The sequence below is a fragment of the Solanum verrucosum genome, unplaced genomic scaffold, assembly GCF_900185275.1.
Source record: "Solanum verrucosum unplaced genomic scaffold, falcon-dt-bn FXZP01000268.1, whole genome shotgun sequence".
NCBI lineage: Eukaryota > Viridiplantae > Streptophyta > Magnoliopsida > Solanales > Solanaceae > Solanum > Solanum verrucosum.
This window is the reverse complement of record NW_026019957.1, coordinates 34,762-106,850: the sequence shown is the minus strand read 5'-3', so window position 1 is coordinate 106,850 and position 72,089 is coordinate 34,762. Positions and strand designations below refer to the sequence as shown.

The 72,089-nt window shown below is 33.1% G+C and overlaps 9 protein-coding genes and 2 pseudogenes across 11 annotated transcripts in view; 7 read left to right on the top strand and 4 right to left on the bottom strand.

Annotated features, from left to right (window-relative positions):
- Positions 1-254, top strand: part of LOC125814527 (serine/threonine-protein kinase BLUS1-like) — a 10,111-nt gene extending 9,857 nt beyond the window's left edge. Inside the window, exon 22 of one of the 2 annotated variants that reach the window (XM_049493981.1) lies at positions 68-254. The gene's annotated coding sequence lies outside the window, so the exon portion shown is untranslated. The other variant, XM_049493980.1, reaches the window with a different exon arrangement.
- Positions 255-866: 612 nt separating this feature from the next.
- LOC125814713 (protein DETOXIFICATION 18-like) lies at positions 867-3,202 on the top strand (annotated as a pseudogene).
- Positions 3,203-10,668: 7,466 nt separating this feature from the next.
- LOC125814608 (uncharacterized protein At2g34160-like) lies at positions 10,669-11,217 on the top strand. Its single transcript, XM_049494072.1, has one exon. The coding sequence runs from the start codon at positions 10,725-10,727 to the stop codon at positions 11,109-11,111; it is 387 nt and encodes a 128-aa protein (XP_049350029.1). The 5' UTR covers positions 10,669-10,724; the 3' UTR covers positions 11,112-11,217.
- An 11,467-nt stretch (positions 11,218-22,684) lies between these two features.
- Positions 22,685-23,343, top strand: LOC125814712 (F-box protein SKIP19-like; annotated as a pseudogene).
- A 2,098-nt stretch (positions 23,344-25,441) lies between these two features.
- On the bottom strand, positions 25,442-26,724 carry LOC125814711 (putative F-box/LRR-repeat protein 23). Its single transcript, XM_049494182.1, has 2 exons — positions 26,375-26,724; positions 25,442-25,979 (listed from the first exon to the last, which is right to left on the bottom strand). The coding sequence occupies exons 1-2, from the start codon at positions 26,722-26,724 to the stop codon at positions 25,442-25,444; spliced, it is 888 nt and encodes a 295-aa protein (XP_049350139.1).
- An 8,568-nt stretch (positions 26,725-35,292) lies between these two features.
- On the bottom strand, positions 35,293-38,525 carry LOC125814534 (putative F-box/LRR-repeat protein 9). Its single transcript, XM_049493988.1, has 2 exons — positions 38,179-38,525; positions 35,293-36,085 (listed from the first exon to the last, which is right to left on the bottom strand). Exons 1-2 carry the CDS (start codon positions 38,523-38,525, stop codon positions 35,512-35,514), a joined length of 921 nt encoding a protein of 306 aa, XP_049349945.1. The 3' UTR covers positions 35,293-35,511.
- Positions 38,526-40,532: 2,007 nt separating this feature from the next.
- Positions 40,533-41,902, top strand: LOC125814591 (fatty alcohol:caffeoyl-CoA acyltransferase). The gene has a single exon (XM_049494055.1). It carries the CDS (start codon positions 40,536-40,538, stop codon positions 41,892-41,894), a length of 1,359 nt encoding a protein of 452 aa, XP_049350012.1. The 5' UTR covers positions 40,533-40,535; the 3' UTR covers positions 41,895-41,902.
- A 2,206-nt stretch (positions 41,903-44,108) lies between these two features.
- On the top strand, positions 44,109-47,120 carry LOC125814532 (haloacid dehalogenase-like hydrolase domain-containing protein Sgpp). Its single transcript, XM_049493986.1, has 5 exons — positions 44,109-44,411; positions 45,563-45,677; positions 45,762-45,916; positions 46,365-46,626; positions 46,734-47,120. The coding sequence occupies exons 1-5, from the start codon at positions 44,272-44,274 to the stop codon at positions 46,908-46,910; spliced, it is 849 nt and encodes a 282-aa protein (XP_049349943.1). The 5' UTR covers positions 44,109-44,271; the 3' UTR covers positions 46,911-47,120.
- Positions 47,121-53,585: 6,465 nt separating this feature from the next.
- On the top strand, positions 53,586-55,149 carry LOC125814638 (UDP-glucosyltransferase 29-like). The gene has a single exon (XM_049494108.1). It carries the CDS (start codon positions 53,620-53,622, stop codon positions 54,970-54,972), a length of 1,353 nt encoding a protein of 450 aa, XP_049350065.1. The 5' UTR covers positions 53,586-53,619; the 3' UTR covers positions 54,973-55,149.
- A 1,148-nt stretch (positions 55,150-56,297) lies between these two features.
- On the bottom strand, positions 56,298-59,215 carry LOC125814597 (pentatricopeptide repeat-containing protein At5g55740, chloroplastic). 2 transcript variants are annotated; one of them, XM_049494062.1, is made up of 2 exons: positions 58,874-59,064; positions 56,298-58,743 (listed from the first exon to the last, which is right to left on the bottom strand). In XM_049494062.1, the coding sequence occupies exon 2, from the start codon at positions 58,686-58,688 to the stop codon at positions 56,643-56,645; it is 2,046 nt and encodes a 681-aa protein (XP_049350019.1). In that variant the 5' UTR covers positions 58,689-58,743; positions 58,874-59,064; the 3' UTR covers positions 56,298-56,642. The 2 variants fall into 2 exon arrangements, with proteins under 2 accessions (XP_049350019.1, XP_049350018.1); XM_049494061.1 differs by having other exon boundaries at positions 56,298-59,215.
- An 11,139-nt stretch (positions 59,216-70,354) lies between these two features.
- Positions 70,355-72,089, bottom strand: part of LOC125814490 (NAD-dependent malic enzyme 62 kDa isoform, mitochondrial) — a 25,136-nt gene continuing 23,401 nt past the window's right edge. The window contains exon 19 of the mRNA XM_049493942.1: positions 70,355-70,901. Within this exon, the coding sequence (XP_049349899.1) occupies positions 70,827-70,901 (75 nt within the window). The 3' untranslated portion in view covers positions 70,355-70,826. The remainder of the gene's footprint in view (positions 70,902-72,089) is intronic.

Below are 72,089 nucleotides of genomic sequence, written 5' to 3'. Positions count from 1 at the left end.
TGCCAGAGTTTTAAATTCTTTAATCCTAGTTGAAGCCCAACTCAGACACATTTGTTTGGTTGTGTAGATTATAAGTTATATAGCACAGAGCAGAGTTCCCTATCCGTGTGGCTGGAAAAATTTATCGATGAAGTAGAAGCTCAATGTGTAATAATCCAGCTCCAACTGATGAATAAACAAGATCATCAGTTTGTAGAGAATTTCTTCATTTATTTGGTGAGTGCGAGCTGAAAACAAGCCTTCTGTGCAGTCCATGTCTTCAGTCCCTGAAGTTAATTTTTATTTATGCTGGAAAATACGATAGTCCTTCCGATGCGCAGATGGTGTTCCTCGCTTTTGGTTGGCCTCCCCTAAGGTGAGGGCCGAGTTGCTGAGGGTTCTGGGGCGAAATCTACTTTGTTCTGGCCTAATTTATTTTTTTATCTTGTAATTTGAATCCACCATTAAGCTGTAATTTTGTTCATATGTATACCAGTCCTATTAAAAATCGTTTGTGGGAGTATCCAAGCCCATATTTTTGACCTTGTATTTTGCTTAGTACTGCACTTTTAAGATTATATTGGGTAAAAATTATGTATCACACTTTTATCTATTTCAACTGTAACTTTGTAAATACTACTAATGCTGACGCCTGTCTGTCTTCATAGATGGGAACACAAGTTTTACTTCGTTTGTATGTACCTCCCTCTTTTCTTTACAAGGATACTTCTATATCAATAATTTTTTGAAATAAACTTTTAAGGGTGATTTTGTCAGTTTTGTTAAAAAAAAAACAGTTTATTAACACCTTAAAATTGTTTTTCAGCAGCCAAAGATTATGAGGTATTTCCGATCCGCTATTTCAAATAGACAAACCAAAATCCCAAATGGTATTAGGTAATAGTAACACCCCCAACAGGATGAAATCTCTAGAATTTGACGCATTAAAAGTCAGAGATAACTCATCAATGACTAACTCCAGCGAAAAAACGGAGGGGTGTTTGAGTACGTTAAACGGGTGTTTTAATAAGATAATAGATATGGAGGAAGTAACGAATCAGTCAATGATTTCATCGCCATTAATTGTTATATTGAGTAGTTTCTATTCTATCAATATTGTTTCTGTCATGTTTGCTGCAGACATCATGTATCATATCATTCTTCTTTTCAACCGCCATTGCTCTTCTCTGGTGGTATTCAGATACAATTCTGATTCAATTATTTCATCAGGATCATGAAATTGCGAAAGAAGCAGGACTGTTTTTGAAGTTTCTTATACCTGGATTGTATGGATATGGTCTTTTGCAAAATGTCATGAGATTTCTTAGGGCACACTCAATTTTAGACCCTATACTTTTGTTTTCAATGGCATCTTTAGTAATACATGTTGCTATTATTGCCTATGCTTTGGTTCATTGGACAGGTCTTGGTTTTAAAGGAGCATCATTAGCAACATCTATTTCCATTTGGATTCAACTCATCATCTTTGGTCTATTCATGTTTTTCTCCAAACATATCAAATGGGATTACGCTTTCTCATTCGAGCCATTTCATTTTCATCATATCCTTACTAACTTGAAATTGGCTTTGCCCTCTGCTGCCATGGTCTGGTGAGTAACGTACGTAGTGCTCGATCATATTACTATTCTTTCCTTCTGTATGTTGTGCACTGCTCTTCATTTCGTTCTATGGTAAGGTTTGCATACACTCTACCCTCTCCCCTGACTCTACTTGTGGGATTACATTGGGTATGCTGTTGTTGGTAATGATGTACATGTATATACGCAGTTTGGAGTACTGCGCTTTTGAGATTCTTGTGTTATTGGCTGGTTTGATGCCAAACCCGGAAACATCGATTTCCATAATTGCAATGAGGTAAAAGCTTCTTTGCTTTAGACCATAAATCACATCTTCACATTCATCAAGGCTGACAATTTTTTTGGTTGCGACTTTTCAGTGTAAATACCCAAGCCATTGCCCACATGTTATTTTCCGGTCTGAGTGTAGGTGTAAGGTAATCTACCATGCACGAATATGAGTTTGACTTTTATACATTGTCCGGGAGGAATAAATACTTACATAGTTATATTCTTAAGATATATCTCTATGACAAGTTACCAAAAAGATAGCAGGCTTAACATGCATATATAATGTACTAGGAGTAACAATTACTCCCCCTGTTTGATTTTGTCATTTTACTTTCCTTTTTAGTATGTTTCCTAATTTGCTAAGTCTTTAATTTAAACATCACATATGACAATGTTTAAAACCATAAGATTAAAGATTACTTTGATACATTATACATATCTTTCGCTTAAGACCAGTACAAGATTCAAAAGTCTTATTTACTTTCTTAAATTCCGTATAGTCAGTCAAAGTAAGACAAACAAATTGAAACGGAGGGAGTGTTACGTTATAAATCATGTATGTAAGTATTACATTATATATATGCAGCACCAGAGTTGCAAAGGAATTAACAGCTGGAAATCCTGAGGGAGCTAAACATGTTGTGGCTGTTGCTTTCAAGCAAACTATTGTTTTAGTATATGTACTTTGTTTGGCTCTATTGAATCATCATATTGCCTGGGCTGGCCTCTTTAGTGATAGAGTGGAGAAAATTAACAAATTTGCCTCCATGGTACCTCTTCTTTTAATATCCTTTGTACTCGAATTCACTCAAGGAAATTTATCAGGTCAGATTTTTACTATGTAATATCCGGAGATATATATGTATTAGTTTTGACATTCAAAATTAGCTTAATAACCTTGTCATTCGATTGATCAGGGGTGGTTAGAGGATGTGGGTGGGAGCGTTATGCTATGTGCATCGACTTGGCAACATTCTATTTCATCAGCATCCCAATAGCAGTCTTCGTTGTTTTCAAGTTCAGCCTACATGCTCAGGTAATTCAAGTACAGTCATATGCTTTATTTGTGTCATCGTGTAGACAAATTCAAGATTTAAACTTGATGAAAGTTTTTGTTATTGAAAAAAATATGATGCAGGTTTTATGGATTGGCTTGATATGTGGTCTAGCTTGCCAAACTTCTGGCTTATCACTACTGATATTATTGACTAGACCATGGAAAAAATTAGAGGGCTCAACAAATAGCAATAGAGAAAGTGAACTTTCAGCTTAATCTGTTCTTTGGCTTTTTGTATAGCTTTGATATTGTTTAATCACTTATTTGGTACGTCAAGTATATGAGAGAAAATAATACATGTATTAGCTTTGATATTGTTTAACCACTTATTTGGTGGTATCATTTGGATCACAACACTAATTAGTACTATCTCATTTTGCCTGATGACATCAAAATCTTGAATTTCCTTAAAAGCATATTACCTGTTCTAGTATGTGTTTGTTTTTGGAGATAATAATAAGTACTCATTTATAACTATAGACTATGTTTGATCATTCATTACTAAGTTTGTATAGTTGGAAATCATAGAAAAAATTAATCTTTTTTATTTGTCTTTGCAATTTTGTTTTCAATAATTGAGAGACATTAATGTTACTATTAACTTCATAAAATGACTCATTTAACATTGCTATATAACGGAGCAGAGCATTGTATGTGTAAATAAGAATATTTTTTGGGCCTAATGCACCCATACGGGAGCTAGCTATGTGAGCTGGCCCATTAGTTAATTTAACCCTACGCCCTAATATTGTCTATATAAACACCATTATAGGTGTTGGAAGACACACTCTAGATCTCCTAGTGAGCGGCTAGGGTTAGAGAGTTTCTCTGCATATATACCTAGTTGAGGATATTTAGGTTGTGAACTAGGGCATCCATTCTCCATGTGAGGATTCCTAGATTGGTAATTGAGTCATGGTTGCCGCAAACGATTCGCTTCTGAAAAGAGAAAATTTGTAAGTCTCCAAACAAATGATTTATTACGCTATGCTTTATATTCAATGATACTACATAAACTTGGGATGATAGGGATATTGAAGAATGTAGATAAAGTGTATGTACAACTTGACGGTGATTGTGCATCCTCCAACATGTTGTACACACTTTATTTGCATTTTTCAGTATCTCTATTAAGGCTGGGCATCAGATCGGGTTGTACCGGTACCGTTCCGATTACTGTTGCGGTCCAGTAGTAATCGGGACGTCATGGAATACATTGAATTGGTACTCGGAACGAGACGGTATCATTATTTGGTACTGGTGTACCGGTTCATCCCGATTTATTTCGGTTCCGATCTGATCTGGTCCGGTCCGTGAAATTGGATTGGTTTTTTTAATTTTTGTCATTGTTTTATACTTTTATTAGCAGTTCTTTTTTTTATTTAATTTTTTAAAATGACAAACTTAATTCATCAACTTCAAATAATATAAACCTAAAAACTTTAAAATTTATAAATTTAACAAATTACAAACTTAAGTTATTTAAATTACAAGTTATAAGTTATAAGTTATAACATATAACTTATAAACTTCAAAAGATTCAAATCTCGAAAACTTATAACATAAACTGAAAAACTTTAAAAAAAATTTCTTCATATTTTCGTAATTCAAAATAACTCAATTTTTTTAAATTTTGAAATAGTTATATGTGTCGTTCCGTTTATCCCATCTCGTTCCATTTCGGTCTGTTCCGGTTCTATACTGGTATATAGTGGGATGGGACGGAACCGAGTTTCCATCGCGATAATTCCGGTCCGATTCATCCCAATACTGGTCAACAACCCGGTCAAACCATCCCGGTCCGATCTTGTACCAATTCATTCTGGTCTGGTGGTCCAATTCCGGTTCGGTGCCCAGTCATAATCTCTATCGTCTCAAGTTTCTGTAGTATCATTGATGTAATATCTGATGTAAATGACTACTACAACTAAAAATAAATTATATGATGCATCTGAATTATGTACAACAAACGATCATGTAAATTTGCTTAATCGATGTAACTATTACTGCTCAGTAGAGACTGCTTCTTTCCTTGCATGATTGGTGCTTGTGTATGTTCACATCCCTGCGGATATTTTAAATGTTGCGTGTCTATTTCTAGTAAATTAACTCTTAATCTTTTCAATAGATTACCTTAGCTCAAACGTCTTAAACTTATATGCTCCTATAATGTCTTCAGCGAGAAGTTGAGTGCATCACTGATCAAGAAGTTCCCATTGTTAGAAGAACTTCACCTTTGCTACATCCCAATACCCAAAGAAGCCATTGAAACAATAAACCATTCTTGTCATTATTTAAAGTCATTTAAGTTAGACAACTTAGACGACTTTGAAGAACGACAAGAACGGCCTATAGTTTCAATGACTTCTTTGGTGATTGAGATGTAGCAAAGGTGCAGTTCCTCCAACAATGGGAACTTCTTCACTGCTGCACTCAACTCATCGCCGAAGACATATAGAATCATATGAGTTCAAGAAGTTTAAGCTGAGGTGATCTGTTGAAAAGATTCAGAGTTAATTACTAGAAATAGATATGCAACATTTAAAATATAATGCTCATAGGTATGAAAATCCCCTATCTATTTGAATCATGTGTGAAACTAAACTTGAAAGTCATATCTAGAATAATATGAATTTAGTTTGAAATACATATCATTTCATGGTTAAAAGTCATAAGGGTTTGAATGACCATAAAAATCATGTTAAATCATTACAATAAGGTTTTTAAACCAAGGTGAAACAATGAAAATGTATAATAATAAAGAAAGATCATAATTTTATAAAACCCTAGCTTTAATTCTATCAATCTTGTGAAATTATTGAGAATCAAAATACTTTAAGCATAAGAGTGAATGAATACCCTCATTGAAGCCTTACATACTAGAGAGATTGAGATATGCACGAAGAACTTGCTTGAAAGACTTGAAACCCTAGCTTCTGCCTTGCTTTCGGTACTTTTTGAGTTTGAGGGAGTTAAGAGTGTAGGAACTGAGTCTTGAGCATGAAAATCCCTTCATGGATATACGTAATGTTGTGGCTTAGACTTAGGAATAGTGGAAAAAGGCAAAAGAAACCTAGTTAAAAACTGTCGGAAACCTTCTACGAGGCCATGTACAGTCTGCGGTTTGATCTACGGGTCTTAGATCCTATACATTGAAGCCGAACTGAAATTTTGAGTATATGAAGTTCATTCTACGTGCCCAAATTACGGCTCGTAATTGGGTCTATGATCTGTAATAAGATCAATAGAAATTAGGCCTAAAAACATATTTCAAGACTTCATTTTATGGGTCCAAATTACGGCCCATAGATGCTTTTACGACCCATAACTGGGTTCGTAAGAATCAGACAAAAAATTAACTTTCAAAAGTTTATTCGACGAGTTCAAAGTGTTGGCCGTACTTCAATTTATGACCCGTAAATGAGGTTCGTAGTTATCAGACTCTGAAAACTCAGTTGTGTAAAGAAAGATCACAATTTCATAAAATCCTATCTTCAATTCTACCAATCTTGTTAAATTCTTAAAGATAAATATTTTAGGCATGAGAGTGAAGGAATACTCTAATTGAAACCTTACATACATGAGAGATTGAGATTTGAATGAAGAACTTACTTGAAAGACTTGAAACCCTAGCTTTTGTCTTTCTTATGGTAGTTTATGAGTTTGGGGAATTAAGAGGGTATGAACTGAGTCTTGAGCGTGGAAATCCCTTTTAGGATATGCGAAATATCGTAGCTTAGACTTACGAATAATGGGAAAAGACAAAAGAAACCCAATTAAAAAACTGTCAAAAACCTTCCATGAGGCCATCTATGGTCTGTGGTTTGATCTACAGGCCACAGATCCCATCTGTGGAAGTTAGACTGAAATTTTGAGTTTCCGAAGTTCTTACACTCAAATTACGGCCCGTAATTGAGTTTGCAACCCGTAATCATATCCATGTAAATCAGGCCCAAAAACATGTTTCAAGACTTCATTTTACGGGTCCAAATTACGGCTCATAGATGCTTTTATGACTCGTAACTGGGTTAGTAAGAATCAGACAAAACATGACTTTCAAAAGTTTATTCTACAAGTTCACAATGTGGGTCGTACTTCAATTTATGACTCGTAAATGAGGTTCATAGATGTTAGCCTCTGAACACTCTGTTGTGGTGAAGAAAGATCATAATTTCATAAAAATCCTATCTTTACTTCTATCAATCTTATGAAATTCTTGAGAATAAAAATACCTGAGGCATGAGAGTGAAATAATATTCTCATTGAAACCTTACATACATGAGAGATAGAGATTTGAATGAAGAACTTACTTGAAAGACTTGAAACCCTAGTTTTGCCTTCCTTACAGTAGTTTCTAAGTTTGAGGAGTTAAGACTGTAGGAACTGAGTCTTCAACGTGAAAATACCTTTTAGGATATGCGTAATGTCGTGGCTTAGACTTAGGAATAATGGGAAAAGACAAAAGAAATCCTAATTAAAAATTATAAAAAAACTTCCACGAGGCTATCTACAGTCTGTGGTTTGATCTACGGGCCGTAGATCCCATCCGTGGAAGTCATACTAAAATTTTGGATTTTTTGAAGTTGATACTCCCAAATTACGGCCCATAATTGGGTTTATGACCCGTAATCAGATCCGTGTAAATTAGGCCCAAAAACATGTTTTAAGACTTCACTTTATGGACCCAAATTATGGCCCATAGATGCTTTTACGACTTGTAACTAGGTTTGAAAGAATCAGAAAAAAAGACTTTTAGAAGTTTATTCTACGAGTTCACAATGTGGGTCGTACTTCAATTTACGACCCATAAATTAGGTTCGTAGTTATCTGAAAACTCTGTTGTGATAGTCTCTAGTAAAATGGTCATTACTTCTTACTCTGAACTCCAAGTGATGCAAAATTGGTGGAGTTGGAAAGAAGATTTATAGAACTTTAGTTTGATTAGTCATGAGTCATACAATTTATTATATAATGAGATATATGTCCATTTGAAGTTTACCCTTGCATGAACTAATTCGAAAAATTTAAACGGTAGGAAGGTTTTGAACTCGACTTAGTACTAGAGGTCTCTTATGACCCTACACTCGACCAAGTTTTACTAAATAAGCCCGAGTTGCTCGCAAACTCAACCTAGGTCATAAAAAGGAGAAAAAGAGGCTTAAAACTTGAATAAATTTATTTATACAGAATAAAATTACAAGATACATATATGAATGTTTTTTTCATATCTTATATGATTGTTGAAGGAAAGTTATTGGTAGACTTAAGAAGACGGAGATTTTGAAACAAACAACAGATTGGAAGAATGCGTTTGTGCTCCATGTTATGGAGGACACTCCTACATACACATATGCATAATTATATTATTAGAAATTGAAATGTTTATGTTTGAGCTATATATGCATGATGATGGTTTTTATATTGTAAAGGCTTAAGTCATCTGCGACCTCTTAAAGTTGTCCGCTTAATTTATCACCTCAACTATACGTAGTACCTATTGAGCATCTTTACTAGACAAGATTTGAACCGTTTAAGTATTTTTTTGTCACTTTTCATAAATTGCGTGGTATGTGTTAATAACCTCTCCACTTGTATTTGACGTGTATGAAATCGCCATAACTATGAAGTTCAATGGAGTGGGGTGAATGGTTTTTGAAATTAGTAAGGGGGAATATTCATTTGTTGTTCACTTGGATAAGAAGCATTGTGACCGTAGGTTGTGGATGTTGAGAGATATTCCTTCCCCTCATGCTATTTGTGCTTATTATTACTTGAATCAAGATCCTGATCAACATGTAGAGCACTGGTATAAGAAAAAAACATTTCTCAAGGTTTACAACCATTTCATCCGACCTATTCCCAATATGAGGATGTGGCCTGAAACTACAAATCCATCAATAGAGCCGCCAAAACTAAGAAAAATGCAGGCAGACCTGGCAAGAAGAGAAGAAAGAGTAAGGATGAGCCAAAAAAATATGGTAAACTTTCCAAAAATGGAGTAAAGATGACATGTTTCATATGCAAGAAAACTGGTCATAACAAAGTTGTGTGTGCAAAAGTAAGTAATAATTCATATTCACATTTGTAATTGCTTAAAGTTTATACATATTATAGTCATATATTTTATTTTGTGGTGACATAGTATGGGAGTGGGAGCACTTCTCAGCCTAATAGTAAGAGAAAGTCAAGTCAACAAAGTTATTCTCAAACGGGATTAAGATTTGATTTACACATTCATTTGCATTTAATTTTTATTTTACAATTTATTCATATCTCCTTATTTCTGTTCAATAGGTTAGAACACAATTAAGTCAACAAAGTTTTGTTTGTGGTGACACCACTATTGTGCCAAGAACTACTTAAACATGAGTAAGATTAAATTTAAAAATTCATTTGCATTTAATGTTTGTTCTACAAGTTATTCATATACCCTTATTTATGTTATATAGTCTAGAATGGGACTCTACTTCCAAAACCACATATGCAACCATATTTGCAACTACACAATCAAGTCAACCAAGCTCTATTTGTGGTGACATAACATCTGTGTGAAGACCTCCTAAAAAATGGTGCAAGTTGGGATTAGAAGAGGATTGAGTAGAAAAAAAAGCTAATGCAAGAGGGACCCCAATTGTTACTGAAAAAGATAATTCTTCTAGTCAACTGCCATCTTTATCAGGCAGTTCTGCCTCATTTGCTGTTGCTACTAGAGGAAACAAAAGGTCTACAACTGGTTTTGGTGTTTACTCTAATCATACAACTGGAGCTCAAGTATTTAATGTATGTTCACTTAATATCTTTACTCTGTTTTGGTGTATATTCTGATAGTCATATTATGATCTTACTTTATCTTACACTTTCTTTCTTCTATTACAATCTTGTACATCAAGTGAGAAGATTCTACATGGGACAACAAAATTGAAATGTGCTTCATCGACCAATATAGATATTGGTTTTAAATCCCGTGACCTAAAATGGAAGGGAAAACATGCCGTCAACACTTCACAGTTGCAACAAATGAAAGCAAACAAGAAAAACAAAGGGTCTTGTGGAACCTCCAAGAAATAGTTCAATTGGAAAGTTGTTATGATTTTGGCCTATGTTGAAAAGGTCTTCAACAATTTACTCCTTAGTTTATTTTGAACGCTCGTGTAATGTATTTTTAATCATGCCTTTGTGTTAGCAAGACAATGATTTTTGAACAACAACTAGACTACCTCTCAATGCATTTGTATTATGTATTTTTCAACCATGCCTTTGTGTTATGTATTTTTCAATCATGCATTTGTGTTATTAGCTCAATTTTGGAACAACAACTAGACTACCTCCCAATGCATTTGTGTAAGACTACTCGATCGCAGAACTAATTGATCTGGAAAATTGCTATGTTTTTTCAGAACACAGGGCAAGTTACAAAAGAGAGGCACATTACAAAAGAGACTGATCAATTCATATTCAAACTTCCAATTTGATACAAAATATGAACTTAACATAGGCCTAACTATTACAAAACAGACCAATTAAGTACAACACTAATTGGTCTAGATTAGCCTCCTAACTACTACAAAACTAAACAATTAAGTACTAAAATCTTGAACTACTATGAACTACACCATATTAAAGAACCGTTTTATAGTAGCAGACAAAGAAAAATAATCACAAGTTGGTTAAATTTGACATTTTCCCAATCCTTTTAGAGTTTAATTTCCTTGATATCTACCAAAAAAAGCTCAATTTTTGGCGGTTAACTTGTGGGAGTTAAAGGGAAAGGAGGCTGCTAAATTAGGGTTTTCCTGAAAGAAGTAGAAAACAGCAAAAGAATGGAAGGAATCACAGAGGGAGTGAACAAGATGAGTGTCTCAGAGACGCAAAAGAAGAACAGAATCCAAGTTTCTAACACTAAGAAATCACTCTTCTTTTATGTTAACCTATCAAAGAGGTACATGCAACAGTACAATGAAGTGGAACTCTCTGCTCTTGGGATGGTTATTTCAACAGTGGCTACCATTGCTGAAATTCTGAAGAACAATGGATTTGCTGTTGAGAAGAAGATCAAGACACTCACTGTGGACATGAGGGACGAACCAGGAGCCCGACCAATACCAAAAGCAAAGATTGAAATAGTGTTGGGCAAGACTGAGAAGTTTGATGAGTTAATGGCTGCAGAAGCAGAGCAAAACGGGGACAATGAGGAGCAGCAGAACTGATTATTTCCACATCTGTTCTCTTTCCTGACGATTTAAGTTATTCCAGTCTATACTGCATTCAGCTGTTGGGTTGTCTATGGCCTTTAATTAGATCTGTTGGAAAGTTTTTTTTTAAAAAAAAGCAGCATGGTTTACTTTTAAAAAAAAATAAAAAAAAAATAAAAATAACTTGTGGGAGTTTTCAGAAATCCCACTAATAATTCATTTTGTGACATTTTATTCTAACCCCCACAATATAAATATTTTTGTGGTAGTTTTATTAAGGAGGTTAAAAAATTGCCACAGTTTATTATTGTTTATCGCGATTATCGACCCCCAAAAATCTATTAGATTGGTTACTTTTAGAAATTATTATTATTATTATTATTATTATTATATATATATACACGCGCGCGCGCACATCCTTCTCCTTCTTCATTTTAACTGATTGTGATATTTTTATCCTCTATTTCTTTTATATATTAAGATATTCTTCAAATAATTTTTGTACTTGACATATGCAATTTCACTTAAACATTTTTATCTTATATCGTAATACTTTAATTGGTATTATTTAGTGATTTTAGTTGTCTCATAACACAAAAATTTGAATTTTATAAATTTTAAAACTGAGGAAAATAATATATATATATTATAAAAAAAACAAAAATCGGATGCTAAATCTATAGTAAGATTTATTTATATTTGTATTTTAACTTTATTTAAGCTATTTATAATACTAGTTGAAGGTGAAACATTTTAATTAATAGTTCTTACTTTTCAATAAAAATTAAAAATAAAAGCTTGTTTTATGCACAAAATTCTTTTATCCTTCATTTAGACCAAATTCAACCAAAATTTTAATACATCTCCCTCCAAAATTAAAAAAAGGCTAAAGACAATAATTCTCCCTTAAAACTTTTCAAACCTAATCAAATAACCACCCATTCCCACCCATTCCCAAATCCCACGTAAACCACACACAAATCTTTTTTTTTTCTTTAACTCATTTGTTTTTCCCCTTAACATATTACCAGGTAAAACACACACCTTCCCCTCTCCTCTCTCCTTTTGCCTTTCACTCTTCTTTACATCATTTTTTGGTTCATCTTTTGTATATGTGGTTTTGCTAAAAAAAATAATTCATTGTAGGCTTGCAAAGTGGAACAGATGAAAAATAATTAATTATTTGAATACAAAGGTAATTTTTTGTTACATGAGTGTGATGATTCATACTAGATTTTAAAATTCATATTATTATTTGATCATTTTATATTTTCAAGTTGTTAAACTTAATGAATCAATGATTATACATATTTCAGGATTTGTTTGAATTCTCACTACATCGTAAAGTTATCCGTACCCAATTTTTAATTGATATATGGTAAATCTTAATTTTATTTTTGTTTAGCTAAGAATCATGTAATCATTTTATTCTTGATTGAATCTGACTATTACAAATTAAAGGATAATTTTTCATATTAGATTGTGATTGATATCAATATAACTTTAAAATTATGTATATTCTTATTCAATACGATAGATTGTCGAAATTATAACTACTTTTTGGTAAATGAAAGAAAAAACTAAGGTCAAAGAGGAAAGTCTAACTTATAGATTAAGAGAAGTGAGAAATACTTGAACCAACATGTTAAATAGAATGAGCATTATTATATGATTTTGGAAATATAAACCTAGTTTAAACTTACGTAGAAATAATCATAAAGTTATTATTATTCACTTTATTAGTGTGTATGAGAGAACATCAAAAGTAAATATGTTTCATCCATTATCTTACAATTATTTGTAAAATCAAAGCTTTATATGATTTGCTTTCGAAATGAATTGAATTTTAATTTTTTTTATCAAGATGTACCAAGATATATGTGTATCAATATATGTTTATTTAATTGTATATATTATTTTCATTGTTTCAGCCTGATGCGGAGAGCTTATGTCACTTTGGATAAAAAGATTGGACGACAACAACTTAAATCACCAAACAAATGTTATAGAATTTTTTTTATGTTTATTTGATGTGGATATTAAAAGATTTAAAATTGTAATGTTGGAATTATTATTCACAAGTTTGTATTACTTTTATTTGACATGCATTTGAATTTATGAAGCTTATTAATATAAATTTGTTTAGTAAAATTTAATTTGCTTTAAATGTGTTATTTAGTAAAATTACTTATTATTTTGAAGAATTGATGTAAATCAAGTTTAAAATTACTTATTATTTAGAAGGCTTGATGTAAATTAAATGTCATATTTATTATTAAAATAATAATAATAATCTCATGCATGATAGTTTTAAATCCACAAAAAAATATTTTTTAAAATATTGAGATCATATTGTGAAGGTTCTTAACCGTCACAAACGGATACTGAAAAACCTCCACAAATTTAAAAGTTATTTTGTGGGGGATGTCATGGAGGTTTACTAAAACCGCTGCAAATATGCTCGTGGCAAGGGTAATTGTGGCATTTTTAAAAATCGCCACAATTTAATTTGTGGGATCCTTAAACTGCATAAATTGACAAAATAACCCCCATAAATTGAGCATTTTTTTGTAGCCATCATCTTCTCTTCATTTTGATTGAATTGAAATTTCAAAAAATCTATTTCTCCTTCAAGCTCTTTCACTTTTCTCTTTAGTCCATCAATCGGATTTTCACCCTCTATGAATCTATTCCATGACACAATCTAGATGATTCATCAGTATTTTCAGGCGACGGATCAATCCATCTAAACTACCCACATCCACCATTTTCCTACAAACCACATAACAGTAATAAATATATAAAATTTTAATTTTTTGAATTATTCAATAACAGTTTTTTTTGTTCGAATAGTTACAAACCTTTGATGCTCTGCATTCAAAAAATCGATGACCTAGATTTAATGGAGTCTTCAAAGTTTTCAGTCGGCAATAATCACCACATTTACATATACCGGCTTCCTCAATATTCACTGAATTTTGCGATATTTGATAAAAGACAATTGATTTAGAAGAGAGAAACAAGAGAAAGGTTGCAGTTTTAGAGAAAGAAGAGAGAATTGGGAATTTAGAGTTCTAAAATGGATTTAGGGGAAGAAGAGAACGTTGGGAGAGAAATTACCGTTAAGAATTTAACGTTGGGGGAGTTAAATGCAGGCAAAAATATGGGAGATAACGGATTCACGCGCCCATTTGCGTGACTCGCAAATGTTTTGCCATGTAGGCAAAAAATGTTTAAACGGTTCAAATCTTGGCCGGTAGAGGTGCTCAATAGGTACTATGTCTAGTTGAGGTGTCTAAATGAATTATGCGGACAACTTTAAGGGGTCGTAGATGACTTATGCCTATTGTAAATTATTTTTCATGTTTTTAAAATAGAAATAAATTTTTTTTGTATGTTGGACCATATACCATAAATAGCATGCTTATACTATTTAAGTCTTACCTTCAAAATTTACTATCAATCAATTCTATAAGTTACGAGAATCTTATGAGAGGATTATCACCTCCAAATAAATTAATTCTTTGGAGTGATTTCTCAACTTATAATTAGAGATATCATTCACCTTTGTAAGAGACATCTGAATAGAAGAAAAGTTATCTCATTCATCTACATATCTTGTCTTCTTCTCTTTATAGTTATTTTGTTCTGAGCTTTATTTACAACAATTTACAAGTTGTTTGCTTGATTTCACATTTATTCAAAAAATTATGTAATGAATATCTATAATATGGTGTATGTAACATATGTTTTTTTTTATTTTTATCCCTTTCCAAATGTTAGTTTTTTAACGATTTAAAATAGAGCCGACAGTTTTAGTTCGTATTTATAAAATCAGTCTATACTATCCATATTTCGATGAGTTGGATCACTTGTATTTCAGTTGGATAAATTTGAATTTCAATATTGTTATCCTATAAAAATGTGATCAAATATGGCAAAAGGGTCTGATGGACCCTTATACTTGACTCGAATTGTAAATTGGATCCTTCTACTCCACAAAGTTTCAACTGGACACTTCAACTCAAATAAAATAGAAATTTTAAGCCCCTTTGACCATTGACGGGTCTTAGGTGGCATTAATTTAGCTGAGTTAGAAAAATGTGTGTTACACACGCGAAATAAGAGCGTGAATTGATTTAAAATGTTACTAAAATTAAATAAAAAGTAAAAAAAAAAAAAACCTACCTTAAAAAAAGGCAAAAAAGAAAAAGAAAAAAAAAACCTTTCTTCTTCAAATCCACCCACCCACCCTTTTTGAAAAATAACAGATCTCCCTCATGCTATATCACTATCCTCTCTATTTATTATTTTTTCTTGCAATCTCACTTTCCCTCACGTTTCAAATGAAAACTACATATTCATAAAAAATTCAACAACAAAAATAATTGGAAATGAAAGAAAAAAAACTTCTCCAAATTGAAAGCTCGGATCGAAATTGAAGAAGGATTTTTGTTGCTACTATTTGTTTCTTTTTATCTCTTTAGAAGCAAAACTTTTTTTAAAAAAAAGTCAAAATTTTATCTCTCTTTTAAATTGTAGATACAACTGTGAAATTTCATATTTCTTGATCTTTCTTCTTTCAAGCTTGGATTTTTTTTTTTCAATTTCAAGTTTAGTATTAGGAGTAGTAAGGTTTGAGTGTTTTCTTCTATTGATGTTAATATCAGTTTTGATGAAATTGTAAGCTCAAATGAGGCTGTGAATAGAGCTAGATGTAATTTCAAATTGTAATATCATGTGCGACGAAGACGGAGACAGATGAGGGAGAGAGTATTTGTGGTCTCGCCGGCAAGAGGAGTGATGGCAGCGGCAACTTTCTTCGGCGATTGGGCCATTTCACGGTGAAAATGACAGCTGATGTAGGGAGATCCAAAATTTTAATTTAAAAGAATAATTTGTTTTTTTTTGTACAATTTGCATCATAACTTTATGAATTTTTGTCCAAAAAGAAATTGTTATAAAAATAAAAAATGATGTAGCAAAATTTATCTGACATGAAATGTGACATCAGTGTGATTGAGAGTCACGATGAGTTGAAAGGGTTCAACAGGTTGAGTTTAAATGAGTTCGGGGGTTCAGATGACAAAGGGATAAGTAGAAGGGTTTACAATACAAACGAGTACAAGTACAAGGGTCCACTAGACCATTCAGCCGATCAAATATTGATAAATATGGGTGTTAATATTTTGGCATGATAAGCCAACTCAAATATAATATATTTATTAAAGAAGGAATCAAAAGTAGTACATATTTTAATTAAATTGAATGCTTAATATGTTGAGTCATTTACTCAAAATTGATATTCTATCATTTTTTAAAAAAAAAAAATTAGTTCTGCTAATCTTTTGCTTGTTAATTTTTATTTACTGTTTTCTCTCTTCTTTTATTTCTTTTGCCATTTTTTTTTCCATGTTTCTTCTACATCACTAAATTAAAATTTGTTTATTTGTTTGTTTTACTTTCTCCTAGATCGATATTAAATTTTTTTTTTTATCAATTCGACCCTGATAGTAATTTATTAGTATATCATTTTGGTGTTGAAAGTTTGATATGGAGAATCTAATTTTTTTTATTAAAAAAAAGGCAATGGATTACTCAATAGCATTTAGAGTTTCTCAATAGTATCAGAATATACTAGGGCTGTTTATCAGTTGAATCCAGCAGATAATTTCTCTTAACGGTTTGACTTATTAAGTATCGATTTTTAAATTTACTAATTGGCTAGTCAACCTATAAGATATCGGTTGATTTGGTAACGGATTAACAATTATCGGACGATTATCAGGTGGTGTATCTGCTAACCTTGATACCTTTTTTTCGATGAGCACACCTTACAAAAAAGATAACTTTTAAGCAATAACAAGATTAAATGGATAAATTGATTCAGATTTTCAACTGGTTGTCCCATTTTCATTGTCCAATGGAAACATCTTTGCCAATGACTCGATAAATTGTTGCATACTTTTCATGTACATATCCTCAGTAGTCTTCTGAGTTTGTTGACTTGCGCTTTATTCTTTAAAGAAATATAGATAATTATACAAAGGGAAAAAAGTCTGAAATATATCCGAAAGACCAAAATTGTTGTAACAAGCAAGCAAATTGAAGTAAACAAAAATAAATAGCTACTGAGGAAAAAGAATAACCTAAAGCTGTAGGAGGGCCATTTATTTTAATCATTAAAGGTGTTCCTCATCTGTCTCTATGGTGGAGATATGAGCAATTTCTGGCCAGTACCCCCCTTGTCAAAATCTAGGTGTGGTTTGTGCAATGGGCAGTTGGAAATAAATAGTTTAGTGAGGGAAGAGAGCATCCCTTTTACTGGAAGGGATTGGAGATTATGGTAATACTGGATGATCAGCTCAGAGAGGGAGGAGGGCAGTGTTGATTCTACAAGAGATTGGAGTTGATTGTAGGAGGAGATGTATAGATTCCGAAGAGAAGTGAGGTACCGAAGTATTGAAACAAATAGAGCTGGAGAAGATTATTTCTCCATTGATGAACATGGAAAAATGAGATTCGAGATAAGAGCAAGAGGAGAAAACTGTGTTATTTGGGGAAATGAAAAAATGAATTACTTCATGTTGATTACACTCTATATATACAACAATGTACGAAGATTGTAGAAGCTTAGTTAACTAACTTCTTGGTGCACAATACCCAAGGCCTAACTAACTAACTAACTAACTAATAGAAAGATTAACTAACTAATCACTAATCTGCCAGTCAGTCTAATTACAATTGGATAATAATAATATTTATCTCAACCCCCCCCCCCCCTTCAAGTTGGAGATGGGAAGCTTACAAACAACTTGTGCAAAATATTGGAATGCTTGATATTTGGCAAGGCTTTGGTCAAAACATCTGTTAGCTAATCCCTGTTGGAATGTGATGAAGTGCAATGAGACCTCCTTGCAACTTATCTCTAACAAAATGACAATCCACTTTTATGTGTTTTGTTCTCTCATGGAACATAGGTTCCTGGCTATGTGGATAGTTGCCTGACTATCACAAAACACAACACAGGTATGGACAAGGTACATGTCAAGTTTAGTTCTATCAACAACCTTTCCGACCATACTATTTATCCTACCACTTTTCTAATTTCTCTGTATTCTGCCTCTGCTGAGGACAGAGATATGGTCGCTTGCTTCTTGGACTTCCAGCTAATAGGACTATCTCTCATTAACACTACATAACCACTTACTGACTTTCTTGTATCAAGGCATGCAGCCCAATCTGAATCACAATATGCAGTTATTGAACAATCTGTATTGTTGGACAAATACATCCCCAAATAAGGATCATTTTATTAGAACATAGTGTGCAGCCTTGAGGTGTGGTTCTCTGGGATTCTGAAGGAATTGACTAAGATGTTGGACACTGAATGCTATGTCCATTCTTGTGTTAGTCAAAAAATTCAGTTTGCCTACCAACTTCCTGTAGTGTGTAGGATCTTTCAACAATAGGCCTTCACTTGCTTTGAGCTTGACTGTGGATTCAAGAGGTGATGTCACTGGTGTGTAGCTTGAACAATCAATTTCTTTCAACAAATCTAAGGTGAACTTTCTTTGAGAAATTAGGACTCCAGAATCCTTATACAATATTTCCAAACCAAGAAGTATTCAAGTTTCCCAAGTCCTTGATCTTGAATTTATCATGAAGGTAACCTTTTAGAGAAGTGATTTCTTCAACATCAGTACCTGTCAAGACAATTCCATCAACATAGACAACAACAAAAACCAAAGAACTCCCAATTTTTCTATAGAATAGAGAGTAATCACTCTTTGAATGAGAATAGCCCCTTGAACACAAAACTTGTGTCAGTTTGTCATACCATTGCCTGCTTGCCTGTTTCAGTCCATATAAGGACTTTTTAAGTCTACAAACCAACCTTGTGTCACCTATCATGAGGCTGAAGGTGTGTCCATATACACTTATCCATGTAAGTCTCCATGAAGAAATGCATTATTCACATCTAGTTGGTATAAATTCCATCCCCTTTTAATATCCATGATGATCAAAATTCTGATTGTAGTTATCTTAACTACTGGAGAGAAAGTTTCATTACAGTCAATGCCAGCCTGTTGAGTATAACCTTTCACAACAAGTCTAGTTTTCAGCCTCTCTATTGTACCATCAGCCTTATGTTTGACCTTGTAAAGCCATCTGCATCCAATTTCCTTTTTCCTTATGGGTAGTTTAACAAGATCCCAAGTATTATTAGTATACAATGCTTCAAATTCTGATGTCATTGCTGCTTACCAAGCAGGATAAAGTGCTTCCACCTCATATGAACATGGTTAGTGTCATGAAGAAAACCTTTGACTATATGTTGATTATCTTGGTTGAAACTTGTGAGGGATAAATGGGATGTAGGAAATACAAGATGTGAAGATGGGGTTGATGCTTGGTGTTGTAAAGAAGGTAATATGTAAGTGTACTCTTTCTGGTAAATATGAATGTTGTGTGGTCTACTGGATCTCCTGAGGTTTAAAGGTTGGACTAGAGGTTGAGTGATAGTGTCTGATGGGGAATAACATTTAGAAATATGGTTATGTGCTGGTGGTGAGTCAGGATCCAACGAGTGGTCAGTGTCTAATAGTGCTAGAGGTATATGTGTAGGTGAATGCTCAAGCAGTTTATTATTTGTGACATCAAAGGCGGTATTATCATCCGACACATGTACTTTATTAAAAATGTTATCAGTAGATTTTAACATGTTTGGATTAGTGTGCAAAGTTCTTAATACTGTGCTAAAACTAGGATTAGATTCAGACAAAGCAAAAGGAAAAATATTTTCTTGGAATGTCATATCTCTAGAAACATGTATCTTCTTGGTGATCGGGTCTAAAACCTTATACCCTTTTATGATATCCCATACATATGTGAGGAGTGGATCTTGGATCAAATTTATCTTTACAAGTCTTTTGTATAGGAAAAGATAAGGAACCAAAAGACCTAAGGTGAGAGTAGGTGAGAGATATATGATGCAATATTTCAAATGGTGTCTTGTTGCCCAACACTGAATTGGGAAGTCTATTGATAAGTAAGTGGCTGTCAAAATACATTCTCCCCAGTATGTAGTGGGGAGTTTGGACTGGTATAAGAGTGCCTTAGCAACTTCTATGAGATGTTTGTGTTTTCTTTCCACTGCACCATTTTGTTGTGGTGTGTAAGGACAAGTTCTTTGATGTATTATTCCTTTGGTTTGGAGATATATGTTGGTTTCATTATTGGTAAATTCTGAACCATTGTATGTTCTTATTGATTTGATAGCGGTCTTGAACTGGTTTTCTACAAGAGATAGGTGTTGCTTTTGCAGCTGAGAAGGTGAGTCCATGTTAATCTACTAAAGTCATCAACTATGGTTAAGAAGTACTTGTAATTGTTGTGAGTTGAAACATTATAAGGTCCCCAAGGTCCATATGAAGAAGATCAAAAGGGTTAGTGCTGGAAACAATGGATTTGGTTGGAAAAGGAAGTCTAGCTTGTCTAGCCATGAGGCATATAGTGCATGTGAAAGGTTGTTTGGGTGAGAAAGCAATGGGAATACTGGAAATACCCTTCATTTTTACAAAAGGGATATGTCCTAGCCTACTGTGCCACAAGTGATCAATACTATTTCCGTGAGACATGACATAATTACTCAAATTGGAAACATTAGCAGTATGAACACAATTAGGAAGCACAATATTATTACTCAAACATGTGGATCTTACAGATGTAGCATTACAAGTGTTTACCATAGAAGTGGCATGTGAAAAATTACATGGATTACACTTAGAAAAGAAGTAGCAGATGAAGTAAGAAAATAAGGTTTAGATGAACTAGATGCAATAGTAGAAACTGATCCAGTAGGAACATTGACAGAACTGGAAGTATGACATCTTGAGCACAAGAAATACATGCCATTTTGTTCTCTACCAATCTCCAGAGGGCTCTTCAGTGAAAGGTCCCTACATTAAACAAGAAGAGTTATTGAAACTGACCATTCCTTTTATGTGTGAAGCTAAACAGTGCACTAAGAATAGTAGTCATGTAATGAAGGTCTTAATCCTGCTTGATCATGTGTCATAGTATCAAACTAGTCCTTATACATCGGCAGGAAGTTTCCAGTCTCAATGTCACGGTCCACACTTCTTCCCTACTTCAGTATTTTATAGTCTTTTGATATTCTTGGTTTAATCTGCCATTAATTCATTTCTAATTTTGCTAATTTCTAAGGAATCTGAACATGCTGCACTCTTGCTCAATTTACAAATCGCGAAAGAATTGTACCTGCCTCCACTATAGACAGAAACAGGTTCTCATGTTATGAGTTATGACTCTTATAATTAAAACAGGAAATGGTCTCTATTCACAAATTATTTATGATCGTGGGTGAGAGCGGTCAAGGCTTACATTTTAAAAATTCAAAATGGGGCAGGATTTCATTTTCTAGTTTTGAACTTGCTTTCTTCCATATACCTCAGCCTATTTGATCTAAACCACCTTATTTTCAAGTTATTAGTTTAAGAAAGGAAAGAAGAGAGGATGAGAAGAAAGAATTTTACATAACTAATGGGGGATTTGGGACATGTGCTAAAAAATAGACTTTCTTTTCCACATCTCTAGATTTTCTGCTTTTGTCCCTTTCAAATACCGTATGATCATCTATCATATTTGGTGAAACTATGGAAGAGAATTTTTTGATTTTCCAAACTTCAGAAAATAATTTAGAACAAGACAATTTTTGTAATGACCCTGAAAGTTATTTTTAAATAATTTTGGAAAAATTATTATTTTAGGATTTTCTGGTGTAGCGAATAATCTTAGCATGACATTCTGCATAAGTTATACAATTGTTTGGTTAGCCAAACAAGAAAAAAGTAATTGCAACATAACTGTCAGAAAAAAAAAAGTGCAAAACTTACTATTTCCAACATAATAAAGTTGATATTGATATTGGATTTATTATTTTTTCTAACAATATATGGAAATTACTTTTTTCTTGTTTGGCTAACCAAACAATTGTAAAACTTATGCAGAATTTCACACTGGGATTATTATTGCTAAACGCTGCACCAATAAATCCTAATTAATCAACAAAAAGACCAGATAATACTCATACACATCCGTATTTGATATCGACTTCTAAACTAAACACATGCAAAGACTTAACAACAATAAGCCATGAAATTAGGGTTGAAAGATGGAACCTTTCAGTGATATAATTGAGCAAATTGTTGCTACCAAAGTACTCAATACTGATATCAATTAATTGATCGTGGATACAATCGACAACTTTATGACATATCTTTCCAAGTTATCCTCTCTGTCCTCGATGTGGGGCCGTGCCGCCGACATTTTGCATTTTGATTTCACATTTATCCACAAATTGTGTAATGAATATCTAATGTAAGGCGAAGCAACAATAAATATCTACTGCAAGGCAAATATCTACTTAAGCTACTTATATAAGTTGTCTACTTAATTTTTCTCGTAAGTTGTCTACTTGATTTCACAAACTTTGTAATGAATATCTATAATCCAATGTATTTATAACATAATTTGTTCATTTATTTTAACCCTAGAAATATACAATGAACAGAAAGGGAAAGGGAAAAGTAAAAGGTAAAAGCAACAGTCAGTCGGAGGTGAAAAGGCCGCCATGGATGGAGCTTCCCGAAGGTATATGGGCGAATATACTACACAGGCTTGGTGCTGTAGAGATACTGGAGACAGCTGAGAAAGTGTGCAGTAAGTGGAGGCGAGTGTGTAAGAATGTGGCGAGTCATTGACATGTGGAACCTCGGAGACCTCTCTGACATGGATTACGACTTAGAGGTAATGTGCCGCTATGCCGTTGATCGCAGCCAAGGTGAAGTCGTTGATATCAATTTGCAGTACTTTGCCACTGCTCAGTTGCTTGAGTACATAGCTGAAAGGTAATTTATTAGGGATTGTGGTTGGTAATCTGTCCTTTAATTCATGTATGCTTTTGTCCACTAGATCAGGAAAACTGAAAAGACTTAGCATTGCATGTTGCTATGGTATGGTATGTGAGAGCTTGGTTGAAGTAGTTCAAAAACTCCCATTGTTAGAGGAGCTGAGTTTGACACACACAACCATCACGATAGAAGGCATTGAAGATCTTGGACGCTCTTGTCCACGGTTGAAGTTGTTTGAACTAAATAACTCATTGTCTATGGGGTCAGGTGATTACTTTGATAACACTCAGTTCTTAAGGTATCTGCGGTGATAAGTAATATAGGAAATATTTTCTGTTATGAATGTAATGACTATGTAGTGTTATTATTGTCTACATGAACTTTCACCTTGTTGATGAGGGTTCCCCACCTTGTAAGCCTCTCCCCACATTTTCCCTTTACCTACGTCCAATTTTGAAAAAGAATATTAAAGAAGTGTAGTGTTATTATAAAATTTTCCTTTTGGCCAAGATAAAATGTGCAAAATTCTTGACTTCTTGGAATATCCGGGGTGAAATTAACATTTCTTCTCATGATAAAAATAAAATAAAATAAAAAATAAATAAATAAAAATATATGACTCTTTTCTTTTGGGCTGATTCAAAAAGATAACACCTTTTTTATATGGCATAATACATAAACATACCTTTTTACTTGGCCTCGGCTGACATTAATGCCCTCCAACTTTGGGCACATTTATGTATTATGCCTATAAAATATTGTTGCTAGAGCTGCCTCTGCCGGACCTTGGTAAACATGTGATGAAGTCCATATTGATCATCTCCCACTTCCATTCGAAAAGTTCTATATTCTGAGCCATACCACCAGGCCTTTGGTGCTCTACTTTAACTTGTTGGCAATTCGGACACTTACCAACAAATTTTGTGATGCCCTTCTTCATACTACTCCACCAATAAACCTCTCTCAAATTGTGATACATCTTTGTGGAGCTCGGATAGATAGAATATCTGGAGCTACGAGCTTTCTCCATGATCCTCTCTTGGAGTTCATCTATCCTTGGTACACACATTCTACCTTGATATCTCAATACGCCATTTCCCCCTTGTTCAAAAGTTAATACTTTTTTCGCTTTGCTTCTCAAAGAGGCAGAACACATTAAGGTATTAGATGGACTGGTATCTCACATGCAGGGTTTGCAGGGTTCGCAGGACACCCTTGGAAGGGTTCTTCAGCTACACAAGAACTCTAGCACTGATGTTGGGAAGCTCCTTCTAAGGTAGAAGGACTTAAGAAGGATGGCGTTCGCTCGGTCAATACGATTCTCAAAGAAGTCAACTCCATCAAAATTAGAGCCGACTCTGCCCATGTCGAGTTGGTTGTGTCAATGCACACCTCTTACTCTACTTTTTTTAAGACTGTTGAGCGCTCTCTTAACACCTTCTGCAAGAATGTGCTCAATACCCTATAGTATTTTCTCGATGATCATTAAGACTATGGTTTCCTTTTCTCGTTTGCTAAGACAATTGGTTTGTGGAGATATGTCTTCATTTCTTTTGGACTGTAATTTCGGAGTTTCTATCCCCATACTCCTTGCTTGTATATTTTACTTTTGCCTATCTTGCTTGTTAATTTTTTTTTTCTATTTTCCTTTTTGATTATGTCAAAGAGGGAGAATCTGGACACAGTATACAGAGGGGGAGCATACGAAAGTCAGTCAGCCTAAGATACATCGAACTGTGAAGTCAAATTAAACTCGTATTAGTTATATTTGTCATTATAAAAAGGAAGAGATTGTTAACTTATGATATTCTGAATAATGACAAGCTAAATTTGTATCGCATGGAATCAATAGTGGTGGTCTTCATTTGGTTTGTTACACAACACATAGGAAAAATATAGAGAGTAAAAAGTTTGTCAAAAAGAGAGTTCTTATTAGTTGAAGGGAGGTGTTCTTTTTTGTGGAGCTTTGGACTCCATTCTTGTCCAAAGTTGTTGAGTTATACTTTGTGAAGGCTGTGTAACACAAGCCAATTTGCACCACTAAGGAGATAGATTGACTCACAATCTACATCAACCATGGAAATAGATTGACTCAATCGATCATCAATTCAAGAAGGAAAAAAATACCAGACAATCATTCAGGACAACAAGCAAATCAACCTAATTATGGAAGATGACAACTATAGTAATTATGGAAGATAACAAGCAGATCAAAGAAGACCAGCAAAGAATATGCATCAGATTCTGCTTCAAGGAAGACGTAGTTTGGAATAACTATGTGATGCCTACTTCTAGTCCCCTTGAAATAGGGTTTCTTTTAGAGCTTGATGAAAACTTGGGTAGTACAAAGTATTTTAACTAAGAACATGTCTGATGTGCAAATCAGATCTTTCTACTTTGACACAACCTCTACCTATATAACCAAATATCATAATCATCTTCATAGTCATCAGAGGACGAGTAATAAATGTAATAACAAACTTCAGAATCAAATTCATAATCTTGACATGAAGCACGAGGTTGCTTTAGATCTACAATCTGTTGCCTGCATCTTGTTCCTAAATCCCCTTCAAGGTCAATATTACAGCGACGCAAGTCAAGCGATACAAGGTGTGGACAACCATCAAGAATAGCTTGAAGTCCAACATCTGTCAAGGGATTCAAAATTAGGGCAAGGTGCCGCAATTCAGGCATACTTTTAGCAATAGCTAACGCTTGACCATCATCAGGAGATAGTGAATATTCAATTGTAGTACATTTACTGGCATTCAATGTAAATGACTTAAGCAAAGGGCAATAACGACCAACACTTTCTATATCCTCTTCAGTAATTAAGGTCAAGTGAGTGTGCAGCTCCTCCAACAACGGGAAGTTCTTGGCAGCTACAGTCAAACTTCCAGCAACGTTACCACACTTGACAAGTCGGAGATGTCTGAGCTGACTTGATCTGTTGGAAAGATTTAACAAAACTAAAAGAAATGAGTAATGACATCAACACCACAAGGAAAAGGACAGACATTACACCTCTAAGAGTTGTTAAACCACAAATATAACAAGGGCCCAGATTTCAGAATTTTACTAGAAAACATTGGGCAGTCTAATGCATAAAGCATTCCGCATTAGCAAGGCTTAGAAAAGGGTCACACATGACACACCCCTAGGGATGTGATCTAGACAGTTGAACAAAAATGAACCCTAAGTAGACCAAAGTTCAACAAAAAGTAAGATAAGTTATTTTGATATAGATAAAAGACTAGCACACATATTTCCTCGTATCTCCAAGGGGATGACTTTAGCTAAATAAAATTCTTAATAACATTAAATTTGAACATGAAAGAATACCTCTCAGCAACGTAGTTGAGCAAGTCTTCGCTACCAAAATTTTCAATGCTAATTTTGAGTAATTGGCCCTGGCTACGATCCACCGCAATCCGACATATCTTCTCCAACATCCGATACCTACTCCGGTGAATATCAGGTTGAAATTTCAAGTAAACAACACGCCACATAGCGGGATCATGACACACCTTCCACCAGGTACTACAAACCCGCTGCACACTCTCCACTATCTCTATCGTTCCCAGACGCTGCAGAATGTCCATCGTGATTTCCGCCGGAAGCTCAACCCACTGCGGTGATGGCGGTGGTGGTGCAATTGAGGAAGCTTTCAACTTTTTGTGAACTTTCATCATTTTGCTTCACTACTAGAAATTTCCCTTAGGGTTCTGATTTTATAGACAAAGCAAAAAAAAGGAACTGAAGAAGTCGAAGCGTCACCAAAACTCTTCAAATTCCACTAGGCTCATTTCCCATAAACATCGGCTGGTGTCACTAATTTACATTGTATTATTCCCGCCATTTATTTACATTTTTTTTTATTCCTTTAATTTATACTCTTTCTATTCAATTTTATTTCTCATTACTTGACACACTCAGAAATAATTATTCATATATGTATTTTACCACATTATTCCTATTTTTAATGTTTAGTATTGAGTTTGGGTAAATGTATAGAGATTAGCATTTAATACTAGGGGTAAAATATAGAAAAAATAATTGTTTTTTCTTGATATGTCAAAAATATGTAAGTAACAAGTAAAAATGAAAATTTATTTTAGAAATAAGTGATAAGTAAAAGTAAACGGAGAAAGTATTTTTTCCATCCCAATTTATGAAACACACTTGGAATTTCGAGAGCCAATCTATTTTTTTTTTTACTAGAATTCCCCTATATGTTTTTTAAATATTTCAATTTATTAATTATTGTGATTATATTACTTTTTAATTTATAATTTAATAAATTAACGTATTAGCTGCATTCAGTGGGTATGTATAGATTTATATATTATGAATTATTTCCATTGTTTTATTTAAATAAATTGACGAAAATGTTCATTAGTTTTGTTTGTTTGTTTTAGTTCAAATTTTGCAAAGATTATGTTTAGAAAAGTGGCATAACTATCAGTAAAAACTAAAAAGTATTTCCTGAATTATATAATCCAAAATTTTATAAACCAAAGACTCTTATCCAAAAGCTAAAACAATTTTTAGAGAGACAAAAATAATACTAGTGTTTTTGCTATTGGACCATATCTTTTATCTATAGGGTGTGGCGTGTTTGGCCATGCGATATAAAATCATAAGATGAAGTTAAAGTTTTGTTTGAATATGCAATTTAAACTTTTTATGTTGTATATTTTTCATTAACATAAGAACCTCATAAGTTATAAAATTATCTCAATTATTTATACAATCTTACCAAATAAACAAAAATTTATAAAATCGCATAATACATTATCACAAATCTATTCTAAAATTGTCTCAATTGCTTAATCTCCCCCTTTTTGAACATCAATTTGAATATTTCATAAGTAATATTCCAGTTTACTCAAATTATCTCTAATTTTTCTATTAACATAAAAAAAGCCACCAAGTCTCATAAATATCTAGTAAATCAAATAAAGGTTATATTAAATCAGATTCATTTTCGTCATCCCTTATTAATAATACTTGTTCTATAGGTTTTCATTAGGAGTATTAGAGACAGTACTGTATTATATTTTAGCATAATGACATGACTTATTATATTTTATTTTATTTTCTTTAAGGACAAAATCTAATTATTGTATCTTACTAAGACCAAAAAAATATATTTGGAAGTCTGAATTATATATTTTGTGTTGTGGAGACTTAACTTAATTATATATACATGATGTTCTATATGAAAATTTTGTGTCCTAGGTGGTGTCAGATGTACATGATACAAATTTAAATGTCTATTATGTTCACTCAAAAGTAAAAAGCATAAATATCAATTAAAGTAAAATTAAATGACGTATCTATATATTATACTTTCTAGAAATAAGGTACAAGTTCCTTTGGGGTCCTCATGCCTTTTTCCCTTTTAACGGGGATTGGGGGAAGGTGAAAAGACTTGTTAATTAAAACTTGGAAACTTTGCTCATTTGTCCAATTTAAAGGAAAACTGATAGTTTCATGCAGAAAATGTGAATGCACATTCTTTTAAGAAGGAACTAAAACGTTTTTCTTCTTTTTTTGTAATTATAATACTTTTTTCTTCATTATTAATTATTAATACTTATCTCAAATAAAAATCATAAATCATTGAAAGATTTATTTTTATTTATTTTATTAGTAATAAAACTATAAAATTGAATATACATGAGATTACGCCCCGTAAATCCATGGGACTTACGTCCCGTGTCTTGGGGCTTACGCCTCGCCCTTGACTGTATAAAGCGCCTCGCCCCACCCACACCTTTTAAAACACTGCTCACTATCAAGATTTTTTTTCTAATTTGAAAGAAAAAAAAATGATTTGCAGTCTTCACCACAAAAATAATTTTATGGTTAAAGGTCATTGTCCTCTGTAGGGTGGACATGGTATGGTATGGTACGGTATTTGAAAGATTTGATATTGTAACTTTGGTAATCAATTTTTAAAATATTATATCATTATCATACCAATTTAATTCAGTATGGTTCAGTATTTTAAAGTTCGATTTTTGTATTCTACGATATGGTAAATCGGTAATCATATTTTGTTTAACTTCGATTAAATTATTTTCCTTTAACTTTGAAGATCAAAATGCTGCTAAATTGAACAAACGTTTACTTCAAATAAAAAAGATGTAAAGCCTCATGCGTTTATCACTAATAAATAAAGTGTCTAGTGACAGAAAGAGAACCACCAAGAAGTGATTATGACCTAAAAAATTAATGTGACATAGTTGTACATAATGACAGATTGGGGCAATATTATTCACATCACCTCTAGCAATGGTTTGGCTCAGAATTCAATGCATCCAATGCCCTGAGGGTTTTGGTTTATCTAGCCAAGAGGAAAAAGAATAGGAAAACCCAAAATGTACACTTGCAGCAGTCATTGAGTTAAACCCAAAATTACATTTTCTAATTTTTAAACTTGTTTTCTTCCATGTCTCAACCTATTTCATCAATACCTACATGTATCTGCTAGGAACTAAAACACTTGACATATAATGACTTGGCTATATATTGTAACACAAAGAGACATAACAAAAAATTGTTTGACATAAAATTTACAAGACATCAAACTCCCACATTTCTCACAAATATAATGTCCAAAGATTGTGTCTTTTAATAACAAAATATATGGTCCTATCACTATTGTTTAATCACGGCATCACCAAAACTTTCACTACATGAGGACATAAAGTGAGGGAGAAAAATCCAAACATATGAGCATAATTGAAGACACTTAAAGGAAGTAGATAATATTTGAAAAAACAAATGCAAACGCCACTAGTACTAATGTTCTGAAACAAAAGCCCTTTTGTCTTCTTCCACATTCCCAGCAATAAACACAAAAAGGAAAAAAAAGATGAAATAACTCTGGTACTAAAATGCTGGGTTTTTACCATTAGTAAATTTCAGTTTGACCATGACATCACTATAAGTTACCAATTTTCATCTTCATACTTATTGAAACATATGTTAGTGGAGTCAATAGTCATACAATGTCAAAAGTAATCATCATCACTGTATTCATGATAGTCTCTGAAGCCAAGGAAGTTAGTCTGGAAGAATTTATCATAATCATGACACTTATAGGAGAACCTTGATGATGTGTAGTCATCATCAGAGGACCAGTAATGTGAAACTTCAAAATCAAATTCTTAATCATGAGTGGAAGCATGAGGTTGCTTTAGATCTACAATCTGTTGTCTGCATCTTCTTCCTAAATCCCCTTCAAGATCAATAATATGTTTAAATAAATATAATATTGCTGAAAAATATAATTAAAATATAAATAATACAACATATATACTAATATGAATACAATTTAAGTAAGAATATATATCATTTTAGTCGTCTATAATTTCATTTAATTAATAAATACAATATTATGAAAATACAATTGACATATGTAAAATAAAATTGACAATACTAATATGAACACAAATTAAGTATGAAATTAAATAAATTAAATATTAACTGAAATTGGAGAAATGTAAACACCAAAATACAAAACCTACCCTAAATCGTAACGAGGTTTACTTAAAAAAATCATACTCAAAAGAAAATTTACTAAATAAACGATTCTGAAGTTGAATAAATTGAAACACAAAAATACATAAACGGCCAAAAAAAATACAAATCAAAACTAAAAACTTCTGATATTAACCCAATTAATACAAATCCAAAGGAAGTTATCCGATTGAATGAGAATATGATGCAAACATTTTGTTTGATTTTATTCCATTTTGAAAAAGAAGAAGAAGAGAAAGAATCTGGAAGCAGAGAAGGGGAATAAAAATAATTAATAGAGAGAGAGAAAGTGGAGTTGATGAGGAGTGACAATATGATGTATTTTAGGAGGATAATTATAAATATATAATTTGCTATAAAAACAATATATGAGAGAGAACGTGTGATTAATGTGAGATAAATTAGGAACTAAACTAGGATACATTATATTTTTTAAAATATTGACATAGTGACATTTTTAATAATTATTTTAAAGTGTAGATGTTTTTAATAATTATGTTAGGAATTTTGACTAGTTAGCTAATTTTTCCGCAAAACATTGTATGTGTTAGTAAAAGCATCTTTTGGGGCTAATGAACCCATACGGATGTTAGCTAAGTGAGATGGCCCATTAGTTAATTTAACCTTACACCCTAATATTGTCTATATAAACACCATTACGGGTGTTGAAAAACATATTCTAAACTGCCTAGTGAACGGCTAGGGTTAGGGAGATTCTCTATATATATTGATAGTTGAGGATAATTAAGTCGTGGAACTAGGCATCCCTCCCCATGTGAGAATTTCTGGATCAGTAATTTGAGTCGTGGTTACTGCAGATGATCTGCTTCCGAAAGGAGAAAACTTGTAAGTCTCCGAACTAGTGAATTATCATAGTTTGTTTTATATTCATAATGGAATCAGAGTTGGTATTTGATTTTGATTTCTCTACTAAATTCCCTCTTGATAACAAGGAATAATATTACACCTTATCATTAAAGGAATGATCACCAAACATGCATATGCAGTGGCGGATCCAGGATTTTTGTTTAGGGTGTTCGAAAAATAAAAGTATAAACGTGTAAATATGTCTTTAGAAATGGGAACCTTGAATCTTTTGGGTTTAAAACCACACTTTTAGCACGTTTTTTAAAGTAAAAAAAACTTCAAAAAAATTGAAAAACAGAACTGAAAATAAAAAAAAAACTGAAACTAAAAAAGAAAAAGATAAAATGCTTTCACAGGGATTTAAACCATTGATACAACTACGCCATCAATTTCTCTTTGTTATTTAGTGGATTCAAAATATATATATCTACAAAATACACAAAATTTACCTTGTATATACCGTGTAATTTTTTGCCGAGGGGGTTCAGGTGAATCCACGTGGGTCCGCCCCTGTGCATATGCCTCAAATTTACTATGTTTCTTCCCATCTTGTTGTCATATTATTCTTACAATCATGTTCTTTGAGCTAAGGGTCTATCAGAAACAACATGTATACCGCAGAAAGGTTGGGGTAAGATATCTATATACACTACAACAAATAAAGATTTTGCAGCAATAATATAATTGATGCTATATTATATTTAGTGGTAATAATAAATATGGTATTTATAACCAACACTCTATATAAATGTCGCTAAAAACTTTAACTACTCTGAATGTAATAACATTAACTCAATTGCTGCTAAAAGAAATATCCTTCGCACTATATGTTTCTTTTGTTGTAGTGATATTCTTCCCTCTCTAAATTTCACTTGTGGGATTAGACTTGTTATTGTTAAATTCATGTGTTCTCAGCCTTAGCTGTCCAAATCTACACTCACATAAACAAATGATCCTGTACGCCTTGAATATTATTGAAAAGAGTAATTTGTTTATACAAAAATGTTACAAATTAAATCTCATTTTGTATGAAACATATGTTGTGATGCAAATATTTTCTCTAGTGTCTAACTTCTTCTTCTTCTTCTTTTTGCGAAAATGCAGCCTAAAAAAAGAAGATGACAACATCAATAAGTTGCAATGGGAACATTGCAAATAGTGAGTTTGATAGGTTGACTGATGATGATATCATCTCTATTTTTGTTAGATGTCCTGTGAAGACATTATCCATGTTAAGGTGTGTATCCAAGTAATGGAATGACCTTATTATTAATCCTTCTATTCTCACCACCTCAAACAATCAATGGAAAATGCTCCCCCAACTTCTTATTGTGGATCGCAGATTATTAAGGGAAAGAAGGAGTATAGTACGATTTGTTTCAGTAGACACCGAAGTAGAGGATGGAGAAAGAAATGAATTATACAATTGGTGCAATCGACTTGTGATCTGCTATGGTTTGGTTTGCATTTCAACAAGAGATTGTCGTGTTTTTTTGTGTAATCCTGCCATGCAACAAGTGTGTGAATTGCCAAAATGTTCACTTACTCGTATCCCTACACATAGTCAAAGTCGGTATTTTGGGTTTGGATATATACATTCAAAGAAGGAATACAAAGTGGTTCATTTTTTCTATAAGAATCCTCAGTTGCCACAACTAAGATGTGAGGTGTTTACGATAAATGATGTTGGTGGGATTTCTAATAGTAGATGGAAAGAAATTGTTGAGTTTCCTTATTCATATCATGCGAACTTGACAGTGTTGTTTGTAAATGAATGTGTGTATTGGTTGGTTGGACTATGTCTTGATGCCAAACCTGGTAGAATTGACTTTGAAAATGACAAGTTTCTTACTATATCTCATCCATCATCTTTTGAGACTTTTTCTAGCCTGAAGATGTTGGATCTGAAAGGGATGTTTTGCCTCGCAAACCAAGATCACTTTCGCGAGAATTTAATTCTAGACCTGTGGATAAAATCAATTGTATTTGGGTGAAGGAGTATAGCATCGATTTGGTTAACTTTAGGTGCGGGAAACGTATGTCTACCTTTGGGACATGGAATGAAGAAATAATTTTGATATTTGGGGACGAGGTCGTCTTCTACAACTTCAAAAGAAACAACTTTAGAAGAGTGAAAAATATTCCAATACATGATTTTGGAATTTACCATGAAAGCTTGTTTTCTTTGGGAAGGAATAGATCTTTGCTCTTTTAAGTATTTTTATCCCTTTTATGTTAAGGACTCTTGTTCCTAGCTTGTGTTGGAAGATATTAAACCTTATATCTTATTTCATATGAAGCATCCTTGGTGAGCTTTCTAATGATATTTTTGAAGATCGAAAAATGATTTATAACTCTATAGCAATAGCTATTTGCAACTGATTTGGATTATATTTACTAGTTCAATCCTTCCCTTCTCCTTTTTTTCTGCATAAACTAGATAGCAAGGATACTTCTTGTTATCCTCGAAGGGATCATGGGAGAACGTTCTACTCGGATTAATGATTTCCTTTTTTTTTTTGCCTCCTTAGGAGCTCCTATCTTTTCACTTCCTTGGTGAATCGACCTCAGTGAATCGACCTCACAACCTCATGATTGTATCTTTTCACTTTCTTGGTGAGTCGACCTCACAAGCTCAGGATTGGATTACTTCCTTGTATGTTTCTATTCAACTGATTAGTGCATTGTATACCTATATATAAGGATTTATATAAGCATTCTGTCTTTGTTGCCACTTATCAGTACTAGTAATTTGTAATTTGTAATTTGTTCTTTTTCTCTTCTGTATCAAAGAAACACCAAATCTAAACAGCAATGACAATGGTATATCTATTCATACCATGATTCCAACTATATATAATGATATAAACATCTGTGTTCTTGAAGATCATTTTCTGGTACAATTGATTTTTGTTTTGATTCCCTTCATTCAATTTCTTTTAATTTTTCCATTAGGCTAGAATTTCAATCTTAGTTTTCACAAACAGAAATGGAAAAACTTAGTTTTGTGTTCTATAACCATGCAATATTACCTTCAGCTGACAAAAACAAACCATATAATTATATACCTTCAGCTGACAAAAACAAACCATATTATTATATACCTTCAACTGACAATAGTAATTTACACTGACAGCAATTATTAGTTTTTTTTCTCTCCCCCTCAGATATTCCTTTAATACGGCACTCATGCCCCGACATTGTCATTGTATACCCCCGGGTCAAAAGGGGGCAGGGGAAGGAGGGGACACTAGGCAAGATCTATCAGAAGTGAATTACACATACAAATAAAGGCACCTACCAAAAGATACTTCAAAGGCTTCGGGATTGAGATGATTCTGAGTAGCTTTATCGAGATCAGAAGCAAATTTAGCAAGCATCCAAAACTCGGAAATAGTTTCATCTGGAAGTTCCTCCCGGCTTCAAGAGACCGAGAAGGGTCAACTAGCGCTTAAGAGTTTGGTGTGAGGATCAACTCCGTACCCTTCCTTTAGATAGTTCTCATTGGCCGAAGACGACCCTGGCCAATCCACGTGGCCTGCTTGACAAACATCAGTGACAAGGACATCGTAAATGTATACTCCTGCGGGTCGAAAGGCAGCAGGGGAAGGAGGGGGGAACTAGGGAGATCTTTCAGCAGCAAATTCCCCATACAAATAGAGGCACCTATCAAAAAGATACTTCGAAGGCTTTAAGATCGAGGAGTTATTAGCCGAAGAAGACCCTGGCCAATCCATGTAGCCTGCTTGACGAACATCAGCGACAAAGACATCGTAAATTGGTCCGCGGGGCATGAGTAGACTGCTTTCACAGTCAAACTCTCCTATTGTGTGTTCTGTGTGCTTTCAAGCAATAAGACTGCTTGCTAAACAAACCCCACTCTCCCAATAAATACACATTCTTCAACCCTGGCTCCTCTCACTGCTTGAGAGGACCTTACAGTTTCATGGTCTAAGTAATGCCACTGATAATTTGGGTTCTTGCCATCAGCAAAGTTTCATTTTGAACATGACAACAATAAAAGATCCCAGCTTCATCGACGTACTCGCTGCTACATGGAGTCAAAAATAATAATCATACTCATGAATGTCCCCGACGATGAAAGGATTGTAGTTGGAGAACCTAGATCGGCAGTAATCCTCAAAAGACCGGTAATGCCTAATTTTACAATCAAATTCATAATCGCAAGTGGAGTCACGAGGCTGCTTTAGATCTACAATCTGTTGGCTACACCTTCTTCCTAAATCCCCTTCAAGATCGATAAAACAGCAGCAGCGCAAGTCAAGTGATTCAAGGTGTGGACAGCCATCAAGAATGGCCTGAAGTCCTTCATTTGTCAAGTTATTTTCAATAAGGGCAAGATGCCGCAATCCAGGCATACATCTGGCAATGGCTACAGCTTTATCATTGTCTTGTGATGGTGGAGTTCTAACTTTATCAAATGGACCGGCATGCAATACAAAAGACTTGAGCAAACGGCAAGAGCGGCCAACAATTTCTATATCATCTTTAGTAATGGAGGTGAAGTAAATATGCAACTCCTCCAAAAATGGGAAGTTCTTCGCAGCTGAAGCCAAACCCCCAGATAACCGATTATAACACTTAACAAGTCGAAGATGTCTGAGCTGGCATGATCTGTTAAAAAGACAAGCAAATTGATTAATTTAAGAGAACTCCTATCTCAGAGGTGGCAACAAAAAGAAATGAGCAATTACAAGAAGACTATAAGGAAAAGGACAGCAATAACACCTCAAAGGAGTAGAACATGGGCCCAGATTTGAGAATTTCACGTTTAATTTAAATTTTATTCTAGAAAAAATTCCAAAAGAAAAAATCACGAAAGAGCATCTTCAATTAAAAAAATTGCTTAAAAAGTAACGTAATTACTAATAATTCTTTCTTTGGCTTGATTAACTTCCTTCAATGTTCTCCAGGTTAATTTTCCATCTTAATTGTCAATTTTTTTAGTAATTCTTTGCAAAGCAAAAGTTTCAATCTAAGAGAATTAACTCAACAACTTAACATACAACATACCAACTGTGATCAACTCAAAATTGTCTTGTAAAGCCAACAAAAGATACTGCTAGAATTACACTCACCGGAAAAAGTGTTAATGAAGCAAGGTATAGTGGCAGAAACAAAATGAACATTGACGTAAACAAGTTTTGATACGGATGGGGGAGAGAGAAGTTTGGCCCGGTTTTTTTGGTGTCGTAGGGGAGGGATTGACCTTTCTAACGCATATTAGATATATTTAGCAAATAAAAGGAAAAAGGGAAGAAAAGGAGAAAAAGAGATTTGAGGGTTTTGAGCACTCAATGCAGAAATAAAAGAACACAAGTAAGAAGAAGAAAACACAGAAACTGGCAACACTCATGAAAAAAATGTTTCCATGGGAAATTGAACTCGGATACGATAACAACTAAAATATCTTAAAAGCTTAACCAATCCACCCACATATCATCTATGTATTGTTGGTGCCACTTCAGGTATGTAAACTTATCCCGGATATCAACTTACAAATTCAGAACTTTAGCCAAAGCATGGCATCCCCACCCTATAAGGTAGATCCTCCTCTAGTTCTTGGTATTTAAAAGCAAAAGTTATGACTTCATCTGAACTCCTAACATAGTTACAGGCTTCCACTTCATACAGCATTATTCCATTCCTACTTTACTTCCTAAAAATTGCTAAATCATTATTTCTTGATTCTCCTTCACGGTAGCAAAACAAAAGAGAAGACACCCCATTACTATCCCGTTGGACATAAACAGGATCCGTGGCATAGCATCACCCAAAATAATACACACAATACGTAATGTGAAAAATTCTGATTAGTTAGCACATTAATGTGCAAAGAAAACAATGCCCTTCCAATCAAAAAGTAATAGCAGTATAAAGATACTATAATAGAAGGATAAACAGAAAATAGTATAACACATAATATGTCTGGTGTCTTTATATGCCTAAATGGTCATCCTGGAAGTGTGCTTCTAGTGTGCACAATCGAGCAGATTATTTACCCCCAATAGTATTAAAAGGATAATCAGATCTCTACCAAATGCTAACCATTTTAGAGAAACGAAATTATGCAAAGATAAAGAGAGCCATAGTCCACTCACTCTCTTACAATTTGTTTGGCACTTACACTGTTTGTGAGTATAAACATTGCAATTATATTTTATTATGTAAGTTTATGCATCAGAGTACTTTATCTATTTCTAAACATTTCATTTTGCTCCAATTGAACAATGTCAGTATTCAATAACCTGGGGTCTTTAATGCTAGAGGCTCTCTTCCATTTCTCATCCAACTCTCTAAACTATGTCACATCGCAATCCCCTACATAAATCAAATTCCTTAACCCTGGCGGTCCTAATCCCGCCATTGGTTCTCTAAATTTCTCCCTATAGTAGCTTAGCCTAGCTTCAAATATGTAAATTCTTTTTTACAGCAAATTCAGAAGTTGTTTTCTTTCATTCATATAACATTATCTGGATTAGTTCATCAACTCAAATGCATCCCAATAGCGTATATTTGGAGTTCAATATGAAATCCTAGTCCGAATGCAAGTCCCCCCCCCCCCCCAATTCCTCTCAACAAAAGGTTTTGACTTTATGTTAAAGGACAAGCAATTGAGCACATTAATAGCCCAAATCTGAGAAGACAATCACATTCTGACCAAATCTTAAGCTTAATTATTAGGAAAGCAAGAGAGTGATCAGTACCTCGAAGCAATGTAGCTGAGCAAGCGTTCATTACCAAAATTCTCTATGCTAATTTTGAATAACTGGCCTTGGCTACGACGCACAGCAAGACGGCATATCTTCTCCAACACCTTGGCCACTTTGGATCTAAAAACGAAACGTTTCAAGTCAATAACACGCCACATAGCGGGGTCATGGCACACCTTCCGCCAGGTACTACAAACCCTCTGCGCACTCTCCAATATCTCTATCGTCCCTAGCCGCTGCAGAATGTCCATCGTGATTTCCGCCGGAAGCTCAACCCACGGCGGCGATGGCGGTGGTGGTCCAGTAGAAGATGCTTCCAGTTTTTTCTCTGCATTCGGCATTTTTCTCCCTATTTTTTAGGGTTCTGATTTTTATTTTGGACAGAAAACTGATAAAACAAGAGATAGTTAGCTCAAAAAAAAATGATTTAGCTCAAATTGATTTTTATCAAAATTTAGCTCGATAAAAGTATGATAAAAGCCTGATTGACTCGCTTTAATCATATAATAATTCATTTTTAAATTAAAATTTATTTATTAATCTTAATTAAGTTACTAATATGTTAATTCAATAAGTATTATTTATTAAATAAATCTATAATTTTGTACTTCTTTAATTACTTAATTCAATGCATAGACAACATCTTTTACTATTTAATTGATTAGTTAATTATATAAACAAAGAATTAGTCAAGCTAAATATTTGATATACATTCAAACCTCTATTTAACCATCATTCGTTATAACAATATTTTACTATAACGGCCTAATTTTCTTTAGAACTAATTTTTGATGTTATATTTTTTATCTCTATAACATTCTACTTACAACAATGTTAACATTCACTATAAAAGTACATTTTTTTTGTAAAATCACCTCTCTATGATAGTCTTACTCAAATATTAATTGAGTAATAATATTTTATAAAAGATATATTATGTATAAAGATAAAATATTGAAATATCATAGTAATCTTTATTAGTGTCATGCACATACTAAATTTCAAGTATGAATATTTAAGAGAAATTGTACTTAAAAAGGTGTCCATCATTTATGGTCATAACCTCAAGATGAAAGGCTATTGATGAGCTTTCTTTATATAGATATTTTTTTGCTATTTTATTGGTTAAATTTGTTTACAAATTGAGTGAAGTAAAAAACAATACTACTAAAGAAATATCACTTTCTCATAGTATTTTAACTTTGAATGTATTTTGAAATGTTTCAATGATATTTGATCATTTTGATCTCAAAAAATAAGTAACTCTATGACAATTTGTATTAATCATTTAAAAACACTTGTCATATGGTCTTTCAATTATAATTATTTATGAAAATACTTTGATTTAGTAATGCTAATTCTATTTTACAACATTGATGATACGATACAGACGTGCAACCGTGAAACTAGTTACTTCAAATTTGACAATATTACCATAATATAAATAGTCAAATATAATATATTTTCTATAAGATAAAACCTAAAATTACATTTTTAGTTAATTGAACGTCACATGGAACACTACAAAAAATAATACAAAAATCAAAGGAGGAAAAATTGACAGAGAGAGACAGTCCAAGGTCGAGGGAATACGTTATAAAAAAAAATAATAGAAACCAACGAACTTTAAGAATTTTCCAAGTTTTACTTTTCTTACTTTGTATTAAATGATTATTAAATACTTCAAAAATAACTTTTTTAAAAAAAAATGTAACGATGGACCACAGAAAATCAGTCATGGCATAAAATGAATTTTTTTATGACTACATAATGATGAATTTAGTGATAGAAGATGATAAAATTTAAATAACAACTAGAACAAACATATAATCAGAGGCTAAACTATAATTTTAATCTTATGAGTTTTGAATTTTATAACGACGATTTCAAATGCTATTAACTGGGCTCTAAATTTAATATATATACATATTTAATATGTCTTAATACAAATATACTATTTGAACAAAAGTTACTGAGTTTGACTGAACCCATACCTGAACTGCTAACTCCGCCTCTGCATATAATAAGTAAAATATACCATACAATAGGTAACAACCATCCAAACAAAGTTGGTTCTCTTATGTGGATGAAATGAGGTAACAATAAATAATGTGAAGTTGCTATATTGAATCATGATATCAGTTAAAAGAAACCAAAGATGGTGTCTTAAAATTGAGAATCCAAATTAAAGTTTAAATAGTTTTACTTTCTACTTGCTCCTTACCTACTTTAACTCTTCATAGTCTTTTAACTTTGCAAGTTTTCTTGGCAATAATTTTGGGATATTTTAGTGTCTCCAATCGAACCAAAGATGTGATGAATTAAAGTAGTAAAAGGTAATCAATCTCATCATGACTCCCATGGTACAAGAACTTAATTTTCCTCAACTTCAAATACCTCTAACCATCAATTCAATTTCTCCAATCTTACCATCAAGTCCTATCCCTCCATCCTATGGTGACACCCTTTACCTCTCAAATCTTGATGATATGATTGGATCACGCGTTTTTACTCCAACCATGTATTTCTATCGATCCAATGGGAAAATGGATGTGATGACGATCATCAATGTGTTAAAAGAATCTCTTGCAAGTGTATTGGTACCATACTATCCTTTCTCAGGTAGGTTGCGCGAAACAAAGGAGGGGAAGTTAGAAGTATTTTTTGGGCCTAAACAAGGTGTGCTTCTAGTTGAGGCTTGTTCAGAGATGACGATACTAAATCTTGGTGATTTAACAGTCCCAAATCCTGCATGGAAAAACTTGGTTTACACATTCCCAAATGAAGAACAATATAAAGTTATTGATATGCCATTGCTAATAGCACAAGTAACACGTTTTAGCTGTGGTGGATTTAGTCTTGGTTTGAGAGTTTGTCATTGTCTTTGTGATGGGGTTGGAGCAATGCAATTCCTAAGTGCTTGGGCTTCAACCGCGAGGTTGAACAAATTGACAGTCAATCCCAAACCATGTTGGGATCGAGAGACACTTATCCCTAATGATCCGCCATTGATTCAATACCCACACATAGAATTCAAAAGAATAGATGATGCATTTAGTTTCACGAGGAGACTTTGTTTAGTCAAGCCTGTTCAAAAATGTTATCGTGTTACTCGACACTTCCAAGCTCATTTGAAGACCTTAGTTGGTCCTAACATCTCATGTACCACCTTTGATGCAATGGCAGCTCATGTGTGGAGGTCATGGGTCAAGGCACTGATCAATGTTAGCCCTCTCGATTACGAGCTAAGGCTAACATTTGCAGTAAATTGTAGATCTAGACTTACAAATCCACCACTCAAATCAGGTTTCTATGGGAATGCAGTATCTGTGGCATGTGCTACTAGTAATGTCTCGGGAATCGTTAATGGACCTATCTCTGATACCATATGTTTGGTACGTAATGCAAGGCTTTCGGTCTCTGAGGCATATTTGAGGTCAACTATTGATTATATCCAAGTTAATAGGCCTACAAAGCTAGAATTTGGTGGTAAACTTACTATAACCCAATGGACTAGATTTTCAATGTATGAATCTGCTGATTTTGGTTGGGGAAAGCCCATTTATGCTGGCCCAATTGATCTCACACCAACACCACAAGTTTGTGTTTTTTTGCCACAAGATGATTCTGATGGAGCTATGCTTGTTTGCATTTGTTTGCCAGAGGATGCTTCACATAGATTTACTGACATTTTCTGCCTCTTAAATTAATTGTATTTATTTGGCTTCATTTCCAACTATGGTTGCTTTTTTTCTTTTTTAATCCAATATTCATCATGTAGCATTCCTAAAATTACAATAAAGAATATCTCTTTTTACCTTTTTCTCAAGTCAATTTGCACATATAAATTATTTAGAGTTAGGTAAAATAACACATTTAAAGTATCTCGATTTTTTCATGAATTTTATATTTAAACTATTAGGTGTGTGATTTTTCTACCTAAACTATGTCGGAAATCTTATCGAAAATACATTCTTCACAAACACTTGTATATATAGAATTCACCAAAACTTGTCTTTTAAGGATATTTTTCCTGATACAAGTGTATCCGCTCTAGTATAAAACATCAATTTTTACCTCTCTCAAGTCAATTTGCACATATAAATTATTTAGAGTTGATGGTTAAAAAAAATCTATTTAAACCTCTCATGAGAAGCTTGTGTAGGTATTTTATATTCTCTCTTATCTTACAGATTTGAGTTTTGGGCAAGAGTTAGCCATTGTTGTGTTGTGGGCTAGAGTTAATTAGCCGTTGTAGTGTTGTCGGCTAGAGTTAGCCTTTGTTGTCTTTACAATGGAGTTATTGTACAGAGTGCTTACAATAAAGTCATTGTAAGGGTGAAGGATTAAGAGTTTAATTCCTAGGTTGCAAGAGGTTGTAATCTAAAGCCTTGTTCGTGTTTTTAGTGAAGTTGTTGAAGAAATCTTACATGGTAGGTCGTGATTTTTCCTTCCTTGCGCAAGAAGGTTTCCATGTTTTACTTGATGTTACATTGATTGTTTGCATTCTGTTCTTAGCTGTTTTTAGTCAAGGACCTGGTCCCTTGACTCGTGGTGGACTTACATAAGCCATCAATGACTTCATTAGAGATGGTGAATGGGATATTGCATCAGTGCCTTTGTTATTTCTGTCAAATGCAACAGTAACAATATGGCAAATGTTCTGACTTCAAGCCTTATGCAACATGCTAGGCTTCACAGATCTGGAGCTGGAGTTGGACTCACAGATTTGTCACCGAAAATGATCCAAGACATATTCACTAGCAATTATAAACTAAAGAATGTTATTGATAAGAATCTGGATAAACTGGACCTCGGTTAATGCAACTATCTCTCATTGTTTCAGAGAGGCAAATCAAGTTGCGGATTGTCTAGCCAAACATGCCTCCTCCCTTCATGATATCGGAACTCACTTTGACTCGTTTCATGCACTGCCTACAGATGCCAAAGGCTCTTTCCAGTTACATTGTATATATTCCCAGTCTTTCTTTTTTGGTGTTTGACTGTGTTGGTTAACCAGTCAAAGTCATGTTATATATTGAGGTAAGGCCTAGTCAAAGTGTTAACGCTAAGTTGGAGGTTTGGAGCTCTGATCTTGGGAGTCTTAAGTGTTCAAGTTGAGTAGAACCAAAACAGAATACTTGGGAGTGCAAGTTCAGTGACGTGAGGAGCTGATAATAGTGCCAATACACCCTTGATTCTGTTTGTTAGGACTTCAGTGACAATCTTGTAGAATAAGAGTGGCTGTTATACACTTTTGTCTGGATGGTTGTAGGGTTATAACCTTACCACTGAATGCCTCAATAGGATAGTCATCCATCCTTGGGTAGGATGCATATCGGTCCGTTCGATTTTGAAATTTATCATTTTGACTTATTAGCCATTGATTTTGTAGATATGTTAAACCATTATCTAATCATTAAGATATCGGTTATAGGTTAATCAATATTGATCGTTATCGATTTAATCGTTCAGATTTCACACACAAAAAAAATCACTGAAAATTACTTAGAAACAAAGTGACAAATCAAATAAATCATACACATGAACTGACAGATTGCATTTTGCTCAAAAGCAAACACGGACATAAAATTGATAAAATGAGATTAAAAGGGGAAAAAGAAAATTCCCTACTTATTTATTAGTCAAGCGACTTTTAAAAGAAAAAAAATAAGAATAAAATTCTTTATAGGTAATATTTTTACTAAGAATAAAATTGTGTAAAAGGAAAAAATATTATATTTATTAGAAATAAAATGTGTTTAAAATGTATGTTCATGTATTATGACTATTTTCTATAAGAAGTACTTTTCCTTTTAAATGAATGTGAATACTATTCTAAATTAGTCGAGTCAATAAACCTCTAATTGAAGTATTGAACTAAAGATAAATAGGTTGAAAGAGAATATTCGAACAATTGTTAGCCAAATTGAGTTGGATCCCAAGAGGAAACAACAGAACCACACACACCTCAGCAGCACATCCAAAATCAAGAAAATATTTTGGTAGAAAGTGGAAAGTTCATATTTTTTATCCCATTTGGAATTTCAATTTCATCGTATCTGAAAAAGAAAAAGAAAAAACTATATGAGCGCTCTGGTTTCTCTTTGCAGTGTTCCTTCTTATGTACAGAACAAACAATTTTACTCAACAAACAATCTTTCCAAGATTGCTACAGTAGTTCCTCAGATGTCCTTGTCTTCATCAATTTCTAACCAACACGAAAGGTAACTCCTTTTTTATTTTTCTTGTTAGTATTGAATTGTATGATTACTATGTCTAAAAGCTTAATTTGTTAGAAATGTAAATTAGAATGGGTAGTGAGGTCAGAGGCGGAGCCATGATTTGTAGTTTATGAGTTCTGAATTCTAGACTTTTTAAGTTAGTAGGTTCTAAATTGGTAATTTGTACATGTTTAATGAATTTTAAAGACAAATAGAGGGTTTGAACCAAAGTGTAGCTGGCACTTCTATGTGTGAGGTCACAATTCACCCAATACGAATCATTTGGGGTGACTAAGATTTGGGGGCAGGATGTGGGTTAAATTCTTGCCAATGTCTGAGATGTTCAGTTGACTCCCTCCCCTTTTGTGGGGGTCACGACCCATACGAGTGAGTAGAAAAGGGAGTAGGAAAGAGGCCTTGGTGAACTGTCATAATTAGTGAACAAGTGTAGGCTTTGCTGCCCGACAATATGGGGTACTGATGAAACTTAAACCTAGGAGCTCTAAATGTTCTGATATTACATTGAATTGTGTTACCACTTTATCTAAAAAGGCTACACTATTCGAGAGATTTCGTATATTTTGAACCAAGAAGGGTTTGTTGTAGACTTCAGAGAAGAGAAAAAATGCATTCGTCAGAGGAGGAACACCAAACAAGCGAAGCTCTTTCCTTTATTTTGGGTGTGCCGTGAAGTAAAATTGTATTGTATGTTAGTTTGAGAGGTTGGCCAACTACTACGATCTATAGAGTTTCCATCTTTATCCAATCCTAACGAGAATAGAAGCGAGCCGCTTCCGGCTTGTCTTATAGTCATAGTCTTTTACTCTATGTAGCCATTGGCCTTCCTACACGAATATGTCTGCCATATGCCTCCTTGTTTCGGGAAGAAGCCAAGCCGATAGGCGAAGGAAAGACCTTTCAGAACCAATTTGCAGTATCATACTGCATATTTTTTGACAATTTCTGCAACTTGTGTCTAGTTATATTTATTGCAATATGTTGTGTCTTACCAGATTGAGTTTGTAGTACATTATCTAGCATCTATATGAAGAATTAGAACTTCTTCGTCTAGCATATATATATATAGAGAGAGAAAAGTGGATTTTCTGTATGGCATTGCTTCACTTACTAATTGTCCATTTTCCTTGAAGCAGTAAATGTTTATTGCCAGTTGAAGCTCCATTGAAAGCGATATTATTTGATATTGATGGAACGTTATGTGATTCGGATCCTATACACTACTATGCCTTTCGAGAAATGCTTCAAGAGGTAGTATTGCCTTCTCCTTCTGCTACAATCAGTTCCAACTCTGTACAATGAAATCGAGTAGATAGTAATTTTCATTTCAAACAGATAGGTTTTAATGGTGGAGCACCTATAAGTGAGGAATTCTTCATAAAGAATATTAGCGGTATGCACAATGATGAACTCTGTCATGTACTCTTCCCGGATTGGGATTTCAAAAGAGCTATCAAATTTATGGATGATAAGGAAGACATGTTTAGAAGGTAAGCTACTGCATCATCATCAACTAGTTCAATCAAACTGAAGTATATATATAAAGGGTAGCCCAGTCCATAAAGCATCTCACGTTAGCAGGGTCCGCGGAAGGGTGCACCCGAAGGGTGCAATGTAGACAGTCTAACATAATGCAAGCATTAGTGGCTGCTTCCATGGCTCGAACCTGTGACCGATAGATCACATGGAGACAACTTTACAATTGCTCCAAGGCTTCCCTCCAAACTGAAGTATATATATGTCATAACAATTAGCATCAGTTTCCCAGTATATGACCGATAAATAGCATGATTCAGATCAGAATCTGTCTCAATTGCATAACTTGGTGTGCTAGGCCGATATCTACGAGTTCTATTTTCTTTTACATTAAATAAGGTAGATTTGCTTGCTATAATGTTTTGATGCCAATCATAACAACATTCCTGTGAAAATCCACAGAATTGCATCGGAACAGCTAAAACCATTGAATGGGCTTGAGGAGGTATACAAATGGATTGAGGACCACGGTCTGAAACGAGCAGCTGTCACTAATGCTCCAAGACCAAACGCTGAGCTGATAATCTCAATGCTAGGCCTTTCAGATTTCTTTGAACTACTTATCATCGGAAGTGAATGTGAACGAGCAAAACCTTTTCCAGACCCTTACTTGAAGGCTCTTCAAGAACTAGGAGTATCTCCTAAGCACGCGTTTGTTTTTGAGGTTTGGAGTACACATAAAAGTCTTATGATAAACGTGCATAAACGAAAACTGTTGGAAAACTACAATATGTTTTAACTTTTTTGTTGTTTCTTTTTCCACTTGAACAGGATTCTATTTCTGGAATAAAAGCTGGAGTTGCTGCTGGAATGCCGGTTGTAGGTTTAGGTCTGAGGAACCCCGAAAAATTACTATCAGAGGCCGGGGCAACATTTGTTATCAAGGATTTCAACGATTCGAAGTTATGGACAGCTCTAGAAGAGTTGGAAACAGAAATTCATGCATGAAAGATCAAAACATGAGTCGGAAACTGGTGATGTACAAATCTATCATTATCTTTAGTACGATCTGGCTTCACACCTCTTGCCTATCGGAACACCAATACAATCTTGACAGCTGAAGTAGGTTTGTTATATGATCAGCATAAAGGTTATTATTTTCCTTAAACTAATTTGATTGAACATCTAAACAAACTTCAAAGTGGTTTGTTGTATGTCGATCCACTATGATCTATCCATTTTTATGTGATGCTCTTTCTTTTTATGTTTGTTCTAAACAGATCGACACATTTCTATACTTGAGTATATTGGTACTTTCTGTATGTGTCAAAAGTCTTTCTTTCTTAAACATCATGCACAATGAAATGTTGTCGTATATAATGAAAAGAATAGAGTTTTTTTTCTTATTCTAGTTGAGCATTTTTATAGCAAAATTATTAGGCATAATATATAAATAGACATTCAAACTTGGCTTCAACTGACAAATAAACACTCCAACTTTGAGTTTGCACATCTAGACATCTCAATTCGTCTCTACTGTGCAATTGAACACTCCAGCCGAATAGATCATCTAAATACCTCCAGAATTTATGGACCGTATCGGATATTCACGAGACACAATGGGGATGAGATGGAGACATAAAATCTAACCCAAAAAAATAAAAATAAAAATCGTATTCATATATCATATATTTCGGTTGCAACAGACTTAAATTCACTTATCATTTCATTTGATTTGGAGAGTTGCAGAACTAACTTGTTAAAAAAAAATTATCATATCACATATAAAAGAGAACTCTAGGCCCGCCTACGTGGTGTCACCACAAACCAGAATTTCCTTTTAATTTATTTATTTCCAAAAATAGCCTTATCTTTTCATGAGTTGTGACTTTTATATCAAAAGTTGTAACTTTTATGAACAGTTGTGACTTTTATGAAGAGTTGCGACTTTTATAAAAAAATTGTGACTTTTATGAAAGGTTGTGACCTTTCCGAAAGGTTGTAACTTTTTCAAAGAGTTGTGACCTTTCCTATAAGGTACAATAAACATTTGTTCACACTACCCTTTGTTGTCTATAAATAGAGGGATTTCCTACCACAATTATTTGTAGGTGTTTTTCCGTTGTATGGTAGTCAAATTCAAATACATTAATTAAGCTTCTTATGAAGTTTGTTTCATTCCTCAAAGTTTTATTCCTCCTATTTCATGGAGCTTAGTGATTCATATAATTATGACAAATTTTTTTTGTTATTTTGGTGACTTTTTTTCAACTCTGTTAAAAATTTCAGCAAAGATGATTGAAAATTGATCTTCTCTTTTGTCCCTTTCTACAGGTTTCTTCGTGTAAACAAAGAATATTGATTTTGATTGCAATGCGACATTACTACTCTTGCACCTCTCATTCAACAACTCATAACGTTTTTGAAATGGTTGAATTAATTACATTTGGTTCTTGAGTAAACAAAACTTTTATTTCTGCCACTATTATTTGTAGTTTTTTTTTTGCTATAAGGGAGTCGAATTCAAGTACATTAATTAAACTTCTAATGAAATGTGTTTCATTCCTCAAAGTTTTCTTCCTCATATTTCATGAAGCTTAATCTATAGTGATTCATGTATCTATTGCAATTTCTATTTGTTATTTTGGTGACTTTTTCTAAACTTTGTTAAAAATTTCAATGAGGATGATTGAAAATTTATCTTCTCTTTTATCCCTTTCTGTAAGTTTTTTCATATAGTTTTTGGGAAAATTTCTTGTGGGTTATGCTATATTTGATAGCACACAACAATAAATATGTGATAACTAATACGGAACCAATGATGAAGTTACAAAACAGATTGCTCTCTTGCTTGCCACAGTTAATATATTATTTTAATTATTTGTTCTTAGGTACAAACAATTTTTATGTCATCGCACTCTTCCTAGAATATTAGTATAGGCACAATTAGTTCACTTCTTTTGTCGCAAGTTAAGAAATTTGTCATATTTCTTCGTCTCTTCTTTTTGGGCATAATAAGAGATCAAGTTTTCTTGGAACAAACAAATGTCCATAGTACACTATAACAAAAATAATTTTTATCGGCAATAAATATGAACAACGAAAAGTGCTAGAGGCTTTACCGACATTAATTAATTGTCATTAGATTCAATGTTGCTATAAATTTTAGGGACATTTATAGAGAGTACCAATTGCATTTGAAAATACATATTTAGCGACAATTAAGTTGTTAATTGCCATTAAAGATCATTTTTACTGTAGTGATGACTCTTTATTTTGATAAACTTTTTTTGTTTTTTTATAATGAAGTAAGAACTCTTTCTTTTGGATTATTTCAATTAAATTTGTGAACTGTAAACTTGGATACAACTCGATATACTATCTTTTTTAAAAATATGTTAAGCAATATGCCTTTTTATTCTTGATTGCTAGGAAAGTAAGGTTGTCTTTATTATTATTTGTGGATATTTGTGAGTTCAAGTGCCCACAAAATTATATTGTGCGATTTTAATATGTTATGTGTCAAAATTTTGGTTTTGAATATCCAGTTGTGAACAGTTCCATTCAGACCAAATAAGTTGGGGCCGGTGATATGAAACCTAAGCAATAGTAATGACTACTTTGAGACAATGAGGAAAAACATTTATGATACTAACAATTTTAGGGTCATTTTTAACTTATGTATGATACATCATACTATAATAAAAATAGATTGATGGAGGTTCATAAGAAAGGAGTTGAAGGTCTTCCATTTGAGTTTAGTTAATTATGTTCTTGTATGCGCGTGATGTCCACTTTACTTGGGAGTGTTGTTGTTCGAGGCTTTTTGGTCTCTTCCTTAACGTCTGATGTTGTTCTTTATAACTTTTGGGAATTTAGCAAATTTCATTACTTCTGACCAACTATTTCTATGGAGATTTTCTTGATTCCCTTTTAATTTATTTATTTCCAAAACTAGCATTTCTCTTTCATGAAAAGTTATGAGTTTTATGAAAAGTTGTGACTTTTATGAAAAGTTGTGAATTTTATGAAGAGTTGCGACTTTTATGAAAGGTTGTGACGTTTATGTAAGGTTGTGACCTTTCCGAAGGGTTGTGACTTTTCCAAAGAGTTATGACCTTTCCGATAAGGCACAATCAGTGACGGATGTATGTTGTGAATTATGGGTGCTTAAGCACCCATTGCTTTTTGCAATAAACACTAATATTTGTTTGTAATATCTAATAATTTATTCAAATGTATTAACTAAGCACCCACTTTATATAGCAATTCTCAAACTAAAAATAATTGAGCACCCATGAAATAAAATTTCTGGATCCGTCACTGGGCACAATAAGCATGTGTTCACACTATCCTTTGTTGTACATAAATAGAGGAATTTCCTCTCATTTTAAAGCAACAAAAATTCTGAACTTCTTCTTCTTTTTCTTCTGCACAATTAAATATTCGTGTACTTTGCTCTTGTTGAGTGGCTTATTGACACCATTATTTTTGTATCAATACGTTGGTGAATAAAATCGTTCTATCCTGAGAGGATCTAATTCTTTAAACCTCATGTATTAGAGGGGAAAGGGGACATTGTGCATTCTGTGAACTTGGTTTTTTCCTTTCTTTTTCATTCAATTAATTTTACATATCCTGGTATTTTTTACAGTCATTAATTTATGCTTATGATATTAATTGTTGTTTTTGAGTACAGATTTTAAACTCTATTGTTTATGTTTCTACAAAGTTATTGTCTCCAGTTATATTGAACATATACACATATAGTAGGTATATTCATTGTGTAGAAAATAATTATTGTACTCATTTCAAAAAATTCTTGTTTTGATATTCTATATAAAATTCTATAACTTAAAAGTACTATATATAAGCTTACATATTATCTATTTTTACATAGATATGAAGTTTCTCACTTATTAATTGAAGAAATTCATTATGCAAGTTCAAAAGTTATAATTGCTTTCATGTTCAAGAGTAATTTCTTTTTGAATCTGTTAACAAATTTTTGAATTTTTCCCTGAGACATAAATCACAATTGAATAATCTATATAACTTAAATGGTATTCTTTTTCTTACGAAATGCCATTTTATATATATTCTTATTTTCTTCTTTATTTTCCTTTTAATGTTGATTAAAGAACCAATGATTTATTATTTCCTCAATAATTCATTCATTAGAGGTTCTTGAGTTATGTGATAATGACAAATAATCAAATTCATGTTGGAATATTGCTAATATTTTTTTAAGAACCTATTTCTCTATTATTTTTAATGTATGGATATTAGTAAAGGATTATTTGCAAGTTCAATGCAATTACGCGGACAAATTACCTAGTTATTATTATATTTAGAAAAAAAAATGGTATAAAATTTTGAAACAAATATTTGTATTGGGATGTCAATTATATTGAGTCTAATTTGCACTGCGTAAGGTTATTTAAAAGAAGAAATATTTGTTATTAAGAAAATAATTTAGACTTGAACCCAACATTTTTAATTAAAAGCAAAAGATTTTTATTCATTCCATCATAACACTAGATAGTATTGCCCTCCTAATCTAGAAATGTGTGCTTGTCATGAAGAGATTGTTCGTAGAATATGAGAAGATTATATTAAACAATAACTAGTTACTACCCTTGATGTTAATTATTTTTTTGCACCGATGTATCTTTATAATTATGTGCAATTTGATGAATTGTAGTAGCTGTTAATTGTGTTATTTGTATTTTTTTGTGTTATGATTTTCAAATAATGTATAATCTAGCTCATTATTAAAATGATAATTTTGTGCTAAATTTATGGGTATTTTTTTATATAGTTTTTAGAACTTATAGGTATAAATCATGTTTCATGTTGTGTGTGGTTATTTAATTTTTAAAAAAAGTGAAATGTGTTTTTGAAAATTATGACCAAATACATATTAAAATTTCATTCAAATCCAATTTCACGGAAGTATTCAAAAATTTATGACCAAATGCTAGCTTAATGTTTGCTTATTAGTCCATGGATAACCTGATTAGCAAATCCATCTTTGATATGATGTGATTGTATATTAACTAAAATAATATTACTTTTCTGTGATGATATTTTGATTGGATTTGAAATTATGAATAAGAGAAAGATTTTAATAATTTATGTTATAAATAAATCATAAATGTTTATATGATTATAAATTATATTATTAAGAATAAAATAAAAAAATTAAAATTTGATTATTTAAAAAATATATTTCATTAGTTTTTTAACTAATTAAAAAATAAATATGATCATATATAAATTGGAACAAAAAAAAAAACTAATATTTAGCTTAATTACTTAAAAGAAGTCTAAAACAAAAAACATCAAATTAGTGTTTGTCCCGCTATTACAAGAAAACACAAATCTATTAAAACTTCTTATTTGAAAAAAAAAAAAAAAAAAAAGAGAGAAGTTCTCAAAAAGTATTTTTCGTATTAGCTGTCATATTTTTGACTATCTTGAAGCTAAATTATAGAGTAATGCAATATTTTTAAATTATAATTTAGATATTCAAAAATCATATAAAAATACTATTATAAGTTGTGATTCTTCTCATCTTAATATTGTAACATTTCTTAAAATAATGATCAAAGTTCACATAATTAACTCTCTAAAAATGAAACTTAACAAGTACTTTGAAATGGAAAGGAGTAATAGAGACGGTAAGAGAAAGAGGTGAACTAACAAGCTTGGTAACTTAATTCAGTATTACCTAAAAGAAAACAATATGGTTATTTACGGGGCGGATTTGTTGGGCTAATTTTGATGCACGTGAACTTACGATCTCTTCGCAGAGTTAAATATTTTATGTGCATATTTTTTTAATTGGTATATTAATATTATCTATTTGCACTCATATTCTGAGGTTGAATGGGTGCACTTAGTTGAATGTTGAGTTATCATTCATATATGTGTGTGTGGGAACAAAAAAACTTAAAAGTTGAAATACCATTTTACCCCTACACTAAATAAAAATATTATAAAATAGCTAATCAAATAAATATTAAATAGTAATTATATAATATTATTATTATATTATACTAAATTCTAAATTCATAGAAAATAGTTAGACATACATTTTTATCCTTTTAAAAAATAAATTAGTTACATTTTTTCAAAAAAAAAATTGTATTTATTTTTATTTTTATTTTTCTCCTTCAATTTACTTAACATAATATATATCATATAAAATAGGCATTTTAATAATCTACTTTACAGATCAATTCCCACTTTATATAGTTTTCTCCTTTTATTAAGTGGTATATCCGTATTCTAGAAATCATAAATTTATCTCTGATTATTTAGTTAGATTGCTCAACCCCATAAATAACCATAAATTAGTGTTTGTTCCATTATAGTATGTTGGATAGTTAAGTAATGTCATCTACCATTCAAATGAATATAAATAGTGATGCTATATTTGCATGTATGTAGGTCTAATACGCAAAGTTTAATTAGTAGCATAAGTATGTCTTTAATACGCCCCTTCTGTGCATGCTTGATTCTTTTTTACCAGCTAATGGTTGAAAGGTGAGTTCTGCATATTCCCTACGTAATCAATTGTTGTGCATAATAGTTTAAGGGCATTTTTTACCCTATATATACTACTACTATATATGCACCATGTCATTTAGCAACCCACACCAAAGATCAACAAATACTAACAATAGTTTATCATCATCATATATACATATATATGCTACATCCATTACACACAGAATTGTTAATGGAGGCCAAGAAAAACACCATTAGTGTACTTATGTTACCATGGCTAGCCCATGGTCACATAAATCCATACCTAGAGCTAGCCAAGAAGCTTGCAAATAGAAACTTCCACATTTACATTTGTTCCACTCCTGTATGTCTAAGCTCAATCAAGAAAAGAGTTACAGAGGAGTATTCTCAGTCAATAGATTTAGTTGATTTTCATCTTCCATCATTGTCAAATCTTCCTCCTCATTACCACACTACCAATGGCCTTCCACCCCATCTCATGACAACTCTCAAAAATACTTTTGAAATGAGCACTCCAAACTTTTCTAGGATATTACAAACTCTACATCCAGACTTGGTTATTTATGACTTCAATCTGCCATGGGCTGCTGACTGCGCCTCCTCTGTTAACATTCCTGCAGTGCAGTTCCTCACTTTTAGCGCAGCCGTGATTGCTTTGGGCATCCACATGTATGATAGGCCAGGAGAAATGTTCCCATTTCCTGAATTGTACCTGCGTGAACAAGAAATACTTTCATTGAAGAATACTGTCCCTGGTTGGAAGTTCCCATTCGATGAGGGTCTTAGGCGATCACAGGACATTGTTCTGATGAAAACTTGCAGAGATTTTGAAGGGAAATATATGGATTATCTTGCAAGTTTAGTCTCCAAGAAAATAGTCCCAGTTGGTACACTAGTTCAAGAATCCACCAACAAAGATGACAGTGAGGAGATCATGCAATGGCTTGACAAGAAACATAGAAGTTCAACTGTGTTTGTTTCATTTGGGAGTGAGTATTTTCTATCAAAGGAAGAAATTCATGAAGTAGCTCAAGGACTAGAGCTTAGCAAAGTGAACTTCGTTTGGGTCATCAGGTTTCCACAAGGTGAAAGAATTAACATTCGAGATGCATTACCGGAAGGGTTTCTAGAACGGGTAGGAGAAAGAGGAATAATTATTGAAGGATTGGCTCCTCAAGCAACAATTCTTCAACACACAAGCATTGGAGGGTTCGTGAGCCACTGTGGATGGAGTTCTTTCATGGAAAGTATGAAATGTGGTGTGCCCATAATTGCCATGCCTATGCAGGGTGACCAACCAATGAACGCTAAGCTTGTAGAATATATTGGGATGGGAATGGAGGTAGTGAGGGACGAGAAAGGGAAACTACAAAGTGAAGAGATTGCAAAGGCGATAAGGAAGGTGGTAGTGGAGAAAGGTGGGGAAGCGATGAGGAAGAAAGCTAAGGAACTGAGTGAATATATGAATGCAAAAGGGGATGAAGAGATAGATGGTGTGGTGGAAGAGCTGTTGGCACTTTGTAACAACAAATGATCAGAAATAAAATTTAAGAGTTATGACCATTACTCCATAAATGTAATTTAACTGGTTGTATTTACAGATCATTTATCCTCTTTTCTGTTTTATCATGGTCTTCTCCAAAATGCCTCATACTATTAAGAGTATACCTATACCTTACATGTACCTTCCCGATCTTTTCAACTACCAGTAGGATTTTGTTAGCACACTCAGCAATCTCCCATTGAACGAAGTTCCATGTGGCTCACTACAACAATCCACAGTTCTCCTAGAACTAAGTTCACATGGCCCATTACCAATGATTGATGGGTCAATTTTTAAGATAAACAATCTGCTACCCACATGACTGACCATTTATGGTCACCGAAGCCCAGAACTAGCTTCTACTTGTGCGTGTGTGTCTCAAAGCTACCTTTGGCATGATAAAGTTAACAAATCGAGCCCCATGGCATCACTCCACCATCTCCGTAATCATATCATCAAATCATTGGTTCTGATATTAGTTATTGGACTAAAATAGCTGAAAGATATTCTTAACATGGTGTGATATTGTCTGCTTCAGGCCAATCCCACACGGTTTTCTCTGAAAAGTTTCACACTAGTAAGAGTATCTCTACACCTTATATGTAGCTTCCCCATCTTTTCAACTACCATTATAGGATTTGTTCGCACATTCAACAACCAGGTTTGTATAACCCTTTTACTTCCTAGATGGATAAACAACTTGTTCCAGACCAGTGAGAATGAAGACTGAAATGCCACTGTTGCATTTAATTTCCCTCGAAATGACAAAATAGAAAAACTTGCAAATTTAACACATGGAATGATCAATTACCTTATGGATCGATACATAAAGGAGCATTCACCAACTTGATCTATGATAACACTCACTTCTTCTTGCATCCTAGAAAAGTTTTTCTCAGTGTGTTTCTCCATTTTCTTGCAAACGGATAGATGCTAATGCCCTCCTTCCAAGGAAGTCTGCATCAGTTTGAAAAATGAAAATGGAAAAGAATGATCTGTACACAGAAGGCATTCGTGGATTAGCACATTGAGCACTAAATTTTCAAGGTGAATTGCTAGTCATAAGAAAATGTGATGAATTGTAATCAATTTAGAGAAATTACTAGAAAAGGATGCCAAATGTGTTTATTTACAGCAGCTCCAATAGTTTTAAAATTTTCAATTTGGTCTTTAGTACCACAACCTAGAAGAACAGAAGTACTTCCATTAGACAACTCATGTAGGAACCATCTCTGTCATCTATCCAATCCATACATCAGTCTTTGTTGTGAATAAAATGATGCAAGTACTACATTGGGTTGTTGGAAATACCCACTGCTTGCCCCAAGAGGATAGACTTCACTTGGCCATACCCAAGTTGTTGTTAACACACGAAATCATTTTGCCCACAAAGCATAATGTTGTCTCATCTAAGCCTCTGATCCATCAGGAAATTTATATGAACTGGTCCAGCATCAAAACTTCAATGTTGTCTCCTGAAGAAGAATACAGATATATCTTTTCACAAGTGATGACATGATTGGCATTCTCTTGTGTTGGGGCTTTTCGGGTCTTCAAGTCATTTTTAACCTCTCAAAATTGTGATCTTGATAGTATCAGATTAACATGAGTACAGTTTGCAAAGATGACAAATGTACCCAAGGAATCATAACTTGATATTCTCAGTTGTTGAAAAAGAATCTAGTAAGCTGCATTTCCCTATCCAGCAAAGCCAACATTGTACTTATTTCCTCTGTGTGTGAATGCCACTTGTCTCCTGAAACAAACATATGAAATTCTGTTCCAACCTGAATCCAACTGCATCCAGGTCTCTTCCTAAGACCCTTTTTCTTCATCAAATCCCTCAGTTTTGAGACTTCATCCCATCTTCCAGTTGTTGCATATGCATTTGAAAGTGACACATAGTGTCCTGAATTATCCGGTTCCATCTTAATTAAACAATTAGCTATACGCTCCTCGAGTTCTGTCTCTCTGAGTTCTCTACAAGCCACAAGCAGTGATTCAAAAACATTTGCATCAGGTTTGAAAGGCATACTCTGAATGAGCTGCATAGCTTCATCGAGATCACCACACCTAGAGAGAAGAGTGATCATACAACCATAATGTTCCACTCTTGGCTTCATATGATACACAGAGAGCATGTCATAAAAAACGTCTAAGCCTTCTTTTACCAGTCCAGTATGACAACAAGAGGATAGCACACTGGTGAAGGTTATGCTGTCTGGTTCCACGCCTTCCTTGCACAGACGTTTGAACAATGCAAGTGCTTCAATAGCACGGCCATGTAAAGCATAACCAGATATCATAGCATTATACAAGGCCAACTCCTTTTCTGGAATCAAATCAAAAATGCATTTTGCACAATTTAGACTTCCACATTTAGTATACATATCAACTAATGAAGTTGCTACTGGAAGAGATAATGGAATCTTTTGCCTTAAAATGTATCCATGAATGGCTCTTCCGTCGTGCAGTGACGCCATATTTGTGGAGGCTGAGAGGGCGGCAACAATACTTGCACTATTTGGTCGATACCCTGCTTGAAGCAGTTGCTTAAAATATGTAAGTGCCTCACTGTTGTGACCATTTTGTGATAGACCACTGATAAGAGTAGTATAAGTAACCGTGTTAGGGTCTAAACCAACAGTTTTCATTTGTGTAAACATGTCTCTGGCCTCATTTATCTGTCCATTTCTTAAGAATCCAAGAATTACAGAATTCCAAGATATGGTATTTTGTTGTAAACCATAAAGCTGCATCTGGTAAAATAATCTTAATGACTCACCACTCAAACCCACTTCTGCATAAGCAGCCAATAATGTATTCCACAAGACTAGATCTTTCTCCATTGTGTAGTCAAAAACCCGTCTTGCATCTGGGATTTTCTCACATTTGGAGTACATATTTATAATACCACTTGCTACAACTATGTCATCCTCAAAATTGTTTCTGATACAAAAACAATGCCCTTCTCTGCCAAGTTTCAAATCCCTTAATTCTGCTGAGGCTGATAATATTGTTGATAGTGTCACGGAGTCAAACCTAAAACCTTTTAATCTCATCCAACGGGACAAGTTGAGAGCCTTGTCAATTTTACCAGATTGTACATAACAAGACATTAGCAAGTTCCATGTTACTACATCTTTCTCAAACAGCCTATCAAATATTAGCTCAGCATCATTAACCAAACCAACTTTAGCATAAAAGTTTATAAGTGAGCTCCCCAATATGTTATTCAAATCTAATCCACTCACGATAGATATAGCATGGCCTTGCTTACCTTCTTGTAGAGCACATAAATTGGCTGAAGCCGAAAGAAAACTCGACAGAGTTACATGAGTTGGTTCAATTTCTTCAGTTCTCATATCATAGAAGACTCCAATAGCTTCCTCATTGAATCCATTTTGCATATAACTTACGATTAGCGAGTTCCATGCAACTACGTTTCTTTCACACATACAATCAAACACCTTCCGTGCATCATCCAAAACCCCACATTTCCCATACATGTCAATAAGACTACTAGCCACAAATACACAATCTTCATAACTTAATTTCAAGACATGCCCATGTACACATTTCCCAAATTCAACAAAATTCAAAGCACCACAAGCTTTCAATACATTTGGGAGAACAAAATTGTCACCAAGAATCCCACTTTCAAGCATTTCAATGTATTTCAACAAAGCTTCTTTAGACAAATTCATCCTACAATGTAGTCCAATAATTGCAGCCCAAGAAAACACATTCTGTTTTCTCAGTCTGCAAAACAAATGATTGGAAACATCAAAAACATCACATTTTGCATAAAAAATAACAAGCTTTGTCTCAATGTACTCATTCCTGGCAAAAAAATCACCCCTTTTTAGAATCTTGGCATGAATTTGCTTACCCAATTTTTGGTTTCTCTCATAGACACAGCCTTGGAGGAGTTCACCATAGAACTCAGGTCCAACATATAAATTCCCATACTCCATTTCCTTAAGAAAGTCCACAGCTTCTTGAAGTTTACCCTCTTTGCATAGAGACCCAAGGAGCTTGAAGTAGTGAGATTTATTGAGAAATTTTTCATTTGTGCCATCTTCTTGGTATGATATGATATGGGTCTGTGGGAATTTCTGAAATGAATTGGGTTTAGAGGTGCCAGGGCCAGGGGTGTGAGGATTGAAGGTTGGGTTAATGGGCAGTGAGGCCATGCTTAATTGTATAGTTTTGAAGAAGAGTAGTGTAATATGGATATGGTGTGATCATTTTGGCCTTACAAACAAGCTAGGGGTGTTTGGTCATTTTACCATTTACAAAAAGAGTACAAATTTCTTTTGTTTTTCCCTCATTTTTATCCTTCTTTTTTAGAAAGAAGGGAAAAATGACAAATATACCCTGAACTATCGTAAATGGTATGAAGATATTCTACGTCATATTTTTGGGACATTGATGTTCATGTTGTCCAAAAACTAGAGCATATATGTCCTTCACTCTAACGAGAGACTAAATAGGGACACATGGCGCAATCTTATCTGTCGATGCGATATTTAATAAATGTTGAATCGTGGATAAGATTATAACATGTGTATGTCTATTAGTATAAAGGGTATATATGCTCTAATTTTTGAACGGCAGGGGTACCAATGTCCCAAAAATATGACGGAGGATATCTGCATATCATTTACGATAGTTCGGGGGTATATTTATTTCTTTTCCCTTTTAAAAATGGGTGTACGAGAAGGAAATTACTAGGCAAAAAATTGAACCCTCAGCAATAAAGTGAAAATTAAGATAGTCAATCAATTGAGTTATTAAAATTTGTTTTCCTCTCACTTTTATCGGCTGAGATCATTTCTATTTGTATGTTTAGCTTAGAAAATTTATTACTTTCCCCGTACCATATTAATTGTCAAGGTTATTAAATCGATTGTCTCAAAAGGTTATTAAATCTATTGTATCGATCAGCAGCAAAATACTATTTATGAGTTAGTCATGAATAGATTTTTTGGTCACTCTTTTGATACGGAGGCTTACTATTAGGTAAGGCTACGATGATCAATAAACTCACCCAAACAACAACAGATACAAATTTGCAAATTATACAGAATTACTGAAACCTAATAAATCAACATGTTCAAGTAGATATTATCACCATACCGTCTTTTCTTTCTCCTCTTCCCTAGATCCTAAACAAATATAATTACAATGTCATTCTATAACATTAAGATGAAATTAATTATTTTAAAAAAAAATTCACAAATTATGATATCACTAAATTACTTTATGCAGCGATATTTTCAATTATAACATATCATATCTGAGTTTAAAGGAGATACAATACTTTGCTTAAAACTGCTTAAATTTTAAATCACTAACTCCACTATCTCCCTCTCTGTATTTATGTTTCACGATTCAATTTTAAATATCATACATGTATCTAATGCACAAGTATATATGTTTATCTATGTTTTTTTATACCTGCATATATCTGTTTCATTGCATAAATGTATCCATTTTTACTACCATACATGTTACATGTAGAGTATCATATACGCATGTATATTTGTGTTTTGGTTAGCCTGGAATCACATGTATCCTATGTAATTTTTATTGATATCAAATATTTACTAATACGTTCAATCGGAGAAGGGTCTAAAATGCCCCTCAAGTATTTGAATTGATACAAAATTACCTTCATCCACCTATCGGCCCTAAAATACTTCTAACATCCACCTTTCGGCTCAAAAATACCCTTGATGTTAATCCTTTGACTCATATATATTTGCCCTTGTTTTTAATAGCTCCCTTAAAGTAAAATTATTAAATATGTATTTATTATATTGCTTAATGTGATTGGTCCAAATTTAAACCCTTCTCAAATAAATAATAAAAACGATATTTTTAAAAATTCTATTTTTCTATAAAACCACTTATGATTCATATTTTGACCCGATGCACTTGAAAATAATATTGAAAAAATAATTAATTTCATGATATCTTTCTATTGACCAATTTTAAATCGACCCCAATTTATTATAACGTAACTCAACTCATAAATGGGGATCCAACTAAAATCCATACTTACCCAGACTGATTGTCCATCACTCCATCTAAAAAAAATATTATTTTCATTAATATAAATTTTTCTCTCAATTATCCAAATGTCTTGTTCATTTTCTCTTTTATTCCTTTTTGTAATCTCTTATTCTTAATTAATTAGGATATTCGGGACTCAAACTTGAAATGAACTCACATATTTATATTCTTTTAATTAGTATTATTGTCATGATGGGATGAGGATGGGGATAAGAGAAATGATTAATTTTATTCTTTTATTTTTAATTTTGGGTACACACAAAAGAAAAATATAATATTTGTACATATTTACTTAATTAAGTCATCTTTTATTGAACTAATTATTTCTATATGAATGCATGGTTATTTTCCTCCTTTTTTTTCTCTCTTGTTTGTCATAATTTTTTTTTAAAAAAAATAGTGGACAAGATCCAAATAGAAAAAAGAAGAAGGAAGAAATAGGAAGTGAAGGGTCAGGGAGGGAGGAGTGTAGAGAGTAGATGCCTAACCTTTTTATAATTTTAAATTTACTAAGAAATTCAAAATCAAGTCAATCATGTGAGCTTATATATTAAGTAATTTCAAATTATTTTAACGGAAAAGGGCCTAAAATGCCCTTAAACTATGAGATTTGGTACAATATTACCCTTAATCCACCTTATGAGTATGATCTGTTAGACACAAGGGTAGTTTTGAGCTGAAAGGTGGACATCAGGGGTATTTTAGGGCCGATAGGTGGATGGAGGGTAATTTTGTATCAATTCAAATACTTGAGGGGTATTTTAGGCCCTTCTCCATACATTCAACAAAAAATCTAATATCAAATATACACTAATTTATCCCAACAATGTATTTGATCATGGATTCATATTTAGAAAGAGAAGAAGAATGAGGAAGAGGAGGAGGAGGGGAAGAGGGGGAGAAGGAGAAGCATGAGGATGAAGTGAGTTTACATATTCTTAGTAGATTTGTTGGAGATATCGATGGAATAAGGTGATGATTGTTTAAATTTGATGTAATTCATCTATGATACTTTACTGGTGAAAATATGAAGAAGTTTCACAATCGATGAGAGATTGAGAGTAAAAAGAGGGAGATGGACCCGGGGGTGAGGGTGGCAATAAATTTGTTATTCCTATATTCCAAACACGATAAGATACGTAAATGGCAGAACTCATTGGTAAATTCTTAAAGTTTATATCATTTTGCGCTTAAACACTTCAAGTGAGATTTGTACATTTAACACATCATTTTAAGCACTTTTCGTTGATATGACATGGATGAGTATAATAAACGGGAAGGTCTATTAAAAGGGACAAACAAGTTAGTCAATTAGGTTGGAGTCCTTCAAGTCTTAAATATTGGGTACAAGTGACGAATAAATAAATAATATTAATTAGGTTAAAAGATGTTTTCTCAATAGCCTCAAACTTTTAACTTTTACACTTTTTTCTCTATATTTTTTACCTTAAATATTTAAATTTTTACCAAAATAGACAAAAAAAAAAAAAGGTGCTCTTTCACAACTCCATCTTCTTCCCATCGATCCTCTTCAACCGTAGGCATATTTGTCAATCCTTTCTTCTTCTCCATCTTCCTTTATCTGCAAAAATATGTGCTTTTATTGAGAAGATTTATCAAGAAAAAATTATGAAAAAAGAATAACAATATATATATGTTTGAGTTTTTTTGTATTGCATTTATTTTGTTTGAGCTTTGAATAAACTAAAAAAAGCATTAATGATAAGTATGAAAATCACTTTGTGTCCATTCTTAAGTTGCGTTTAGTGAATCCAAAGTGATTGTTTCAGTCAACGACTTTCGTAGTTGTCCGGACAACTATCGAAGTTGTTTATTGAAATAATTACATATGTATGTTTGTTGATGTCCAACAATTGTCTTTAGTTGTCCGGCGATAGTAGAAGTTGTCCCAACAACTAGTGCAGTTGTTCGACAACTGTGTCCTGTTGTTGATCAATTGAAGAATTATAAAAATTTCTAAAGCTACTAAAATTTTCTTACTATTGTTGATAGTTGTGAAACAACGAAATAGGTGTAAAAACAAGTATTAAATATTATTTAGCGATTTCAAAGTTGTTTGATGAATGTCTCACTAGTTGAAGATTGTGTGATGTCTTCAGGTATTGTGTCCATCTATGAAAGATCAAATAATAATAGCAGTTGATTACATGGTGAATGGGTAGAGAATCCTACTCGTTATACTTGGTGATCAAAGGGTCGAGAAACAGTACCAATAAAGATAAGTGAGAATGTTATGTACAATTAGTTGGTTGAGATCATTATTTCTAGGTTTGAGTTAAATTGTGATAAAGATGATCTCTCTATTACTTACATGCTTGGCTTCATTGAAGAGAAAAAAAGGAGCTCCTTCTAGGATAAGGGATAATCGTTATTTACAATATCTTTTGGATGATCGAAGTAGGCCCATTTTAAGAATATGTGGTTGAAAAGATAAGCAGAGACAACAAATGCAGTTGCAAATAATGAAGAACACCCTGTTACTATTGATATTTCTATAAACGAGGACGCTTCTCAACATTTTATACCAACACAAGGCAGACACATGAATGATGCGACACAAGCTTTTATAAAGGTAAAATTTTCAAGGACAAACAAGAATTAACTAAATTGTTGAAGCTTTCTTCTGTGAAGAAAGATCAAAGACTCAAATCACTAAAGAGTTATAAAGATGTGTATTGTGCTAGATGTGTAGATCAAATTGTGATCGGTGATTGCGAGCAACAAAACTTCAAAGTTGTAATATATTTGAAATTAAACAATACAACAGCATTCACTCATGTGGGGCACAACATCTTACAAGTCATCATCCACATGCTTCAGCGGAGATCATCGCAGAATACATGCTACCTAGTTTCTTGAATGGAAAAGGTCCCTCCACAAAAGATATAAAAATTATTGTTCAAGCAGATTTGGGCTGCAAGATTAGCTACTGAAAGTGTTTAAAAATCAGTGAAATTGCAAGGCTATGATAAGAGGGACACTGGAGCATGGATATGCAATTTTAGATGGTTATCGTCATATGCGTATGACTGTAAATGAAGGAAGCAAGACATCGTTGAAGCTTGATGACAAGGGAAGGTTCAAATATTTTTTTTGTATCGTATGGAACTTGGGTTAGAGGGTTTATGCATATGAGAAAAGTATTAGTTGTTGATGGTACATTTTTAAGAGGTCGTTGTGATGGAGTTTTGTTGTCTATTGTCGCACACGATACATAAATATTTTTCCTGTTGCATTTTGTGTAGTAGATAAGGAGTGTGATGCTGCATATGAGTATTATTTTTTCTTGAGAAACTGATATGCATCCAAGCATAGAAAAAGCGTTATCAAAGTTTTACTCTGACGCGCACCACGGATGTTGTACGAGGCATCTTGGTTATAATGCTCGTCAAAATTTCATTGTGGAGATTTTCTTGGACATTATTATCATGCAACAAAAGCATATCAGAGAGATGCGTTCCATGATCATTTTGAACAAATCAGAATTATCAATGCGAAAGTCGCGAATTATCTTGAAAATATTGAATTTCACAAATAGAGAAAAGCATATCTTCCAGGAAACAAGTAAATTTTCATACTAGTTTAAACATAAATATTGCAGGTCCCCAACAATTATTGTAGTTGTTGAAACAATTATTATAGTTGTTGGGACAATTTTATAGTTGTTGAAATAAACAGTTGTTTCAGCAACTGCAGTAGTTGAGGGACATTAGAATAGTTGTTTCAAATCTCCAATCGTTATTTCAATCAACAATACTTTGTATTTTAATTTCTTGATATTTTTCAATTTTTATATTTCAGGTATGATGAATTGACTTCAAATATTGCGGAGTCTGTTAATGCAATGTTCAATGAAGCAAGATAATTTTCTATTACTGACCTGTTGAATGATATAAGTAAAAGATGGTTAGAAAATTTTTATGAGAGACGAATGGCAGAGCGTAAATTCTTCCTTTTTTTTATCCCAATTTCCCACTCTTTCTGTGAGGCAAAACCTCACCACACTACACTACACTTCGACACAAGAGAAAACGACCGGGCGCTTTGTATCTTCGGGATAGGAGTTAGCGGTCTTCTTTAAGAGAACTTCAATCTAATACTCATTATGGATCAACTCATGTTTCCACTCTATTTTCATTACGAGGATGTATCACGTCAGGAACCGTTCCTCAAACCGAATCAAGCCAACGTTATGGAAGTTTTGAATCGTGCAAAATAATAGTAGTACCAAAGATAGCACCTTCTATTAAAAATGGAAAATTAGCTATGAAAATTATATGCGGCCATGCTAAGTTAAAAACCACTTTTGTCCCTTCAGCTAAAATTAAAATAATGGCTAAAAAGAATTTGGGAAATAAGTTATAATTGGTTCATCAAATTAATGAAGATACCTTCAGCGTCACCGCAGACAATGGGATCGCAATGGTCCATCTTTAAAGCAAAATGTGTTCGTGTCGAGAGTTTGACTTGGACAATTTACCTTGTCAACACGCTATGACAATGCTCAGGCATAAATTTGGAGATGAATATGGCAAGATGATTTACAAGTTTTCCTCTCCATATTATAAGGTAGAACAGTATATACTTGCATATGCACATTCAATTTATCCGTTACCAGCTGAAGAATATTGAAATCTTTCTTTGAAAAATTTAGGTAGAGTAATACCTCCACCAAAAAAGAAAACTAAATCATGAAGGAAGCGGATGAAACGGGTACCTACTATAGGAGAATTTGTTTCAAAGAAGAGAAATAAATGTTCTTTATGCAAAAGATTTGGCCACAAAAAAAAACACATGTCCAACCAGATCAAATGGAGTTGCATAAACAAGTAATGGTGTAATTTCATGACTTTCTGTTGAAAAATGAGCTTAAAATGCCTGTTAAGTTTTCAATTTAAAAAAAAAAAGGGACAAGTGGGTCCTCCTTTTTTTCCCTCTATTTTCTAGTTTTTAATATTAATAAAAAAGGACTAAACTACTAATTTTAAAAACTTAAAGACTTAAAATAGCATTTTTCAAATTGTGATAAAAACTTAAAGACTAAATTACATATCCCCATTAATTTTTGAAGAATTTCTTTTCAGTTAGAACACGACCAGACGGGGAGGACAAAGGGACAAAAATTTGAAAAATAAATTCAAACTTTTTGTTTCTTCTTCAACTTCAAAATCATTCAAATTTTTCTATTGTGCTTTCATCCTGATACAAAGTAAATTTTCTTTTCTTTTCTATTTCAAAATATTGAAACTAGGGTTTCATAAAGAACAAAATCATTATCATCTATCTATGATATTTTTTTTGTTATTTTGCACTGTTTGAAGTTGAAATTAACTTTAGTTGTTTCAAACATCAATAATTATATTATTTGTCTTACGACTAATCAATTGATCAACAACTGAACACAGTTGTTCAATAACTGTGGGAACAACTTATCTAGTCGTCCGACAATTACATGCAGTTGTTGGACCATTTTGTATCTGAACAATATGCCTAATTATTTCTATAAACAACTTCAGTAGTTGTCCAGACAACTACGAAAGTTGTTTATAGAAATAATTAGGCATATTGTTCAGATACAAAATGGTCCAACAACTGCATGTAATTGTCGGACGACTAGATAAGTTGTTCCCACAGTTATTGAACAACTGTGTTCAGTTGTTGATCAATTGATTAGTCGTAAGACAAATAATATAATTATTGATGTTTGATGTACTACAATTACACATTTTCTATTGATCATATTAAGTTAATTTTATACTATTTATTGTTGAGATCTTAATAGCTGCTAAAAAAAAAGGTACTGCAACACTTCAAAATTATAAGAGCAGCAGTGACCTATTAGGAGAAGAAAAAAGTGATGAAAATAGCGGCAAGCAATCTAGTGAGATGGAAAAAAGTAGTAAGAACAGCAATGACGTATTAGGTGAAGAAAAAAGTAATGAGAATAGCAACAAAAATTCAAGTGAAAAAGAAAAAGATGATGAGAGTGATGGAGATAAATTAAGTAGAGAGGAAAAAAATAATGAAAGTGATGGAGATAAATCTAGTGGAGAAGAAAAAAGTGATGAAAGTGAAAGTGAGCAATCAGATGGAAAAAAAAAAGAAGGTATTGAATCCTCTCCAAATTATGTCAAAATCATTTTCAATGGTACGTATAAATTTAAGACTCACTTGAATGTGTTTGGGTCTTGTGATTCTAGAATTAATGCGAGAATCGATTTTGGAGTTCAATTTGTTGAGTTTAGAAAAATTCTGATTGCACAAAATATTGAAAATGATTTTAAAAAATCTTGCTTTGATCACTTTTTGAAGTTGGATAAAAATGTAGCAGTACAACTTCCGATGAAGTTAGTACATGGTCTTAATCTTCATCGTATATTTTTTTAAAAGAAAAAAAGAGGTTTGGATTGATTATAATGGTTTGCCAATTTGTTTTGGCATTAATGAATTCGATATTATGACTGGACTTCGATGTCATTCTCTTCTTCCTCTAAGTCAGCAATTAGCGAAAATTGAAAAAGAAAGTGAAATTTTGGTTGATGAAGAAGGTGAAATTTGCTATTATGACTAGACTTCTGTCAATAGTTGTTCCAAATGGGCAATCGTTATTTAAAATCAACAATACTTTGTATTTTAGTTTCTTGATATTTTTCAATTTTTTATATTTTAGATATGATGTATTGACTTCAAATATTGTGGAGTCTGTCAATGAAATGTTCAATGAAGCAAGAAAATTTTTCATCACTGTCCCGTTGAATGATATAAGTAAAAGATGGTCAGAAAAATTTTATGAGAGACGAATGGCATATGTCAAGTTAAAAATCACTTTTGTCCCTCCAGCTGATATCAAAATAATGGCTAACAAGAATCTGGAAAATAAGTTATTGGTTCATCAAATTGATGAAGATACCTTCAGCATCACACGGACAATGGGATCGCAATGGTCCATTTTCGAAGCAAAATATGTCTGTGTCGAGAGTTTGAACCAAAATTTCACCTTCTTTTTCAATTTTTGCTAATTGCTGACTTAGAGGAGGAAGAGAATGTCATCGAAGTCCAATAGCGAATTCATTAATGACAAAACAAATTGACAAACCATTATAATCAATCCAAACCTCTTTTTTCTTTTCAGAAAATATACGACGAAGATTAAGACCATGTACTAACTTCATTGGAAGTTGTACTACTGCATCTTTATTCAACTTCAAAAAGTGACCAAAGCAAGATTTTTTAAAATCATTTTCAATATTTTGTGCGATTAGAATCTTTCTAAACTCAACAAATTGAACTCCAAAATCAACTCTCGCATTAATTCTAGAATCATAAAACCCACACACATTCAAGTGAGTCTTAAATTTATATGTACCATTGGAAATGATTTTGACATAATCTGGAGAGGATTTAATACCATCTTCTTCTTTTTCATTTGATTGCGCACTTTCACTTTCATCACTTTTTTCTTCTCCACTAGATTTATCTCCATCACATTCATTACTTTTTTTTCTCTCTACTTAATTTATCTTCATCACTCTCGTCATCTTTTTCTTTTTCGCTTGAATTTTTGTTGTTATTCTCATTACTTTTTTCTTCACCTAATAAGTCACTGCTGCTCCTACTACTTTTTTCCACTCACTAAATTGTTTGCCACTATTTTCATCACTTTTTTCTTCTCCTAGTAGGTCACTGCTGCACTTACTATTTTGAAGTGTTGCAGTACCTCTTTTTTTAGCAACAGTTAAGCTCTTAGCATTTTCTCCAGCATCTGGATTGAATGAAGATGTACCAATTCTCTTCTTACATTAACGCATTATATCTATACTAAAATAGTTTTTTTTTTTTTAAATAGTAAATGGTATAAAATTAACTTAATAGGGTCAATAGAAAATGTATAATTGTAGTACATTAAACATCAATAATTATATTATTTTTCCTACAACTAATCAATTGATCAACAACTGAACACAGTTGTCCAACAACTGTCGTAGTTGTGGGAACAACTTATCTAGTCGTCCGACAACTACATGCAGTTGTTGGACCATTTTGTATCTGAAAGATATGCCTAATTATTCCTATAAACAACTTCAGTAGTTACCTGGACAACTACGAAAGTTGTTGGCTGAAATAACTAAATTGGATTCACTAATTAACACAAAATAATTTACTACGGACTAAAAAACTCTTTTTAGTTAATTTCCAACTTCAAACAAAATAAATGCAATGCAAAATAACAAAAAAATATCATAGATAGATGATAATGATTTTCTTCTTTATGAAACCCTAGTTTTAATATTTTGAAATAGAAAAGAAAAGAAAATTTACCTTGTATGATCAAGAAGAAAACACAATAGAAAAAGTAGAATGATTTTGAAGTTGAAGAAGAAGCAATAAGTTTGAAAAAATTTCCCAAATTTTCGTCCCTTCGTCCTCCCCGTCCGATTGTGTTCTAACTGAAAAGAAACTCTTAAAAAGCTAATGGGGATATACAATTTAATCTTTAAGTTTGTCATAATTTTTAAAATGTTATTTTAGGTCCTTAAGTTTTTAAAATTAATAGTTTAGTCCTTTTTTATTAATATTAAAAACCAGAAAATAGAGAAGAAAAAAAAGGGGGGACCCACTTGTCCTTTTTTTTAATTGAAAATTTAACAGGCTTTTTAAGCTCATTTTTCCGTAATGCACCCTCAAAATAAGCATGTGAAAATTTATTTAGCCAATTTTTTATTTTATTTTTCTCTTTTTATCTTCCCCATTTTTTCAGCTATTACCTCCCATTATTTCCCAAACTTGAATTCCTTAACGAAGTACTGCCAAACTGTATATATCTCTTATTTTAAAAAAATTCATTTGTAATTTCTTTCCATATCACTTGTAACAATATCTCTTATGTCAGGCTATTCGAAAAATAAAATATTAATGTGTGAACTAGAGTACAAAGTACAAACTCCAAAAAAATAAATTTAGGAAAATTAGGCAGCTTGCGCATCCAACAGAAATCAAACCTATAAACAGAAGATAGCATTCGCAGCCCAAGTTGCACAGTCCAATTCCACTGGGCTATCTCTCTTCTTTGGCTCAAAATTAGTATATATACAAAAATATTAAAAATCTATCCTATATATATAGTGTAATATTTTGCCGAGGGGTTGACACCCATGTAGGTCCACCCCTTTAAGTTCCATAAATTTACAATGAAATGACTCGTCCTTCCAATTCTACTATAACTAAAGAGACCACTGCTCAAATTTGAATCGAAAAATTCAACCTCCATTGATGAAGTACTAAAGTTTATCCCGTTTTGTTTAGTAGTAATAATTTTTTAGGAAACGATGTGAATACTAGTCATCCCTTTATTGTACAAGTCAAATAGAGTACAGAGAACTATCAGAACTTCACAAACACTTTTTACACAACATCTACATCACAGAGCAATTTATAGTACATTTGTGCAGCAACAGCCCGTAAGACTACATCGTCTGCGTTGACAAAGCTCAAAATCAGAATTGAAAGGAGAAGGGGATTTATTCACTTTTACAGACAACCAATTTATGGACTACTCAACAAAAGCTATAATATCAAGAAGTCCTCAGCCAATCAAATGTTGAAGAATGGGATATTACTGGATGTTAAATTTAACATGATCCCATCATGTCACAAAATGTCCATGATCGTATTTGATCCATCACGCCCTTGCTGATGTTGCGAGAAACATGAAAAGATGAAGCTTTGCAAGCAGCTATAGATGATCAATCTTTCTTGTAAACCAGTGTTGGATAATCCGGACTCCACATATTGTTCTCCACGAACTCAGATATTTGTGCCTGCAATAGAGTTCAACCAATTTAAGTACCCAAGTTTTGAAATAATATTAATGTAGGCAATTTCTACAACCAACAGAACAAACTACTTGAATGATCAAAAAAGGTTTAGGTTTTCCCAAGTGGTAGTGCAATAACATTCTGAGAAACTACAACAAGTATCACATCAGCGGGAAACCTTGAGAAATGACGGAACATGGTAATCCTAAAAAAGGAGAGCCAAACCAGTTTCAAGGTCTATCAATCTGAATGGATGAAGGAGAGAGAATGCCTTAGGAAGGCAACCTTGTTATTTCAATTTCTCTCAGGAAGTAAGAAACAAAGTAGCACCTACAATAATGAGCATACGGCTGGAAGAGGATATTTTTTATGATGATTATGCTAGCTAAAAAGTTTTTTGTTCATTTTCTAGAATTATAAAAGATGTAAATTATAAGAGTTTTCAAGATCCCATTATGGTATAACACTTCAGCCAGCTTCTAAATATTGAGGTGATCTTCTGCCAAAGGCGTTTCTGTAAATATACAGAATGACCTTTTATGAAGCAGGTAATATGTGCAATAGCTCGTCGAACATATCTCTGCAGTGTAGCGTACTAGTGAGTTCTAGCTTCATGCTTGAGTCTTTTTTGCAGATCCTTTTAATGTCCCCGTGAGAGTCGCATCATCTGGTAACTGAAATGCTCTACTTCAGATTTTAGTTCTTTTGTGCTTCATTCTTTTATGCACAGTAATACAACAGGACTCATACACTGCTTATACAGTTCCCTTTAACCTTAATCGACTGTTATGTTTCTCTATTTCATTTCATACTACAGATTCTTGCTTCTTCTCTAAATATTATCATAGAACCGAAAATTCAAACTCAAGCTAACTAGTAGAAATCAATCAATTTATTAGACCTTGTTAGAAGTCCCTCATCAGTTAAGGGATGGATAATTTGTATCCTTAGATGGTCATGAGCAGTTCTCACCTCGCAAGCTCTTTTGGAGTTGGGTTAGCCCCAAGACCCATTTCTTAACATAGTATAGGAGTACAGACCCATCCCGGTCCATGGTTTACCCGATGTTGTCTCCCATATTATATTGTCCATGCTCCACATTTCAAAGTCTTGGGCGTGCAGAGGATGGGGATGAGTGGAACCAGAAGTCCCATGTTGGTTGTGTGATAGATAATTGGTATCCTTATATGG

Coding starts and splice junctions, on each gene's coding strand:
- LOC125814597 (XM_049494061.1), bottom strand. CDS start 59,177: ATGGCCTCACTGCCCATTAACCCAACCTTCAATCCTCACACCCCTGGC.
- LOC125814638 (XM_049494108.1), top strand. CDS start 53,620: ATGCTACATCCATTACACACAGAATTGTTAATGGAGGCCAAGAAAAAC.
- LOC125814591 (XM_049494055.1), top strand. CDS start 40,536: ATGACTCCCATGGTACAAGAACTTAATTTTCCTCAACTTCAAATACCT.
- LOC125814534 (XM_049493988.1), bottom strand. CDS start 38,525: ATGCCGAATGCAGAGAAAAAACTGGAAGCATCTTCTACTGGACCACCA. Junction 36,086..38,178: donor CTCAGCTACATTGCTTCGAG/GTACTGATCACT, acceptor TCTTTTTAACAG/ATCATGCCAGCTCAGACATC.
- LOC125814608 (XM_049494072.1), top strand. CDS start 10,725: ATGGAAGGAATCACAGAGGGAGTGAACAAGATGAGTGTCTCAGAGACG.
- LOC125814711 (XM_049494182.1), bottom strand. CDS start 26,724: ATGATGAAAGTTCACAAAAAGTTGAAAGCTTCCTCAATTGCACCACCA. Junction 25,980..26,374: donor CTCAACTACGTTGCTGAGAG/GTATTCTTTCAT, acceptor TCTTTCCAACAG/ATCAAGTCAGCTCAGACATC.
- LOC125814532 (XM_049493986.1), top strand. CDS start 44,272: ATGAGCGCTCTGGTTTCTCTTTGCAGTGTTCCTTCTTATGTACAGAAC. Junction 44,412..45,562: donor ATTTCTAACCAACACGAAAG/GTAACTCCTTTT, acceptor TCCTTGAAGCAG/TAAATGTTTATTGCCAGTTG. Junction 45,678..45,761: donor TTCGAGAAATGCTTCAAGAG/GTAGTATTGCCT, acceptor CATTTCAAACAG/ATAGGTTTTAATGGTGGAGC.